This window comes from Jaculus jaculus, chromosome 4, assembly GCF_020740685.1.
Source record: "Jaculus jaculus isolate mJacJac1 chromosome 4, mJacJac1.mat.Y.cur, whole genome shotgun sequence".
NCBI lineage: Eukaryota > Metazoa > Chordata > Mammalia > Rodentia > Dipodidae > Jaculus > Jaculus jaculus.
In genome coordinates this window covers 24,117,337-24,187,448 of record NC_059105.1, presented here as the reverse complement: position 1 = coordinate 24,187,448, position 70,112 = coordinate 24,117,337, and the positions used below count along the sequence as shown (strand labels likewise).

Sequence of the window (70,112 nt, the reverse complement as noted above, 5' to 3'; positions counted from 1 at the left end):
TGTAGTCTCACTGTGGCCTCAAACTCACGACAATCCTCCTATCTCTGTCTGGGATTAAAGGCATGCACCACCACACCTGGCATCCATCACTTTTTCTAAGAGCTTAATGGAATTTGAAAAAGTCAATAAATTGAGCTTCCAGTCAAGATGGTGGAATGAGAGCCACACCACTGTAACTGGGAGGGAAGCCAGAAGAAAGAATCCCACGATACACCATTCATCTCAAAAAATGAAAGGCCGGTACTTAACCAGCGACACGGGAAAGTCCCAGGCAGACAAACAAGGAGCTTTCTGCAACTTAACAGCCTGCAGTTTGGGGCTCCACTCCCCCCCCCCATGGTTGCAGGGTCCTGGGATAGCCTAGGGGATGTTGCAGAGAGCAGGGGTGCAAGTAGGACTAATTTATGGGGTTTGACTCTCTCCCAGTGGTGGAAACGGTACGGGTAGCCTAGGAAAAAGCCCACAGAGTAAGGGCACAGCAGGTCAAACTTTGGGAGCTCGGCTCTCCCCCTGTGGCAGTAGCCTGGGCAGGCTAAGAGAAGCCCAGAGAGCAAAGGTGCCAGCAAGACCAACCTTCAGGGCTCTGCTGGAGGAAATCGCATACAGCAAGAGCTCTAGGGATCCAACTTTCTGAGCTCAGCTTGAAATAGGATATCAGGGGTTCAGGAAAGTCCTTGAATCCCAAACCCTGGATTCGTGTCTACTTTTAACCAAAGAATTGAACAAAAATAAAACTAAGCAAGATAGTTATCAAATTATTGTATTCATGTAGGGAAGTACAAAACCAAGGGAAGGGAAAATGAATACACTCCCATGGCTTGAGAGCCCATGTGGAGGGCCTGGGAAAACCATGGAGAGGATAGAAAAGAAAGTAAAGTACAAAGAGCTCCTGACATGTGGGGAGCAGGAGGGATGAAGAGCCCATGAAAAAGAAGGGGTGGGAGTGGGGGTTTCTCCTCTCACCTCTACCCAGCCAAGCTGAGATAAGGAGAAACTCACCAAAAACTGGAGGTTCACCAATAGTCAAGCAGCCGAGAGAGAGAGAGAGAGAGAGAGAGAGAGAGAGAGAGAGAGAGAGAGAGAGGAGGGGGTATTGCCCTCTCCTGGTAAAACGTATTTATAATCCTATTAAGGTGGGTTCACCTTCTGACTCAGGTGAGCTAGAAAGAGACAGCTGATTGGTCTAGGCTAGAGGATGGCTCAGAATGAGGTCAGCCATGACATCAAGTTCTGGGGTCTAAGCTTGACCAACCACAATGTTAGAATTAGATTTAAATCCTGAGAAAGACCTCCCTCCCAGGAGGGGCCCAGGTTGTTGGAAAAGCAGATCTCCTTTAGGCAGGAGATAAGGAGTCAGAACCTCCTTTGATCTCTAGCAAAATGGGGACTGCAAGGAGAGGCCCAGAGACACTCCTGCCTCTTTGTGATAGTTAAGGTGTTGTCAACTTGATCTGTTCAGTAATCCACAGGCTGCTTCTAGGAAGGATCAACTAAAGGAGGAGGTCTTTCTCCCAGGGTGAGCCCTTCCCCCAGAGTGGGCGGCCCCACTCAGAGAGGGACTTGATATAAGGAAGCTCTGGGTAGAAGAGTTCCCTTTTTTCCTTCCTTCCTTCCACTTGGCTGCCGGAACTGCTCCCTACCTTCTAGCGTGGATTGAAGACCAGTGCGGATTAAAGACCAACATCAACTGAAGACCTGCGTGGATTGAAACCCAGTGGCTCCTCAGGAAGCCTCCAGGCTTTCCGGCACCATCTGCAGTGCCGGGTCGGGACTGCTGAGGCATCTGGCCATGTGGACTGAGCAGCTACCAGGTTCGGTGATTCTCGGGCCTGCAACTGCTATTGGACTACTGTAAGCTAATCCAATAAATTCCCTTTTTAAAATAATTCATTCTAGCAATTCTGTTCCTCTAGAGAACCCTGACTAATACACTCTTACTCTCAGGAGCAAGTCACCCTCGCTGCCTGACAAAGTTACCTGACTCCCTCTCAAGCTTCCTCCCAGTGGCTGCAGCAGAGGTGACGCAAGGCACTGCAGGGGAGATCCCAGAGGGCAAGGGTATGAGCCGGCCCAGTTTCCATTTGGTGGCAGCAGCTGCTGCTATTGGGAAGTACAGCTTAGGGGGAGTGACACCTGGCAAGTGGGCAAGTACGACAGCAAGGTCAAGTGACAGGGCTTCTTCCCAGCTGGCATTGCAGGCTTCTAAGCAGACCTCAAGCAAGGATTTTAGTAAATTCTCAAGGAATCACACTAACCCGTAACAGGGAAGTAATCCCAAGAGAGGGCAGCCCACTGGCGGGCAGCCCTGGAAGGGGTGGACAATTGCCAGTGGGCAGCCAGGAGCACAAAGGGATAAAGAAAACAGAGCTATCAGCCAGAGGGAGGAGTTTCTACTCACCAGACACAGCTCTGCATTAGCCAGCAACATCTCACCTACTTGGGAGGGATTCTACCACCCACACCCACCTTGTCAAAAGCCTGAAGGGCTGAAGAGGGCAACCTTGATCTGGCTCCAATCATCCAGAATAACTTGGAGTTTAAAAGCACTTCTCATAATCCAGTGGATAGACTACCATTCCACACCCACCTTGATCTAACCAGACCAGGCCACCCAACCACAGGCTATACAAGAGTGGCTATTGCTGCATTCTCAGCAAGACAACAGGGTGATCTCAAGATGAGCAAAATCTAATGCAAAAACAAACAATGCATGACACCTAGCAAAGGGATCCCCACCAAGATCGCCTAGTACCACAGTGAAGGCCTCAGAGGAAGCCCAAGACAGAGAACCCCCAAAATGAATACATGATAGGCATTTTAAACACACTTAATAAGGCCATGAACAAATGACTAAATGAAGAAAACTGACAAAGAGTAATCAAACAAGAACTCCAAGAACAGCTGAAGGAAATGGAAGAAAATCATCAAAAAGACTTTAAAATACAACTCAAAGGATGACTTAATGAAATGGAAGACATATGACAAAAGGAACACAATCGATGGCTGAATGAAATCCATGAGAACCAGGAAATGGTTTTCACTAGATGGCTCAATAAAATAGAAGACAACCAAGAAAGGAGCTCAATAGAAGGCTAAAGGAACTCGATGATAATCAACAAATAAAAGAGCTCATAGATCAATGGAATTATCTCAATAAGGAAGTGTTAAGATGCAGAAATGAATTCCAAGAGACAATAAGAAGGTTAAACCAGGACATGAAGATGGAATTCAAGCAAGGAATTGAGAATCTGAAGAAAAACATAATGGAAAACAAAAATGAACTATCCCTCTTGAAAGGCTCCCAAGGAAACCTCACCAACAGAACTGACCACATGGAGGACAGAATATCAGAACTTGAGGACAAAACAGAAGAAATATATTGAGACTACAAAAATAATGCAAGCTCAAAAAGTTCTGTAAACAGGACATGAGGAAAGTGTAGGACAGCTTAAAAGACCAAATTTTCAGATCATAGGTATACAGGAAAGTGAAGAAATAAAGGCCAAGAGCCTAGAGAGTTTTCAATGCAATCATCAAAAGAAAACTTTCCCAACCTTGAAAAAGAGTGACCTATCCAGGTTCAAGAGGTACACAGACCACCACTGTGGTAGTTTGAATGTACGTCCTTCAATAGACTCAAGTGTTTCATTAAAGCTTGTCTCCAGCTTCCTGGCTGGGGGAGGTGTCACTGGAGTCAGATCCTGGGGTCCGGCCCTAAGGCATCACTGGGGGCAGATCTGATTTTTAGACCAAAGCTATACAGAGCAGTCTGAGCTCTGCCTGTGTTCCTGTTTTTTGTTGTCTGTTTGTGTTTGCTCGTGGTGCTGGCTGGTGGTGGTTTCTCTCTGTTTGGATCTGTAAAAGGAGGCTAGTCTCTTTTGACATTATAGAACTTCTCCTGAAGTCTTTAAGCCCAAAATAAATCCCATTCCTCCCATAAACTGTATCTGTTTGGAAATTCATCCCAGAAACACGGACCTGACTACAATAGAAATTTGTTACCAAGAAGTGGGGCATGTTACTGAAATGAATCTGACCATGTAGATTTTAGTCTTTTGGAACTTATATGCTAGAGGAATATGTATGGAATTGGTACTTGGGCCTGAAGATACCTTTCAGAGTGGTAAGCCAAGTTTTATGGACTATTCTGGTGAGAGTTTGAAAATGCTAAGTAAAGAGAGAATTGTATTTGGAGGCTTTCCTTATGAACTCTCAAAGGGGAAGGAAACACTGCAGAGAACTTTGTTGGAACTGGGCAACTGGCATAAATTCTGGCTGTGTTCTTCTGCCCAGCCCATAAGTTTGATCAAGGTTGAATTTGAAAGTAATTTGATGTGCTTGGCAAAAAATATAGTACTAAGAGATATAAGATTTAAAGTTGGAAAAACTTATACAAGTTTAAAGTTACAGGCACCAAGACTGGTTTTAGATTACTAATGCTGCTATTGTTGAGGATATTACCACCATTCAGGATGCCAACTACTTTACATTGAAACAATGGGAAAAATGCCTGTGGTGATTCCAACCAGAAAAGACTGAATGGTAAAAATGCAAACTCATTTGTAAGGAAGGAACCTGCTCTTCAAGGTCAAGATTTATGTCATCCTTGGATTAACAATATGGCTGTGTCCTGCACTCCTGGTATTGATTTTGGACCCATGAAGATTCATGAAAGTTGGGTCATGAGTGCACCAGGTTCCAGGAGTCTCTGCTAAGATGAGGCATGGGAAGCAAGATATTCCTGTTTTAAAGGCTGGGAAGGCCAATGTATGGAGTTGAATATGGGCTGTGGTTTGCAATGGAGACCCAAAGGTGTCTTGGATATACCAGGACTGTGCAAGGTCTACTATGAATTGCTGTTGGCTCAGGATGGAAGTTTTCCCTGGCTACTCAGCCCAGCTGTAGGGGTGGAATTTAAAAATCCAGAGACTTGCTGGGCATGGTGGTGCCCGCCTTTAATCCCCATACTCAGGAGGCAGAAGTAGGAAGGTAGTTCCCATGTAAGCCAGATGCACAAAGAAACACAAGCATGCAATGTTGCACATGCGCACAGGTGGCACATGTGTCTGGAGTTCAACTGCAGTGGCTGTAGGCCCTGGTGCGCCAGTTGTCTCTCTCTCTCTCTCTCTCTCATGCTCACTCTTGTTCTCTTGCATAAAAAAAGTGGCCAGTCTGTTGGGCTTGCCTCAAAAAAAAAAAAATCAAAACTAGTACAGATATTAAATTACATAAAGACTAAGAAAACGTCAGACTCCACAAAGCATTCAACATGACAGGGATTAATTGTTATTTAACAGTCATAAACCTGAACATCAATGGATTCAACTCCCCAATAAAAAGACGCAGGTTAACAGGTTGGATCAGAAGCTGCATCCATCCATTTTCTGCTTTCAAGGAACCCATTTTACCATTAAAGGCAGAAACTAACTTAGGGAGAAAGGTTGGAAAAAGATATTCCAAGCGAATGGGAATGAGAAAATAACAGGTATGACTGTACTAAAATCTGGCAAAATAGACTTTAAACCAAAAGTAATCAAAAGAGATTAAAGAAGGCCACTTCATACTCATTAAGGGAACTATTCAACTATTCAAGACGATATTACAATCATAAGGTTTTAGGCACCCGGAAAAGGTGCACCAAATTTTATAAAGCAAAACCTATTAAATATAAAATTAGAAACAAACCCCAATACAATAATAATGGGAGACTTTAATACCCTACTAGCGACAATAAACAGATCATCTAAGCAGAAAATAAACTTGGGGGCTTTGGCTTTTCCAGCCAATGCCTTAACTGCTAAGCCATCTTTCCAGCCCTTATTTTTAAAATATTTTATTTTTAGCCAGGTGTGATGGCGCATGCCTTTAATCACAGCCCTTGGGAGGCAAAGGTAGGAGTGAGTTCGAGGCCACCCTGACAAGAGAGTGAATTCCAGGTCAGCCTGGGCTAGAGTGTGACCCTACCTTGAAAAACCAAAAATAAATAAATAAAGTATTTTTGTTTATTTACTTATTTGGAAGAGAAAGAGGGAAAGAGGGATATGTAGAGGGAGAGAAAGAGTGAGAGAGAAAGAGAAAATGTATGCTCCAGGGGCTTTAGCTCCTGGAGACGAAATCCAGACTCGTCTGCCCCCTTGTGCATCTGGCTAACATGGGTCCTGGGGAATGGAACCTGGGTCCTTTGGCTTTGCAGGCAAACACCTTAACTGCTAAGCTATCCCTCCAGCCCTCCAGCCCTTATTATTCTTTTTTTGAAGTAGGGTCTCACTCTGGCCCAGGCTGACCTGGAATTCCCTATGTAGTCTCAGGGTAGCCATGAACTCACAGCGTCCTCCTACCTCTGCCTCCTGAGCGCTGGGATTAAAGCATGCGCCACCATGCCTGGCTTCTTATTTTTGTTTTATTTTATTTATTTGAGAGAGGGGAGAGAATGGATTTGCCAGTGACTTGTGCTGCCACAAACCAACTCCAAAGTATCTAGTTTTGTTTGTATTTTAATTAATTATTTATTTGCAAGCAGAGAGAAAGGAGATAGAGAATGGGTGCACCAGGGCCTCTAGCCACTGCAAAAGAAATCCAGATGCATGTGCCCCCTTGTACATCTGGCTTATGTGGGTACTGGAGAATTGAATCTGGCTCCTTTGGCTTCGCAGTCAAGTGCCTTAACAACTAAGCCATCCCTCCAGCCCTAAAGTATCTAGTTTATATGCATACAGGGAATCAAACCCAGGCCAGCAGTTTTGTAAGCAAGTGCCTTTAACAGCTAAAGCCTTCTCCTGAACCCCTGGAGCACAATTTTAAATCTATGATGTGTTTGTTTCTGGATTTCTCATGTCATATTTTTGAGCCAGAGTGGAACTTAGGTAGAAAGCAAAATCTCAGATAAGAAAGGACCACTCTAGAAGCAGAATATGATGACCGCTTGGGGAGCTTGGGAAACAAGCCAGGAAGACGGGCCTGTTCCACCACCTCGATGGACACATGCACTTCTACCATTCCCTCCCGGCCCTCGGTCAGCACCGTCTTCCAGGGCTGTTCACATAGACACATCCTGACAAAAGACAGGTCAGCTTCGTCTTTCAGTAACATTGCCACTTCTGATTTTGTCTCACAGCAGCTAGAGCTTGATGAATCTCACTGAGCTCCTCTCGGGGCTCTCTGGTTTTGGCCATTTGTGTTCCCTGCATTGCCGGTTGTCTCTGCTCACCAAAATTGTACCCGTGGTTTATTTGTTTTTATCCTCTGCCTTTTGCTCTCCAAGCTACGTTTTGTTTCTAAAGCCCGTGAAAGCCTGGGCAACGAATGTACATAGGAATCGCCCGTGGAACTTGCTCTAAATAGCACGCAGCTCGGAGTTACCCAATTACTGATGAGAAACCTGGGGCAGGAATTAAAGTCAAATAAAAATACCAAGAATTCTGTGCTTTTGCTTGGTACTGCTCTGCTCCAACACTTTATTTATTTTTTTATATTATTTTTTGTTTATTTTTATTTATTTATTTGAGAGCAACAGACAGAGAGAGAAAGAGGCAGAGAGAGAGAGAGAGAGTGAGAGAATGGGTGTACAGCCTCCAGCCACCGCAAACGAACTCCAGATGTGTATGCCTTCTTATGCATCTGGCTAACGTGGGTCCTGGGGAACTGAGCCTCGAACCGGGGTCCTTAGGCTTCACAGGCAAGCACTTAACCACTAAGCCATCTCTCCAGCCCCCAACACTTTGTTTCTGTTAACACAGCCAGGGTCACATGGCTAGTCCCTTTAGGTCAGCACTCAACAGCCTGTTCAAAACAAATGTTCAGCCGGGCATGGTGGCGCATGCCTTTAATCCCAGCACTCGGGAGGCAGAGGTAGGAGGATTGCCATGAGTTCAAGGCCACCCTGAGATGACAGAGTTAATTCCAGGTCAGCCTGGACCAGAGTGAGACCCTACCTTGAAGAAAAAAAAAAACCAACCAAACAACAACAAAAACAAATACAAATGTTCTATTTAACAAAAAGGGGTGGGGGGGGGGAAGGAAGCAATGGGTGGGGACTATGATCATATGTTATCCATGTATGAAAACTATCATGAGTTATATTTAAATATATTTTATTTATGAGGAAGAGAGGAATGTTGTTTCCCTACCACAAATGAACTCCAAACACATGTGTTCCTTTTGTGCTTCTGGTTTCATGTACATAGTAAGGAACTGAACCCAGGCAGGATGATTTTGCAAGCAAGTGCCTTAACTACTAAACATCTTCCTGGCTCCTCAAAAAATTAATTGTTTTTTTTGTTTGAGAGCGACAGACAAAGAGGGAGAGAGAGAGAGAGAGAGAGAGAGAGAGAATGGGCGTGCCAAGGCTTCCAGCCACTGCAAAGGAACTCCAGACGCGTGCACCCCCTTGTACATCTGGATAATGTGGGTCCTGGGGAATCGAACCTCGAACCGGTGTCCTTAGGCTTCATAGGCAAGCACTTAACTGCTAAGCCATCTCTCCAGCCCTCAAAAAAATGTTTTTGAAAAAGAAACTAGTTGTTCAATTTTATATCCAAGAGTTTACAACTTTTAAAGCCAAACATTTTTTTTTCTAGTTATAAAAATGCAGGCTAGAGAGATGGCTCAGCACTTAAAGGCACTTGCTTGCAAAGTCTGACAGCCTGGATTCAATTACCCAGTACCCACATGAAGCCAGATGCAGAAAGAGGCTCATGCATCTGGAGTTCTGGCAGGAGGCCCTGATATTCTCTCTCTCTATCTTTTTATCTTTCTCTTAAATAAATAAAAATATTTAGAAATATTTATTATGGGGCTGGAGAGATAGGTTAGCAGTTAAGGCACTTGCCTGAAAAGCCTAAGGACATTGGTTTAACTCCCCAGAACCCACATAAGCCAGATGCATATGGTGGTGCATGAAGTTTGTTTGCAGTGGCGAGAGGCCCTGGTGTTCTTTCTCTCTCTCTTTCTCTAATAAATTTTTTATAAATATTTTTAAAAATACTTATTATGATATATGACCATATTATATGCAATTTATAACTTATTTACACAAAGTCATAAAATTTAAAATAGTCAGACAGGTGTGGTGGCACACATCTTTTAATCCCAGCCCTCAGGAGGCAGAGGTAGGAGGATCGCCAAGGGCTCAAGACCACCCTGAGAGTACATAGTGAATTCCAGGTCAGCCTGGGCCTTGAAAAACAAACAAACAAACAAAAACTTAAAACAGATTCCTCTAGGATTTACGAGGACACTGAAAAATACAAAGAAGAAAACTGATGTCTTCATATTCTATAGAGGGAAGAACATTGTATGATCATGGTTGTGCATGTGTATACAAGCATGCATGCATGTATGTATGCCCATGTACATGGGAGGCCAGAGGTAATATTGAGTATCTTCTTCAGTCACTCTCCACCTTGCTTTTTGACTCTCACTGAACCTAGAGCTCACCAATTCAGCTAGACTAGCTAGCCAGCGTGCCCTGGAGATGTCCTGTCTCTGCCTCCACAGCACTGGGACTACAGGTCCGAGCCTCCACACTCAGCTTTTGGCACTGGGTATCTGTTCTCAGGTCCTCATGCTTGCAGGGCAAGCACTTCATCCACTGAGCCATCTCCCCAGTGCCCCTCTCTGGTTTTCCCCTAAGTATATATCCATAGAAGCACTCTATTAAAAATATAGGTTAACTCATGCACCTCATCTGTAAGCTAAGTTCATTTAAAAACAATTACTTGTGGCCAGCATGATGGTGTATACCTTTAACCCCAGCACTTGGGAGGCAGAGGTAAAAGGATCACTATGAGTTCAAGGCCACCCTGAGACTACATAGTGAATTCCAGGTCAGCCTGGATTAGAGTGAAATCCTACCTCAAAAAACCAAAACAAACAAGCAAACAAAAAGAATAACTTCAAGTCTAGATTTCTCAGTCAAATACTTGATATGAAGAGCAGGGGCTTTGAGCAGAGTTCACACAGCTGGCCATGGCCATGTTTGCCCCAATCATCTAGAATCTGCCAGGAACAGAACAAGACATCTTGAGACTTCCCCAAGGTTCTCCTGGCCTCTGACCTCAAGGGCTGGAACCAGGTTTGGGAAGATCAGGACAGATGTGTAGCTCTGCCTGGGCAGATAGAGCCTGAATCAAGGAAGCAAGACCCTACCTCAAAAAACAAAAACAAAAACAAACAAACAAACAAACAAAAAATCGGGGGGGGGGGAAGGAGTGAAGGAGGTGAATAAAGGAATAAAGGAAGCATCCCAAGCAGACAAGACCATTTCCAGAGGAACCTGAATGACTTCCATCCAAACTAAACACAGAAGGGCAGTGCTGCCTGGGCAGGCCCCTCATGCCACAGTGCCCTGGGCAGGACCCTCATGCCTCAGACTCCTAGCTAGCTGTCTCCTTTGAGTAGACATTATGTTTTATGTCCATAAAGAACAGGAGTGGTGTGATCTCAAAGATCCTGTTCCTGCCACAGACATTTTCACAACAGCAACTGTTACATGCACAATGACCATTTTGTGCTTAACATCCAGAAAACTCCTCATCTAAGAAACTGGAAGTTTCAATAGCCTTGTGAGGTGGCTTGTGGTGAACATATTAAAGATACTTGGTGACAGTGGCCTCATTTTAAATCTTCTAAACAGCGTGGGAAGATACTCGTCCAGCTGTTGAGCTTTGGGGTCTGTTCCTCCTTAAGACTGGGCCGAGCCAACTGCTGGCTAAGGAAATGCTCTGGTGGCCATGACAGCCCAAGCCAGGCTCGGGACTGGGCTTCTCTCCACACACGTGACCTTGGTTGGAATCATACTTTGTTAATAGGGTCATGGTGGCAGTGTGGATTTGGCCATTGTGGCATTGATTGCATCACAGGAATGGGCACATACCACAAAGTTTTTGCTTTCTGTCTTTTTCTTATTTCTTTCTCTCTTTTAATTACAGAGAGCTACTGGTTAAACATTGACTGGCACTCTGCTAGAGTCATTCCCACAAATAAGTGGAAGTAGTTCCTGGTTCTTGTGCCACACACAGCTGCACGTCAGAGGGGAGCTCGTGCCAAGGACTCTCCCGCATGGGCAGTCTTGTCCTCCACCTCTGGTGACTCAACAAAGAGCCACTGTCCTGCATGTGCCTCTAGGGCTTCCTTCTCGGCACGTGCCAGCCAGGTCTGCAGGTTCCGTGGCAAGCAGACAGAGCTGGCCCTGGCTGCAGAACTGCAACCTGCAAAGGGTGGGGAATGACAGGGGTTGACATCAACCACCAGCCAGCTCGCCTCCCTGCTCCAGGCCAGGGAGGGCCCTCTGAAGAACAGTCTGCTCTGGGGAAGGGATTGCTCTTACTGGCTTGCAAGGTCCTAGGCATATTGGGGCTTCTCCGACCCAGCTATCCACATCAAGGTGCTGGGGCCATGCCTTCACTGGGCATGAGGAGCCTGTCAGGCTGTGATTTTGATCTCCTTGGCAGTTCTCTGACCCTTGTTATCAGGTTCCAAGCCTGATTTCCAACAGTGGCTGTAGGAGATGGAGATGTCCTGAGCTGCCTAAGAGCTCAGATTTTCAAAATTTGTTTTAAATGGGCAATTAACTGTTCTAAGCGCATTGCATTCCTTTTTCCAAATGTCCAGATCCAAATACTTCTCTATTATTACTGCCTCCCAGCCACTTGTCTTGCTTCTACCACAGCTGTCTGCAGGTGGAAACTCCAATAATCACAAGGCCACTGAAGGGTAGACCATTGGCAGGGGTCAGCAAACCTCTTCTGTGAAGGACCGGATAATAAACAATTTGGGCTTGTTGGCTTTGTATGATCACAGTTGCACTTAGGGCTTTTTTAAAACTCTTTCCTTTCCCTCTAGTTCACAGACATGCTTAAACAGACTTTGGGCCACTTTTGACCTGCAGGCCATCATTTAATGACTGGTCATTGCAGTCCCACAAACGACTAGGCATGGGGATCCTGCAACCTGGCGGTGGGGGGGGCTCTGGTTTGGATGAGTTTTGTCTACCCACAGGTCCATGTGTTGGAAGCCTGGTCTTCAGCATGCTTACGTGCTGAGTGGCAGCGGCTGGCAGAAGGTTCTTAGGGCATGGTGGGGACTGCCCTCTGAAGGTGGGACACCTTGCTTCATTCAGGAGAAAGGACTGCTTGGAAAGCAGGGAGCCTGGCTCCTCCCCCTCTCCTGGGCTTCCTGTCTGCTCCTGATGTGACCTCCTTCTCCCATGTGCTTCTGCTGTGATGCCATCCAATACTAAGCTCTCACCAAAGACCAAGCCAGTGGGCCACTCAATCTTGGGCTTTCAGACCCCAAACCTACATTAAATAAACTTCTCTTTATAAAGTAGCTTGCCTCAGATATTTCATTATAGTAATGAAAACTAGATTAGTAGTAGTGAGCAGTTTAATCCCAAAGTGAAATTCCTGGTGAGGATCTATTTACAGAATCCTTCTGATCTTCTGTGTCTCTGGGTACACAAGTGTGGTCCAGGCCTGCCCATTTATTGCCTTGATCTCAGAACAAGTGGAGGTCTTCCCATGTTAGGCATTAAAGGGAAGCCAGCAGTGAGGATAAACTCCTAGCCTGAGACACTCAGTGTCTGGGGCACATTTGCTGCAAGGCAGTCTTGTAGACAGAGAACGAGCAGGACTCACAGCACCCTTGATCTCTCATCCTCCAAGGAGAGACACGTGAGCCTGGCACAACAAGATGGTTGTGTGGTGGGTGGTAATCTGCGGGAGGGTCCTGCCCCCAGCCTTTATGGGCTTAGTAGGGAGTTAGGGGAATGCAGGGAACACCTTGCTAGCCATGTCACAGAGGAGACATGGGTGGGGAGAATGTTCTAGGAAAAGAGAGACTGTTGGAGTTTGGACTTTGGTCATTCATGACTTGTAGCCTTCCCTCCTGAGCCAGCTCTTTCCCAGGCTCTGTAGGGCGGGGTGAGAGGGTGACCATGAGATTATGCCACAGACGAAGGTTATCCCTCTCCCTCCTCCTCTGTGACACAAGTTGAGAATGCCTTTTTCAGAGGAGCAAAGGGAGGCAGCCTTTACCTCCCCCAGCTGTGAGGACTGAATAAGAGATCGCATGTGGTGCTGAGCTTGACTCCTGGACCTCGCTGAGCAGGGGTCAGTCATGGGTTGTGCACAGTCAGGGTCAACCCGAAGGGCCACACCCACCATGAACGTGAATCCTCGTCCTTGGTCTTCTGCTCTCCTCTTCGTGTCACCCAAGATCAAGGACCCTGGTGGTGATGGGCTTTGATAGTCCCCAGAACACACAAGGCCTGGTTTCCTGGTACCACTGCAAGACATCCATGGCTAGGAAGTTGCCAGCTGGGCCACAACTCAGTGCCACTGACATACATACTTGGGGACACACACTTTCAGAGATGCATAGATCAAGCAGGAATGCTGCAGAGCCTTCTGGCAGAGGTCCATGGCTCAGAGCCTTCCACCTTGTAAAAAAAAAAAAAAGGGACTCTCAGGCATGGGGACCACCTCAGACATCAGACTCACACCAGACAAGGAGATCACCTCAGACTTGACAGACCATTCCAGACACACAGGTCTTTTCAGACATAGGGAATCATATTGGACACAGGGTGTGTGTTAGATCTTCATTACTGTAACAAATATGTGAGATGACCAGCTTATAAAGAGAAAAGGTTAATCTTGGCTCACAGTTGTGGAGATATCTGCATAATTGGCTGGTACCATTGCTTTGGGGCCTATAGCAGGAGAACATTGACCATAGTGCCAGAATTTGGCAAAATGGTTCACTTTAGAGCTGGTGTGAAAAGAAAAGACAAGCCGGGCGTGGTGGCGCACGCCTTTAATCCCAGGACTCAGGAGGCAGAGGTAGGAGGATTGCTGTGAGTTCAAGGCCACCCTGAGGCTACAGAGTTAATTCCAGGTCAGCCTGGACCAGAGTGAGACCCTACCTCAAAAAACCAAAAAAAAAAAAAAAAAAAAAAAAAAAGAAGAGACAAGAGTCCCACAGTTCCCTTCAAAACACATTTCTAATGACCTAAAACCTTCCATTAGGCCTGCTGTGGGAAATTTTCTCCCTGGGGAGATGCAAACATGGTCTTCACCCAAAGCTGGGGCTCAGATTACAGACCAAAATATGATTCACCAATACCAGTTCAGTGAACCAATGAGGTTATTGGAGTTACTTACAGAGCATGGAGAGGGATTATTTACAGGAACGTGGAGCCCCCAAAGCAACCACTTTGATGGAGCTCCCTGTGTCAAGATTACTCCTCAGATGCTTCTCCCTCTGCCTCAGAGTGAGGGCTTACCTACAGAGCATGAGGACCCCAGAGCAACTGCATGACCAAGAAGTCTCATCCCACCCTGAATGATGACTTGCCACTTTCAAAAGCTCTTTGTCCCTGTCCAGAAGTATGGATACCCCAAAGCAGTACTTCACTGGGGCTCACTATGTCAAGATTACTCCTCCCTCAGCCTCAGGATGAGGGCTTATTTACAGAGAATGGAGACTCCAAAGAAACCACATAGATGGGGCTCATTGTTTCTTGCTCTTGTACCCTCTGTGTACCCTGTCTCCCCTAAGCTCACAAGACCTCATGTGTTATTGCAAACAGCTGGGACCAGAGTACCTGAGATCTCAGGTGAGAGCAGATGAATCTCCTCATACCTTCTCTCATGAGTTGACCAAACTGCTTTGGGTAAGGCTGGCAATAGCTGTTCACTGCCTTCAGTGAGGAGGAATTTTGCCATACAACAAGGCCCAACCTCTGTCAGCTTTCTCCATCTCCCAGTAGCATCTCGCTGGTGACCAAGTCACAGGGGCATTTGAGGACATGCCAAATCCAAACTATAATAGATTGTTACCTTGGATATAATAGGGGATCACTGAGAATGTGAAAACCACTCCAGATACAGAATCATCACAGACATGGGGCATGTTATAGTTTAAACATATTTGAATATTTGGTCAGAGTTGATAGTGCTGTTTGGGGAAGTTGCGGAATCTCTGGGACGTGGGGCCTCTCAGGTAGGCCATTAGGGGAAAGCCTTGAAGGCTGCCTACTTCTGGTATGGAACTGATTTCGCTGCTTCCTGGCTACTGCCACATGAGGAGCTCTGCCACACACTCATACTGGCATGAAGTGGGTGACTCCTGCCACCTGGGTAGAGTGAAACTGCCCTGGAACTATGGGCCAAAATAAATTTTTTCCCCTTTATTCTGTTTTTATTGGGTATTTTTTCAGAGTGACCAGGAAAGAAATTAACATAGGGCATTGCCTCCAATATAAGGTGCTGCTGCAAACTCAGAGAATATCTGAGGGGTGAACATCACCTTGCGTAGAGATGCTTTGCCGGCAAACTGCCTTTCCTTGGGTCCCTCCAAAACAGTGAGGGGTGTGGGCAGCCCCCAAACCCTGGGAACAGAGTCAAGCCTACACAGACCAAAACACCTGCAACTCAAACCCTGAGGGCCAGAGGTTGCCACCTGCCCTTGCTAGCCATCTCCCTTAGTCACGACGCTCAGCTCACTCAAACCACTGGGTTTTCATATAATGGCCCTATGACCACCAAAGTTGAAGTTTTAATCTGGTGTTGAATGACAGGACAGCAATAGTTTTTTTTTTTTCTTTTTTTCCTTCTGAGGTAGGGTCTCACTCTAGCCCAGGCTGACCTGGAATTCACCATGGAGTCTCAGGGTGGCCTCGAACTCATGGCAATCCTCCTACCTCTGCCTCCCGAGTGCTGGGATTAAAGGCGTGTGCCACCACGCCCGGCATGACAGCATAGTTTTATGGCTTCTGATAAAACTGTCTTTCACAACATGCTTCTGTTGCAGGACACAGAGAAATCAAGCTGGAGCCGAGCTGGAAGGTCCTGCCTACTGACTAGCTGTCATAGTGCTGGAAGGTGCTATGCAGGCTGCTGGGGGAGAAAAGTCATCCATACTCTGACCTAGCAGTGGATCTTGCAATCTCCACAACTAACAAGCCAGTAGGATAAGCCTACTAGTGTAACAGTGGTGTTACTGTTATGGGGAGTAACCAACGACTCTCTGATTAGATTTGAGGCAACTCTTATGGGAAGGAATTCAAGCCCAGTACTGAAAAGCTAGTTAAAAGGCTATAGCTGGGGAGGTCTTGGGCCCCAGGGGGGAAGCTACTACTGCTGTGTGGTCAAAGGATGTGTTGTGACCATCACATTGCTCTCTAAATACGTCTGTGTTCATAGACTGGTGCTGCTGCACCTGGGTTTCAGAAACTTCTGTTTGCAGTTGGTGGTGACTACCTGGGGAGACTCAAGACTCATCAAAGTGCTATGAGTAAGCGACTGATGAGTGCTCAGCTCTAAATAAGACATCTATATCTCCCCCTCTAAGGCTCAGGGAACATTGTGGAAACAAAAAAATATGTATATCAAAGTTGGCTTGAGAGATAGCTCCGCTAAAGCACTTGCCTGTAAAGCCTAATGATCTAGGTTTGATTCCCCAGGACCCATGTAAGCCAGATGCACAAAGTGGAGCATGCATCTGGGGTTTGTTTGCAGTGGCTGGAGGCCCTGGTGCACCCATGTTCATTCTCTCTCCTTGCAAATAAATAAATAAAATATTTAAAACTATCAGAGTTGAAGAAGATGGACTACTTGGAAAGAAGAAGGGGTCAAGTGGTAGGGGATCAGGGAGTGGGGACAGGACAAGATAACTGATCAAATAAATAAATAATAAACAAGACAAAACTATGGATCTTTTATTTGCATAATTGATAATTATGAAAGGCAGTTGGCTATTCATTTAACAATTAGGTTCCTATAACAATGAAGAGGAGATGTATGGGTTGGAGAGATGGCTTAGCAGTTAAGCACTTGCTTGTGAAGCCTAAGGGCCCTGGTTTGAGGCTCGACTCCCCAGTACCCATGTAAGCCACATGCACAAGGTGGTATATGCATCTGGAATTTATTTGCAGTGACTAGAGGCCCTGGTGCACCCTCTCTCTCTCAAATAAATAAATAAAAATAAAAATGTAAAAAAGAAGAGATGTATAACATAAAAAAACAGTCTTGCAGTGCTAGTTTTTTAATTTGTTTATTTTAATATATAACAATGAAGTCTATACCGAATATTGAATAGCAGAACTAAAGCCATAGTAATTCAAATTATTTGTAGTTGTGCAAAAAATAAATTATGTCCATGTGAAGGAGACATTTAAGGAGTAATAATAACTGCCATGGATTAAAAGCCCAGGGCTGAAGAGATGGCAGAGTGGTTAAGGTGTTTGCCTCCAAAGCCAAAGGACCCAGGTTTGACTCCCCAGGACCCACGTAAGCCAGATGCAGAAGGGGGCACATGCATCTGGAGTTCGTTTGCTGTGGCTGGAGGCCTTGGCATACCCATTCTCCCTCTCTCGACCTGCCTATTTCTATATATTCTTCTCTCTCAAATAAATAAATAAAAATAAAATATTTTTAAAAGTCCATTGCATCTAGGTGTGACAAAACAAAGCAAATAAAGCCTTCTAGCAAATTACAATAGGAGGAAGACATCTTTATAGGAACATCGATAAAACACAAAACACCAAAGTCTCAGCATACACGACATGAAATACTGAATCCTGTCGCCCTTAGAATGGAACAGAGGAAGATGTCCTCTCCTCCTCTTCCTTCTCCCTCCTTCTACTTCCATCTATAGCAATAGTTCTCTTCCTAGCCTCCTTCCTTTGCTGTCCCACCTCATGCTCCAGCTGGACAACCCATCTACAAACAATAGGATCCACAAGGATTGGAGGCTATCACAGAGTCTGGTACATAGTAGGTGCTAGTACACTGCTAGCTGACTAAATGCATGAGCCAGTTAGAGAGCCAGGGAGGGCTCAGGCATGCATAAGCAGAGCTGACATGGTGGCAACAGCTGGGTTGTGGGCTGAAAGCTGAGACCAGAGGCCAGCTCCTTCCATAGACGGCTCCCACCGGCAGCCAACAGGCCTTGCTCATCACTCCACCTCAGCTCCCAACCAACTAAAGGACTGCTCTTCTTCTGCCAGCCTACTTCCTGCAATGCCAATTTACCTAGCCAAGAGATCGGTCCTAGAAGTGACAGCTAGTTAGCATGCGTGGCCGGGAGAAGGTTATACTCTCTGTTCCAGCCTGACTGCACAATGCACTTCGTCTGGACTCAGCGGAAATGGTACTCACGGACCTGGCATGACCCTAGGGGTCTGTGCCCTGCAGTGTTGGCTTCTGTTGGAGCTGGGGTGGAAGTTTCTACCTGGGTCCATTCTTAACTTACACCCTGGTCTTACACTGCATTGCTTCTGAACCTGCCTCAACACTTCTAGGTCACAGGCTCTTATTGAGCAAGGTTACAATGAGATGCGTTCAAGCTGAGTGTGGTGTGGCATACACCTCTGATCCCAGCACTGCAGAGGTAGAGGCAGGAAGGAAGATCATGAGTTTGAGATCAGACAATGCTATATAGTGAGCTCTGGGCTAGCCTCGGATACAGAGTAAGGCCCCTGTAACAATCAAATAATACCAATGAAATACTTCTTTTTATTCTTCCCAAAATTCAAGTGTCAACACATATTTTTGTAATTAAAGTTTCCAATAACAAAAAAAGAAGAAACCAGCCAGGTGTGGTGGCATACACCTTTAGTCCCAGCACTCGGGAGGCAGAGGTAGGAGGATTGCCATGGATTCAAGGCCACCCTAGACTACATAGTGAATTCCAGGTCAGCCTAGGCTAGAGTGAGACCTGACCTCAAAAACCAAAATAAATAAATAAATAAAAGAAAGAAAGAAGAAACCAAAACAGGAAATTAAAAAAGAAAGAAGACGGGCTGGATGGCTTAGTGGTTAAGGCGTTTGCCTGCAAAGCCAAAGGACCCAGGTTTGATTCCCCAGGAACCATGTAAACCAGATGCACAAGGTGGCACACATGTCTGGAGTTTGTTTGCAGCGGCTGGAGGCCCTGCCGAGCCCATTCTCTCACTCTCTCCCTCTCAAATAAATAAATAAATAAAAATAAAAATATTTAAAAAAAAAAAGAAGGAAGAAACTAGCTGAGAGACACTGAAAATAAATTAGATTCCAAAGAGTTCTGGAGTCCTATGGCATTTGAAACTATCTAACAGAATTGATTTCTAGAAGAGCATGGTGGCATACACCTTTAATCCCAGCACTTGGGAGGCAGAGGTAGGGGGATAGTTGTGAGTTCAAGGCCACCCTGAGCGTACATAGTGATTTCCAGGTCAGCCTGGGCTAGAGTGAGAACCTACCTCAAAATAAATAAATAAATAAATAGCCGGGCGTGGTGGTGCACGCCTTTAATCCCAACACTCGGGAGGCAGAGGTAGGAGGATCGCTGAGAGTTCGAGGCCACCCTGAGACTACATAGTGAATTCCAGGTCAGCCTGAGCCAGAGTAAGACCCTACCTCGAAAAACCAAAAAAAATTAAAAAATAAAAATAAATAAGTAAATAAATAAAAATAAATAAATAAAAATAAATAAAAAATAAAAGAAGAGTTGATTTCTATGTCTTTCTACAAGATTGGCTTTTGGAAATAGAAAGGCCTAATTTAGGGAGGAAGTGTGACATTATGTTGCAGGCTGAATATGGAGCAAGACCAAGAAAAGGCTGTGCATGAAGGAGACTCTCTGAGGTGTGGATGAGCTGTTTACTCTTGTTTCCAGAACAATGTAGCCGCCATTGACGTCAATGTAAGTGAGGAAACAAAAGGCCCGTTGGGTGTGTGCAGGGTGCAGCTTGGCCCAGCTCTGCTTGGCATTTGTGTGTGTGTTAGGGAGTATGGTGAGGTGTCACTGTCAGCGGAACAGGAGGACCCACTCTGACCCCTGCGGTGTGAGCCAGCAGCAGGCTTCCCGAGGCTTCTTTGGGAAGGAGGGCTCGATGAACTTGGTATTTGCCCTCACCGGTCTGCATCTGAGGAATTGTATGCATGCCTTGTCAGGTAGAGGGAGAGAAGTGGCTCAGACATAGGAATTCCAGAATGTGGGTTAGCTGGCTGTGACACAGCAGCTCCATTTGTCTGCAGGCTACTGTTCATAATGTTTTCTCCCCTCCCATCCCTGTGCCCTAGGAGGTCCCAGGGAATATCAGGAGGAGTGGAGATAGATGCTGCCGGCCCCCTTCTTGGACAAGGCAAGGCAGCCTGACCTTCCCCATCACAGCATTTTCAGAGCCTGAAAGTTGTTTCAAGTCCCACAAGTAAGTCCTAGGCTTCACCCAATTCCTCTGACGCTTTTGGTCAGGAGCCTGAGGCTTCACATGCCTCCAACAGTGCCTGCTCAAAGAACACAAGGGCCTGGCGGGCGTGGTCGCTCACGCCTCTAATCCTAGCACTTGGGAGGCAGAGGTAGGAGGATCACCGTGAGTTCAAGGCTACCCTGAGACTACATAGTGAATTCCAGGTCAGCCTGGGCCAGAGTGAGACCCTACCTCGAAAAACCCAAATAAATAAATAATAAAACAAGAACACATGGTCTAAGTCAAGGTGGCAGCGTTGTCCTGTCCGCAGGGAGTGTCCCTGCCCTGACGGGTGTGTCTCTATGGCTTGTACTTTGGGAAGGTCCTTTTCCAAATGTCTACTTCACATCCAGTGCTCTGTCTCCATGGAGCCTGAGGTTAGCTCTGGCCCTGGTTAATCTATAACCCCCACCACCGCAGTTGGTATTTGATTAAGTCTCCCTTTTTAGAACGCAGTACTTCTTCCCTAACGGTGTGCTTGGGAGACAGGGCAGATACCATTTATTTCCTTGGTATCTCTTCATTGCTACAATGACCTTATTTCCTGAACCAAACTTGCAACTCATGGTTTCAGAAATAGGAAAGGCTACTTGGAATCGGGCTGTCCTCGTCCATCTGGGGCAAGTGTCAATCTCGGGCACCCCATGGCTTGGGTGAGCGTGTACCCGGAGCTCTAGAGGGGAATGAATGAACTGGAGAGAGTAAATGGATGAATGGGAGGAAGAATGAATGAGGGGTGTGCGCAGGAGGGGTTCCCAGGCCGGCGACGAGCCGCGGGCTAGTGTCGTCCCCGCGGGTGGCCTGGGCTCTGGCGGGGACGAGGTGCGCGGGAGCCGGGAGCCGGGAGTCCGCGCCAGCTCCCCCGCTCCACAGTGGTACGCGCCACTCCGCTCTCCGCGAGCCACCGCAACCGCGAGTAGTGAATGGAAGGCGCCCAGGCCGGAAGTGGAAGGGACCACTCAGGAGTCCGAGGGGGGGCGCACGAGCGCGACGCGTCTTCATTGAGGAACCGGAGCGGCGAACATGGAGTTCCATGTGCGTCTTATGTAAAGAGAGTGACGGGCGCCGCCTCCAATGGGCGTGCGGCGATCGCAGGCTCGGCCCCTCGGATATGCAGATGAGGCAGCGCCACGACCAATAGCGAGCGCCGGGGGCGGGCACAGCGCGCGCGGTCACGTTTTCCACTATGTGACAGCGGCGGTCGACGCGGCTGCGGCGGCGAGGACGGCGCTGCGGGGACTCTAGGCTCGGGGCGGCGGCGGCTCTGGCCTGGCGGACGGACACACGGGCCGAGGGGGCCGAGCGCGGGCGGACGCGGCAGGGCGGTGAGTGGCGTGGCGCTGGGCGGGTGCGCGGAGCCGAGCGGCAGCTCGCCGCTTACGTAACCGGGCGGGCGGGCAGGCGGCGGCGGCCTGGGCCGGGGTCCCGCGGCGGGCTGCTGACCTCCCGCGCGGCCTGGCGCCCTCTTGGCCCGAAGGTAGCATGCGGTGTGTGCACGCGCTAGCTTTGCCCAGAATGCAGACGACGACAGTGCCGCGTTTGGAAACTCTGCGAAGTCAGTACGACTGGTCCTATTTTGCAGATCAAGAAACTGAGGTCGGAGAGGTTGATCAGCTTGTCCAAGAGCACAGGGCTTACTGATGACCACCACACCGTGCTACCGTTTCTTAAGCAGTTTATTTTACCAGCTCCCCACCCAGGTGCCCAGGGGAACCGGAGATCAGTACAAACTGTCCCTGGGACACAGGGCCTTCTTCTAAGCACTTGGCTTCCTGCTCTGAGGTCAGAGGCCAGTCTGAACTTGAGAAAGGACCATTGATGGGTACTGGCCTAAGAACTCTACTTGGACACAGGCCCAGGAGTCCCCTAAGGGACAACACAATCCCTGGATAAAGCCAGGCCTGGGAACCCTGAGGGCAGCAAGACCACTTTAAGTTGAATCAGTCTCATGTTTTGGGACATACTTTGGCTGCCAAGCACAGACATGGACCAGGAGGTGGGCAGTGGCCTGATTCCCCCGCAGGAAAGCCAGGGTGCAGGATGATAACTGGTTGCTAGGGTTTCTGTAACATACACAGAGGGAACCAGTTTGGAAAGCTGATTCATACAGAGCTAGAAGGCTCCCTGGAAACCACCCAGGGTAACCCCTAGACTTGACAGATGAAGAGGCACAGACACAGGTTGACAGCCCACGCCACTGCAACACTAGGCCTAGTTATCTCAGGGTCCTTCCATCCCTCTGGGTCAGCATGTACTTCAGAAGTGCAAGGAAGGCTCAGATAGGGTGCTGACATTTGGGAGGAAGGCCCTCAGGTCCCCTCAATGTTCAGGCCCCAGTGCGATGGCAGGAGAGCTCTCCCCATAACTCAGCTCCTTGTGTGTTCTTGACATTGGAGAGAAGACACCCACCTTATCCCTACCTGAGGTTGCTGGGCTAGGCTGGGTTTGGCTGAGAAGGGAACAGGAGTCTTCCTAAAGAAGACTTTAATTGAACATTGGGTTGTTAAATACAGAGTGAATCACATTTTGTTAAGTTGTAAGTATAATGAAGCGAGCGGCTCCTTTTTTACTTAAATGGCAGCTACTCAGTGTGCCAACGCAGGAATGGCACTGTGGGTGTATGCAGCTCTCTGTCGCTGTCATCTTGTGTGATTCATTGGTACAGAACTGATGCAGCCCTGGTTTTCTGTGGAGGCTGGTGTGCTGGAGAGGGAGAGTCCTACGCCAGCTAGCTGGCTGCTACTGGTGACTTGGTGCTGCCCTGGGCCTCAGTTTCCTCCTCTGGATGGAGGGTTCAGATCAGGCCCTTTCCAGGTTTGCAGCTTCTGAGATGATTTCTCCAGGCCCCTCAGGATGCGAGAAGTTTCTGAGACTCTCCTGCCTTGGTGTCACATAGTGTCACCCTGCAAGACAAGTCCACTGTGCTTAAAGGATGAAGGGACATTGCCGTTATCTGTACCACCCAAGCAGTGAATTTTCTGAAAAACCTTGTGACATATGCAGGCCTGTTATGAAGTGATGCTGTCCCTTGGCCAGGCATGTACATATCCTAGGCTCCAGCTCTGGAAGTGATGAATGGCTGGTGGGAAACCACCACCTGCAGTGAACGTGACTGCAAACATAAAGACATAAAGCTCTCGTCGTTTTGTAGACCCTGTGCATCCTGCCCTTATGGGAAGATGCCTCCCATTCGACCCTGAGGAAAACCATAGATGTAGACAGACCGTGGTCTCCATTAGCCTGTTCCTGTTCCCCTGAGCCAGGGCACTTCTCTCTGAGGGCCTGGTGTTCATGCTAGGTCTTTATGCTCACATAACAAGCTGGTCACTGCGAGTCTAGGACAAGTTAGAAGCAGGAAGTCAGCAGCACTGCCAGGGAAGACTAGGACTACACAGTTATCTCTGCAGAGTGGGCCTCCTGAGAAGCCAGGCCCTGCTGCTGTGATGTCTGGTCACATGAGATCAGCTCAGGTACAGGAGAAGCCAAGGTCTGGCCTTCGTAGAACCTGCCCACATGCAGAGCAGTTTGTTAACCTAGGTGGTCAGGGGCTGCCATTTCTGCATTTATTAGTCTAAAACCCTGTGCCATGGCAGAGTTAAGGACTGAAACTCATGTGGGAGAGTCTGAGTGCGGCTCTGCACCTCCCTTCTCCTCCTCCTCCTTATTTGGACAGCCCTGGCCACATTTTCCTCCGTTACCCAACCGTCACCATGGCGAGCGTGGCTGTTTGTTTAGCAGGACAAACATTTTCTGTGGATTACAGCAGGCAGGCCCCAGGGAGTTGGCTCCTACCAGGAAGTAGAAAACATGTTATAATATTTGGGGTTGTAAAATACCGCGGGGCTTGCAGAAGTCCAGGCTGTCTGATCCCTGTTATATAAAGTTGGAAAACAGGCAGAGTGAGCCAGGCTGTGAGGAGCTAGGCTCATGGGGGCTGATCACAGGAGTATGTTCAGCTCAGGGACATGCTTCAGGCTGTGACCTTACAATTTATGTGTCTATACTTCCTTCTCTTAAAAAAAAAATACCCCATAAGTTAATAAAACCTTTGCTGTTTCCACCACACACTTTCCACCTCCCCCCCCCCCCCCGCAAAGTACCTTAGGCAGTAAGGGCTAGAGAGGACTGTATGTCCCTAGTAGCAATGCAGGCCCAGGCTGTGCTTTGGCTCCAGGTCCTACATTTTTTAAAGTGTTTACTAAGAAAAGTGTGAGCAGCTATGAAGGTAGAGAGGGCACACAGTGAATTCCCCGGACAAGCAGCCTGCCTCAGGCACCTCCCCCATCCCAGACTCATGATCTCATCACCCACTGCACTTGTCCAGTACGCCCCTGTCTGGCCAAGACAAGCAGAAGCCAGCTGAGTGACCAGGTCAGGAGCCTAACTCCTGTTCTCAAGCTGATCACTGTACAGAGGCAGGGCCAGCAGGCAGACATAGGGTGGGCCAGGCTCAGATACAGAGGGTTTCCCCAAACTTACACTCCTCCCCCCAGAACCAAGTCTCCCAGGGACTCCTACCCACCCTCAGCTGGCCCTGGCGGCCAGTGCAGGGTGCACAGCCATGAGTACGGGAGACAAAGTCTGCTTTGACCAGCAGCCACTTCTGCCAACTTGGCAAATGAGGTTGGTTCATCAGGTCTGCTTATGCTAAGCAATGCGTTTTCTGAAATAAGGAGGTTTTAGGCCATTTGGATCAGTTTGTTTCATGGTCTTGCTGTGCCTTCCCCACCAGTGTTGCCAGAAAGTTTATCTTCCCTCTAAGGTAATCTGTGGTAGCAGGGCCTTTATTCAAACAGATCCCCAGGGTTGGAGCCTGGAGCTCTCATACAGAATCATTCCCCACCCGCCACACTGTGCACTGTGGCCCGGGGTGAGGGCCTGAGTGTCTGCATACAAGGGAGCCACTCCCATCTCTGCCAGTGAGCTCTCTAGGTTTTTTTTTTTTTTTCCCCTGTGGTTATTAAGGCTGAGAATGAAAGCTGGTATTTGTTGGACTCTTACCAATTTCAGATCACTTACACTGATCAGGTTATTTAATCCTCTTAACTGCCTGTAAGAGGCAGGAGCTGCTCTTCACCTATCCAAGATCACACATCCAGGAAGGGCGGCATACAACTGAAACCCTGGCCCGCCTGGGCCTCTTCATTTAATAACTCTGCCACTGCCGCTGCTTGCCACCCCCAACCCACTTACAGTAGAAAGGATGGGCTTCTCATCTGTGGGAGTGCTGAAAAGATGAGTGAGGTCGGGGTGTTGGGGCCCAGTTGTCCTTGGGAGGGCTGAAGGGATGAAAAGAGTAGGGTCAGGGAGTGTGGGGGGCCCCTTTTCTGTGGGAGGGCTGAAGGATGAGTGGGCACAGGGGTGCTGGGGACCAGAAGGCCCTTGTACTCGGTATGGCCCTTCATGCAGACTCCTGTGGCTATCTCGGGTATGAAGTCAGGAGGTGCAGTTATGTTCTCATTGCTGGGACCAAATGCCCAGCCAGAAGCAGTTTATGGAAGGAGAGAAGTTATCTCAGCCTGCAGTTATAGGCGAAAGTCCCATCGCGGTGGAAGCATGGCACGGGCGGGAAGCTGGATCACATCAACTTACGTGATTACAGGAGTAGCCCAGAGAGTGAGCTGGGTTAACTCTGGCACGTAGACTGGACTATAAAATTCTGGGGCCCACTCCCAGGGACATATCTCCTCCACCAAGGCTCCACCACCTTCCCTAATTGCCACCAGCTGGAGACCCAGTTTCAGAACACAGAGGGGCTAGATTTCCCACGGCTGGCAGCCCTTTGTGCAGGCCAAAGGCTGCTCTCTCAATGAGGTTCTGGACACAGTCCTGGTGAGACTAGGGTCATTCTTCTTTTGGCACCGGCTGTAGTAAGGCCAGACGGAGGCAGGAGTCCAGTTTGCAAGTTGAGGCTGGCACCCACCTGAGCAGGATGGTTGTGTCAGCAGGTATCCTGGGCAAGTCAACAACAGCCTCCCTCCTGATGGCACTGGCCACATTCTATCATCCCGCGTACCAAGCTCTCAGCATTTTTCTGTGTGGACAGGCATTTCTGTCTTGGGTTTCTAGAAGAATGGAGGAGGGTCATCTACTCCCCCTAGAGGCTATCTGTCCCCACCTCACCAATGATATGCAGTCAGTCCTGACATTTGGTGACCTAATGAGCTGCCAAATGCCTCCTGCATTCATGATGCAGGCAGGAGGAGCATCTCTCCACAGGTCCCTGCGTCCCTGGAGGGGTCTCTTGGTGCCTATGCCTTGCTCTTCCCCCAGCATTGTCTCCCTTCACTGCTTTAGGAACAACTTCCCAAACTGCTAAAAAGGCCAGAATAGCAGACTTGCTCATTTTGCTCCTGGCTGTTGCTGGAATGGTGCTGGCATACAGGTCTTCTGTGACTGGGGGTACTGACAGACTTCAGCTGTCCCTGCCTCCCTGAAATGTCCACTTCCCCAGTGTCAGTTCCTTTCAGAGCTGGGGAGGGGACAGTAGCTTCTGAGAACATAGTACCAAGAAGAGGTGCCCAGCCAGCATGGCATCCTCCTCCTCTGTTTGCTTTTTGTTTTTGAATGTTGGTAGGACTTTTTTTGTTCTCGAAAACATAACTTTCATCAAGACGTGCTAGGTGTCAGTGGAGGGCTTGCATTATGTAATTTAGCCTGGTGCCTAAGGTATCTATACATGGGCAGATGAAATCTGCCTTCAGCTCAGTGTTGTGAGACTTTTCTAGAAAGCTCTTATTCCTGGGAAGAGTGTCCCTTTCCTCCTACATAATGCAGGGCCTTTTCCTTCACATTAAAAACAAAACAACAGAAAACTTTCTCAGTCAGATGTGTTGTACACATCTGTAAACCCAGCTCTCAGGAGACTGAAGCAGGGAGATCACAAGTTCCAGGCCAGCCCAGGCAGGCCACATGGAGAGACTTTGCCTCACCAAGAACAAAACCAAACACCAGTTTTCTCTTGTGACTTCTGTCACTGAAGCCATTCTGCACACATGTTTGCCTCATTGCCTTGTGTGCTTCAGAATTTCAGTTCACGAGAAGCAAACACTGTGTGCTCTGGTGTGCTGGGGGTTATGCTCATCTTCACTGGCGTCTTCTTGAAAGGCTGTGTTGGCTCTCGTCTGTTTATTGTGGACAGACAAGGTTCACTGGCTCAGCTGATTACCAGCAGTGGTGTGTTGGGATTCTCCGTGTCTCTCCTCTCCCTCCATGATGCTCTGGAGAGATCCTTCTCACTGGGGATGACACTTCAGAGGTTCTGGGTAAAGGGTTATGTTGAGATGTGGTGCAATCACCTGCTTGTGTGGTCTGTGAACATTGCTGATGGTTTCGCTGTCTTCTCAGTGAGGCCTCAGGTTGTTCTGCTCCACAGCATGCCCACTAGTGTCCCCAGCGGGTGCATTCTCTGTCTGTCGAGGGATGACAGCAGCATCAGTTCTGTAGCACTGGTGTCTTCCTCTGGACCTGGGTGGAGGCTTACTTCTGTTTCTGTTTCAACTACATCTGAAAGAAAGTGCCTTCACTTGGCAACAAACAATTTTGGGACCTTGGGCTAGGCCAGCTGGAGTCCAGTGTTGCCTGTTCCTGCGTGTCCCTGAGCAGGTGTCCTATCCTACCGGCTCATCTCTAGTATGGAGTCCTGCACCGGCATATTCAGTGATCATGACACAACCTGAATGCCTGTGCTGGCCTCCACTGACCACGGGGGGAGCTTTAGGGTGAAGGTGCATCCTGCCCGCCAGGGCCCTTGGTGAAGGCGCTGTTGCCACCTGCCCTCCTAGTCAGTTAGCAGTCTCTTGTCTTCTGATTTTCTACTGGGCTCAGCCGAGTGGCAGTCAGGTGCACAGAGAAACCAGGAATTTGTTCCACAGCCCGTGGTGGTCTGGGTTCCCTTGCTCCTTCCTCTTCCCCTTCTGGCCAAATGGTAACAGCCTCTACCCAGTTCCAGCCCCCAGCCCTTCACGGCTTAGGGCTGTTTCCTTAAGCCTCACCCTCAGCTCTGAAGTCTCACCTGAGTGATGTCTCTCTCTGCCATGGTCCTGTTGGAAGTGTCATCCCAGTCCTCACTCAGTGACTTCTAACATGTCCTGCCTTTGGGCTTGTGGCCTCCTGCCTACTGATCTGCCAACCCTTCCCACTGACTCAGTCTCTGACCTTCCAGGTCTCTTTGGAAGCCTTGTTAGTGGTCTCATTTCAGCAACCTCCACCCACATACCCCCAAGGACCCAAGTTGAAGTGTCTATCTAGTATGGTCATGGGAGCCTGTCCAAATCTAAACTGAGTCCCATAGTTTTGGTGCTCTGGCCATTTGGTGGCTCCTGACTGTCCGCAGTGAATCTGAGGCCCCTACCCACTCACACTGCCTTATTCCAGTGCCTGGGCCCCGAGCAGCTGGAGGACACCACCGCTCTGAAGAGACCTGGTCTCACTCAACAGCCCCACCGCTCTGAAGCTCCACCACCTTCGGGGTCTTCCCATGCTGTGGTGACATGACTGCTGAACCTCTTACTCCGTGTCACTTGGGGAGATGGTAGAATGTAGATTCACCAGCCCTGCCTCCTGTTTAGCATGACTGTATTTTTCCCAAAGTTCCCAACACTGGGTGGATGGCTGTCAGTGATCTTGTCTGTTTCCTGTCAATACTGTCAAGCACTTTCATATCCAGTTGAGGCTGTCAGGTCAGTTAACTGTCTTCCTGATCCAGGACAGGTAGGAGCTTGGGAATCAGGAAAATGAGATCATGATAAAGTAATGACTCATCTTTGACCACCATCTCCCTGCTTCATCAGCCGGCTCCTTGGAATGACCACTTTTCTCCTATGCCAGCCCCATTCCAGAGCCTAACATGAACGGATACGCAGACTTTGCCCCCAGCCCCACCACGGAGCCAGTGGAGCCCCAGCCCAGCCAGGCTTCACTCCAGGAAGATGTGGACATGAGCAGTGGCTCCAGTGGAAACGAGACCAATGAGAACTGCTCCACAGGACGGGACTCACAGGGCAGCGACTGTGATGACAATGGGAAGGAGCTGAGGATGCTGGTGGAACCGTCAGACGCCCATCAGAGGTAGGCTCAGCCTTGGGTCAGGCAGATACGACACAAGTGACTTCCTTGTGTGTCCTGCTTCCCCCATGGTGGATTCCTTTTGCATCTTCAAGTCGTAATTACCAAGACTCTGAAGAATTCTGAGTGTCCTAACTTACTAACAAAATTCAGGGACCATCACTGTAGCAGTGCCATCATTGTTTGATGTGTGTGAGGCTGTTAGACAGACGCACTGTCCAGTGAGATCCTGGCGGCAGCAGCTCACACACGTGGGCAGGTTACAGAGCATGAACTGGTCCCCTTTGTCTTGCGTTTCCATGTCCCAGTACTTAGCTGTTATGTTTTAATTTTATCTTAACCTCATTCTTTCTTTCTTTTCTTCTTTGGTTTGTCATACCTAGGGCTTTAGGCATGTTAGGCAAGTGCTTTGTCCCAGAGACACTCCCTTTCCAACCTGGTATTTTCTTAAGTCTTTTGCCATGATGTTGGAGCCCATTCTCCCTGGCTGGCTGGGGAGCATGCTGGTACTGGTGCTGACGCCTGTGTTCTGCTTCCCCAGCCCTGGTGCCTTCGGGCTGATGATGGCAGCGCAGGAACACAACCCGTCCTCGAGCGGCTGCAGGTGAGTCCCCCAGAGCTCCCCTTGTGCCCTCCAGGAGTGGCACGACTTGGTCTCATGTCGGGTTTGGAGTGATGGGATTTTTTCCAAGCTCTGCTCAGACTGTTGGTCTGTATCACCAGGTCAGAGTGACTGGTGACACCTGGCCTGGCCTGTCACGTGCCTGTTGACCCTGTGCTTCCTCTGAGCCCCAGCTGTTCTTGGGCACCTGGTGCTCCTCTTAGCTCCACTCTAGGCCTCGGTCCTGGGCATGTTCACCAGGAACTTTCTTACCCTTTTTGGGTTTGTAACAGATTTTCTCTATGTCCACAAACATTCTCCTACCCCCCTTAACAAAGTCCACTCTTAGTCCCCAGCATGTAGGCACTTGACCTCAGGGCCCTGGCCCATCATTCATTAGGGAGCCCTTGCTCCCCCCAGAGCCATCTCTATCAGCTGCTTCCGGTTGTTCTGTCTTCCTCTGGTCTCTTCCCTTCGTTGGAAAACCCTTTTGAAAACTGCTCTTCCCTCTCCTCTGAGCTCATGTCTCCAGAAGCCACTTTGTAACCTCCATGACACCCTCTCTACAGTCCTTTGTCCTTTTCCCTTCGCCCGGGGCAGGGAAGGAGGTCCCAGCTCTCAGTCTCTGAGGCATCTGCAGCCCTTCTTGAATGAGGCCTGGCCCTTGGAGACCAGCCTTCTCCAGCACATCCTGGGTTAGAGCAGGGATTCTCACCCAGGCCATGGTCTTCTGGCAGGAGGCATTTGGCCATGTCTGCAGACCTCATTGGTGGCCACAGCTGACAAGTGTGCTCATAATGAGTGAGGCTTCTGGACACCCGGCCTCACACTTGAGAAGCAGGCGCGTAGGAAGCCGCCTCTGATCACCTCTTCTTCCTTCAATTCCACAGTAGCGAGCAGTCTGCCAAAGCCGACACCCACAAGGAACTGATACGAACACTGAGGGAGCTGAAAGTTCACCTCCCTGCAGACAAGAAGGCCAAGGGGAAGGCCAGCACGCTGGCGACCTTGAAGTACGCCCTGAGGAGCGTGAAGCAAGTTAAGGGTATGGCCACCTCCCACATCTGCTCAGACCCATGGAAGCAAGACAGGTTTTTAACAACAAACTACAGCTTAGATTTGTGGACTTTCTAAAACTTATTCTTTTTTATTTATTTATTTTTTCTGAGGCAAACCCAACAAACTGTTTTTTTTTTTTAATGTGAGAGAGCAAAAGAGAGAATTGGTGCACCAGGGCCTCTAGCCACTGCAGTCAAACTCCAGACATGTGCGCCCCCCGCTTTGCACATGTGCAACCTCACGTGCTTGTGTTACTTTGTGTGTCTGGCTTACGTGGGACCTGGAGAATTGAACATGAGTCCTTGGGCTTCACAGACAAGTGCCTTAACCACTGAACCATCTCTCCAGCCTTAAAACTTGTTCTTGAAATAGCAAAAGGCAAAATAAACATTTTGCTGAAACTGTAGTTGATAGGAAATCTCAGTTCATTGCATGTTCCTGTCACACTATACTTTCAGAGGCAAAGACAACAGGTGAAAAAAAAAAAAAAAAACAGTGGATAAAAGAAATATCCTGACTGCATAAGCCTTTTTGTGCCTAGAGCAGACTCAAGTCGTGTTCAGAAGAGTCTAGAGCATTCTAGATGCTGGCAGGAGACTGATGTTTAGAACAGTGACCCTGAGTCCAAGAGGATGGTCAGATCCTGTGAGCTGTAGTAGATCCCAACAGAACAGGAGCAAAATATCCCTAAGTTTTAGGCCTCGGTCTTGCGTGCCTCTAACCTGTAGCCTGAGGAGAGAGACAGGAGGATTTTGCCAGCTCTCAGCATTTCTTTTGTAGTCCAGGCTGGTCTGAAACTATTGCTGAGGGTGACCTTAAACATCTGATGCTCCTGCCTCCTCCACCTCCTGAGTGATGGAGTTAAAGGTTTTGTGGTATCATGCAAACACTCTACCAACTGAGCTACATCCTAGCCTTTCTATTAAAAAAAAAAAAAAAGGTTTTATTTATCTAAGGAAGAAAGAGAGAGAGAATGCATGCTAGGACCTCTTGCCATTGCAGATGAATTCCAGACACGTGTACTACTTTGTGCATCTGGCTTTACGTGGGCACTTGGGAATTGAATCCCAAGTCAGCAGGCTTTGCAAACAGTGCCTTAGCTGCTGAGCCTTGTCCTCAGCCCCTTCTCAATTTATGAAAGTTCATTTTCTGTTTAGCTAAATACATTTAGCCCCCCAATTTTTTTTTTTCTGCCCTGGTGGTCATTTCAGCCCGGAAGGAAGGACACAGCAACCCTGTCTGATGTTTCTATACTGTAAGGGGGCAACAGCCCCATTCTTCAGGCATTTGTAGTCTTGGAGTCTTCAGAATGCAGATCCACCCCCATTTGTGTGTTTAGACTCTTACTAGAAGGCAGAATATGACAGCATTTGGCATTGGCCAGTGAGAAGTAGGACTATGACCATGTGAGAACATGTGACAGGCCGGATGCTTTATTGCCGACTCAGAGTGTCCCCAGTAGACTCAGCCCTCCTCCAGTGGCTTCCACACAGGACCCTCACCAGGAAGGCTCCTCCTATGCTGGGTCTCAGGCAATTGTAGGTGCCCTTGTCTCCGGGACAGGTAGGGAATGTTGGCCTGTGTCAGTGTACCCTGACTGAGCTGCCAGCTAACAGCTGGCCCTTGGAGTTCAGGCCTGAGACCCCTGGTTGGGTTACCCTAGGCTGGCCCAGTTATATGTGTTTGTCAGAAAGGTCCAAAAGCCCTTAGACAGCTGCTGCTATGAGCTTCAAGAGAGCATCAATGTGGCGGAAGCCTCCTCCTCTGCAGCCCGGGCTCACAGCACTGTGTACCTGGACACCCTTCCCTTCCCGGCCCCCAGCTGTGGATGAATTCCCTACTGTGTGGTCCCTTGGGATGAGCAGGCAGAGACCAATGTCCTACTGGAGCAGGGAAGGAAGGTGCCTTCGGGGACAGGGAATGTGACCTCCAGCTGATGGCTGTGAAGGCCACCCCATTTTGCAGGCAGACATGTGTGCATGCTGCGTTCAGTCACATGCACATGCAGAGCAGGGCCTCATGTCAGCTGCGCTCAGCGCCCGGGCAGGCGAGGCTTGTGTGCAGTAATCTGGAGATGAGCCTGTACTCAGTCTGCCCATTTCTCAGTGTTTGTGCAACGTTTGCTGGTGACGAAAAGTGCTGGCGCTGGCCTTGGGTCACTGGACCAGATGTACACGTGTCATTCTGCCATGTGCTGGCCTGTGCTCATGGAATGGGGTGCCTTCTCCAGTGGGAAGCCTGTGCATGCTCCTGCGTCTTCTATGAGGATTGATGTGGTCCAACTGGGGTACCATAGCTGCTGGCTAGTGACGGTCTGGTGGAAGGTGCCACTTGGGAACATGCTGCCCCAGAACCCGACCTCACGGTGGAGGCTGCCGGTCTGGGGCCTGGGCCTGAGCAGGAAGGAGCAGCTGGTGCAGATGTGTGTCTGGCTGGGTGGCAGCACTGCTCCCAAGACTGTGCTTAGGGTGCTTTGGTTTGGTTTCTGAGTAATCTTAGGACTGGGAACTTTGCCAGATCAAGAGCTTTCCAACGCTATACAGCAGTTCATGTCTTGATTTGAGAGCATGTTCAGAAATGTACCAGCCTGTGAAGGAGGAGAAATCAATGTCAGATAAGACCCAGCCATGGGTGCAAAGGTCTCACCACCATGCTGCAGGAAGCACACGCTTGCCTGGATCCTGGGTCAAACGCAGGACTCAGTCCTAGGTTCTTAGTCCTAGGAGGGCCTTCGGGGAAGGAGCCCGCTCCTCGGCTTGTGTGTCCAGTGACAGCCACTGGCTTATGAGCACACGGCCCTGACAGGCTCGGATAGCCCAGAGCCTTTCCAGATAAGCCCAGGGTGAGGTGGGGTCTCCGATAAGTGGCCACATCTGCAGATCCCGTTCACAGCACCTTCACTGTGACTTCTGGTGCCTCCTGTTCTTTCAAGCTTTCCATTCTGCCGGGATGGAAGAATCTGCTGGGGCCTCCCAGGGATCCGGGGTTGCTACTACGGGCCTGAGAGGAGCGCAGAGGTTGTGTTAGGCTTTAGTGCCTTCTGGAGATCGAACTTCACACCTGTATGGCTTAAAATAATGCATTTGTCAGTGTTTAAATGCTTGAGCAGAAGTCTGACATTTCAGAGAAAACAGCAGATGTTTCTCTTCCATGCTCCTAGCCCATGTCTGTGAATTTTCTGTGTTCTGAAAGACACCATCCCATCTCACTTATTATTTTGAGAAAAGCAGTGTCTCCACCTGCAGGGCTCAGTGACAGTGTGCCATCACACTGGCTTCACCAACTGAGCATGAATATTATTTTTCTCACAGCTAATGAGGAGTATTACCAGCTGCTAATGTCCAGTGAGAGCCAGCCCTGCGGCCTGGACGTGCCCGCCTACACTGTGGAGCAGGTGGAAGGGGTTACCTCTGAGTTCATTGTTAAGAATGCGGTGAGTCAGGCTTGGGAGGCCTGGGCCCCACATGGTTCTTCCAGCAGCTGCTCCCTCTAGCTTTGCTGGCTGTCTCTCACCTGGTCACATTCTTCCTCTCCAGGATATGTTTGCCGTGGCTGTGTCACTGGTTTCTGGGAAAATCCTGTACATCTCTAACCAGGTTGCCTCCATATTTCACTGTAAGAAGGATGCCTTCAACGATGCCAAATTCGTGGAGTTCTTGGCACCTCATGATGTCAGCGTGTTCCACAGCTCCACAACCCCTTACAAGCTTCCACCCTGGAGCGTGTGCAGTGGGATGGGTAAGGCCCTGGCTGCAGTGCTCTGACCCTCTCTGAAGGGAGTAGAGAGGACTGGTAGCAAGGGAAGAGGTTGGGAGTTGGCTCCCGGCCTCAGCTGTGCTAGAGAGAGTGGCCCACAGAACCCTCCTGAAGGTCTATAAATAGTTGTCTGTCTCTTCAAAATAAATTTAAAAGAAAAAAATAGTCTCTCTGTAAATTTCAGAGAGATTTCAAAAACTGTTAGGCAGGGCTGGAGAAATGGCTTAGCGGTTACATGCCTCTCCCCTTGCACTCTCAGGACATTAGGGCCGCCTTGTGCCCCTGCTTCTGCATAAGGCTCGCTTGTTGCTCTCAGCAGCCACCGAAGCCCAGGTCCAGCCCCGCTGCCCCAGGGCGTGTAAGCCCTAAGCAGGGGCCACGTGGTGCTGATTCTGCAGACGTGGGGAGTACAGGAGGACGCAGGCAGGGCTTCCTCTGCCGGGTTCCAAAGGCTCAGGGCCAGAGCCACCACAGAAAACGTCATCAAGACTGTGAGGAGGAGCTGCCAGAAAGGCCACCACCCTGGGTAGCCAGAACAGTAGAGCCACCAGTGACACACCACCCCTTCTGGGAAAGCCACAGGTAGCAGTGTGCCACCCAACCCCAGGAGCCAAATCATGTGCCGTGGCTGGTGGGTCAGTGGTCTCTGTTTACTCAAAGGCTACTCAGTCCTTGCTGTCACCATCTAAAGTCAGCGGCTCTCACAGGTTCAAGGATGTCACCTGGCAGCTGCTTCTCTTTTTCCCATCCATTCAGTCAGTACTGGGGATGGGTATTGCCTTCATATCCCACTGACAGCTGAGCCCCAACATCCTGGGGCAGATGTGTCGTTTGTGTGAGGGGTCCTCTGAAGGAGGATGTCTACCCTCTTCCAAAATTCCAACTCAGACACTCTGGTCAAATCATTAAAGTATGCATTATGAGTTATGAGGACCCAAAAGGGTTGGGCTACTGCATGGAAGAGAGATGGCTTTCCATGTGCATTTACAGTACTAGCAGTCATGGGCCACACCAGGCAGCCCCACACGATGATAGTCAAATTCCAGTCTGAATCAAACAAACAGGTGACTTCCAGAGGCCTTAACTGAAGGCTGGTAATTTTATGTCATTTTCATAATTAGTAACTGCCTCCTTGTCCTCATTTCTTTTGAGTGGAGGAAATTTTATATGAAAGATCAAAGTCTAAGATATCTTTTTAAAATTTCTTTTTTTTTTTTTTTAATTTTCGAGGTAGGGTCTCACTCTAGCCCAGGCTGACCTGGAATTAACTATGTAGTCTCAGGGTGGCCTTGAACTCACTGCGATCCTCCTACCTCTGCCTCCCGAGTGCTGAGATTAAAGGCGTGCGCTACCACGCCCGGCTAAAATTTCTTTACATCATCTTAGAAATGCCTATCACAGGCTGGAGGGATAGCTTAGCAGTTAAGGTGCTTACCTGCAAAGCCAAAGGACCCAGGTTCAATTCCCCAGTACCCAAATAAGACAAATGCACAAGGGAGCACATGCATTGGAGTTTGTTTGCAGTGGCTAGAGGCCTTGGCATGCCCATTCTGTCTCTGTCTCCTCTCTCTCTCTTTCTCTCTCTCCCCTTGCAAATAAATAAAATAAAATTTAGAAATGCTTCCCCTCTTTTTTGATATAATGGCCCAATTGAGCTCATGGTTTTCCAAAGCATTTTAGATTTTAAAATAAGTTAATATCTTACAGAGTATTGGTGTAAGTTTCCAGATATCCTGAGTTGTTCCTATTAGAACTGAAAATTCCAGAAGTATTTATTTGAAATGTTCAGGGATTTATCTGCAACTATCAGTGTGTCTTCTAGAGTTAAGCTATGGCTTGCCTAGATTATAGCAGAGTTGTGCACCATTTCAAACCATCTCAAAGATGTTTAAACCACTGGATGAGAAATGTCAAAGCTGCATAACTGGCCATATATTCACTATAAAAATTCTCTAATTATAGGACTCAATGTTTGGGTAGATTTGCAGTTTACACCTCAGTTTGTCCTGTGGCTTCTCCTTAAGAAACAATATACAGTCTGCTTAGTTGTTTACTTGGATAAATGACTGTGGCTTTTTTTCTTTTAGATTCTTTTACTCAGGAGTACATGGAGGAAAAATCTTTCTTCTGCCGTGTCAGGTAAGCCCTGCTTCTGGTTTTCCTAACTCAGAAAATAGAGCACACATTCCACCATCAGCAACTGTGACAGGGTTGTGCATGTTCCCTCCCACCTAAGAGGTAAGGCTGTACTTGCAAACACTCTTGAGTATATTCCAGAGTTAATGTGCACACACAAGTGAGTTAACCTGCCCCTCTACATGTGTGTGCTCTCGAGGCCCACAGGGACCCAGATGTGCATTTCATGGCTAGTTTGCACATGCTTGGCTTTTGTTAGAGTCAGTTGTTCCAACAAGCTCTTACGGACTACTTGAACATTCAGTGTGGGGTCAGGAGTGGCCCTGGGACAGACTCTGGCCCGATGGAAGTTGGGGCCCAGGATGTCTTTGAGGGAGCACCTTTCCTATCCCATTTGCTCAGCCTTGCTCTAACTGGAAGTTGCTCACGAGAAGGGCTGGAAGACCTCCCACTGGCTACAGTGTGGACTCTGACCATTGACCTTTCCATGTGAGTCCGATGGAGAGGGCCCAACGGTGAGCGCTGGCCAGATATTCCAGTGTGCACAGGTAGCTGCTGCCTCCAGCATGGCCTAGGTCCTCACAAGAGGCATTGGTGTGGCAGCCTGGCTCAACACTGAGCCTCTGGTACAGCAAGTGAAAGAATCGATCAGCACTAAACAGCTAGGAGAAGGGCTGGCTAGTAGGACAAGGCCTTTCTGTGACGTGACTCCAAGCCTTGACCTGCGTCCTCTCCACAGTGTCGGGAAGCAGCATGAGAATGAGGTTCGCTACCATCCATTCCGTATGACGCCCTACCTGGTGAAGGTGCAGGAGTCGCAGGGTGCCGAGAGCCAGCTCTGTTGCCTGCTGCTGGCAGAGAGGGTACACTCAGGCTATGAAGGTACCGTCATGACCTAGCCAGGAAACACCTATGTCAGCCCCTCCATCAGCCCAAAGTCTCCATGTAACAGCTAGAACACCCTCCCCAGCTGCTTGTCCATGTTGGCCTTCCCTCGGTCTGGTCAGTCTCCACCTTCCATGAGGCCCAGTGCACCCTTCCTTGCCATCGGGTCCTCATAGCAGATGAAGAGGCCTGACACAGCCACAGCTGTTCCTTCTCCCCTTCCCTCATGCGCTGCTGTCTCCACAGAGTACCGTCAGCCCTGGGAGGGCCGGGTCCCCACATCCTTCCCATCCTTAGTCCATTTGTCTTGTCCTCATGATACCTTTGCCCCCTCCAGAACGCCACAGAGCCCCTCAGCTTTCAGTTCAGGGCCCCTCCCTCCCACCGTGGCCCACTCTGACTTCCACCAGGGCTGTCTTCCTCCTGGCCTGTTGGGTGTCTGTAGACACACGTCTTCACTCCCAGCCTTCACCCTCCCTCCCCTCTGCCTGGCCATCCTGCCGCTGCCACTGAATCTGTGTGGCATCTTGTAGCCACCCTAATGTCTGCATCAAATATGTGTTTCTCAGACTTGGGCATTTGTGCTGGGTTCTTTTCTTTCAGCCCCTAGAATTCCTCCTGAGAAGAGAATTTTTACAACTACACATACACCAAATTGCTTGTTCCAGGATGTGGACGAAAGGTATGTGGTATCACACCATCTCTTCCCACTGTCCCTTGTCTGCGAATCAAACTTGTATTCCTCATTCAGTGTTTCATCATCACCCTTATATTTACATAGTGACAACTCAGAAATCAGTTGACCTTTCTTGTCTTTGGCATTAATGCTAAAGCCCAGGCTATGTCGTGGTTTACCTACATGTTAATCAACAAAAATGTCAGCAATGTGGGGCCACACCAAACAATGACAGACAGCACATATTATGGAGACACCATAAGATTATAACAGAACGAGAGAACTTCTTATTACCAAGTGACATCACAGCCATCGTAATGCCATTGTGTAAAGGTAGAGAAATATAGCTGTAAAGATACATAGCACTTGCTGATAACCACTGTGCTACTGGTTTATACATTTACAGTTTATCATAACTTAGTGTAAACTCTCATTTATTGCCATAAAACAGTCCACCATTTCACACTGGCCACAGCCTCACACCGCATGTAGGGCCTGTGTTTCTTGAGTACATCAAGCATCATGCCTGGTGACTGACCGAATAACACATTTATCAGACCATCTTGCCATTACTAAAGAATATGTTACTGTATAGACAGTGAAATAATTTTGAAATTACACTACAGTTTCCATAAGAGCCAATTGTGGTGGCACACACCTGTGATCCCGGCACTTAGGAGGCTGAGACAGGGAGATCGTGAGTTCAAGACCAGCCTGAACTTCATAGAAAAACACTACCTTGAAAAAGCAAAGCAAGAAAATAAGACCAAAAGTTCACAAGAAATGAAAGGTGTGAATGGGACTTTCTGGAGCAGATTTCTTTTTTCTTTTTTTTTTTTTTTAATTTTTTTGTTCATTATTTATTTATTTATTTGAGAGTGACAGACAGAGAGAAAGACAGATAGAAGGAGAGAGAGAGAATGGGCGAGCCAGGGCTTCCAGCCACTGCAAACGAACTCCAGACGCATGCGCCCCCTTGTGCATCTGGCTAAGGTGGGACCTGGGGAACCGAGCCTCGAACCGGGGTCCTTAGGCTTCACAGGCAAGCGCTTAACCGCTAAGCCATCTCTCCAGCCCATGGAGCAGATTTCTGAAGGGGATTGTTATTGCTGAGCTGTTTAAACTGTGATACAATTGTGATACAAGCAGGAATGGGGTGTAAAGGCTGGTATCAAGACATAATTGGCATGACCTTAGTGGGAACCTATCTCCCAGCCTCCACACCTCTCCTCAAAGCCCCCCAGGTCTCTCGATGAGCCTGCCACCCTGAGTGCTATAGCTAGGAGTAGTGGTCTGGGTCTTAGTGAGTTCTAGCTCCTGTGTGTGCCTTCTGCAGATGAACAGAGATGGAAAACTGATTGAGCTGCTGGAAGTGGTTGGAGAGAAGTGTGTCCTCAGAAAACCTCACAGGAAGTGGACAAAACAGACCGGGTCGCCTCCTAGATCCTGTGGGAGACTAGGTCCTTCCCAGTGTCTGCCTAGAGAGGGACAAAACAGACAGGGTCACCTCCTAGATCTTGTGGGAGACTAGGTCCTTCCTAATGTCTGCCTGGAAGTGGACAAAACAGACCCGGTCGCCTCCTAGATCCTGTGGGAGACTAGGTCCTTCCCAGTGTCTGCCTAGAGAGGGACAAAACAGACAGGGTCACCTCCTAGATCCTGTGGGAGACTAGGTCCTTCTCAGTGTCTACCTGGAGAGGGATAAAACAGACCAGGTCGCCTCCTAGATCCTGTGGGAGACTAGGTCCTTCTCAGTGTCTACCTGGAGAGGGACAGAAGGTCCATTTGCTCGAGTCATGTTGCACTGCCTCCAGGGCCGTTGGGCTCTGGACAACCAGTGACCCGTATCCTTCAGCCCCAGGCTGCTTGTTCTGAATGTTCTGCAAACCCCTGAAGGCCCAGGGAGAGAGTTTCCAGATGCAGCTCCCTGGGCTCTATCTTGCCTTGGCCAGGACCTTGGAGGGTGGGGACCTGGGGCTGAGTGTATGAAGCCACTCCCAGAGGCTGCATCACTTCAGAGGTCTAAGGATTGTGCACAAACTCCAGGTGTCTTACTCCAGCCTGCACAGGAGCAGACAGACCAGTGCATGTGGGTGGAGTATATAAAGCTCTGCCTAGTGAGGTCCACAGGCTCCTTTACAGAGCCCACTGGCCAGGCCATAGCACGAGGCCTTTCCATCCTCTTCTCTCTCCTCCCCTCTTCCTCTCCTCCCCCTCTTCCTTCCCTCCTCCTCCCCTCTCACCCCCAACTCCTGTTCCTCCGGCCTGGATCTGGGATGATGCCAGGGACATTCTGCACACACTGAACAAAGGGAAATGGTTCTGAGAGGGTGCCTCATATGCAGAGGAGAAAGTCACAAGATCCACACCCCAGGGACGGGCAGGTCCATCTAAGGACTCAGGCAGAGTGACCTTCCTTCCACGTGAGCAGAGGAAGAGTGGGAGGAAACATCTGCCAGGATGCCTAGAGGAGGCTGAGTGGTGGGGTCTGAACACAAACGAAGCCAAGGACCGTGTGGCTCCACCCTCAGTGACTGAGGGGCTCCCAGACAGAAAGGGACCACTCCAGAGAAGCCTGGACAGGCACTGAGCAGGGTCTCAGCCAGTCATGGAGACACCTGGCAAGCCACAGTGAGAGGAGAAGGAAGGCTCTCTGAGCTAGAAAAGCTACGTAAGAAGGGTTTTCTGAGCAAACCCTGTTTAAAAGAGTCCCATGCCAGGACACACCTGGTCAAACTAATAGTGGCTTATATAAAAAAGATCTTAAAAAGAAAAACCGATGAGCCGGGCGTGGTGGCGCACGCCTTTAATCCCAGCACTCGGGAGGCAGAGGTAGGAGGATCGCCAAGAGTTCGAGGCCACCCTGAGATTACATAGTAAATTCCAGGTCAGCCTGAGCCAGAGTGAGACCCTACCTCGAAAAACCAAAAAAAAAAAAAAAAAAAAGAAAAACCGGACTCTGGAGATGGTTCATTGGATAAAGTGCCCCTATGCAAGCACGACAAGTTTGGACCACCCCAGTGCCCACCTAAAGTTGGACATGTCTGTAATCCCATTGTGCCAGTGGTGAGATGAGAGGTAGAGACAGAATTGGAAGCTCACTAGCCAGCTAGCCTGTCAAGCTCAGCAGAAACAAATAGACCCTGCCTCAAACAAGGCAGTGGGCAAGGAACAGCACCTGAGGTTGGCCTCTGACTTCCACACGTGGTCACCTGCACAGACACACACACAAAGAAAAACATAGTGATGTTTTGTTTCAGATTAGATACAAAGCTCAGGGCCCGGGGGGGGGGGGGGGGGGCATAGCTGATAGAGCCTTGTTATTTGCATACCCTTAGGGACACCGGAGTCCTCACTCCTGAACTAAAAGACTCGCTGGTTCTGTTGGCCCAGCTCTGCATTTCCTTTCTAAGGGCTTTGGAGCCTGTTTCTCTCCTATGAATGAGACAGTGCCCCGAGAATCCCTGTTTGCCATCTGCCTAGCATTTGAGGTCTGCATGCTGACTGCCTCATGTTCCTTGCTTGCAGGGCGGTCCCCCTCCTGGGCTATCTACCTCAGGACCTGATTGAGACGCCTGTGCTTGTGCAGCTGCACCCCAGTGACAGGCCCCTGATGCTCGCCGTCCATAAGAAGAGTAGGTCCCCTTTGTCTAAACCCTGTGGGTGTGGGGGGAGTGCGCACAGGCTTCTTCCTGAGACCAGCACCCTCTGACGCTCTGGGGAGACCAGGGAGAAAACCTCACAGGGTCCTTTGTGGCCACATATCCTTTGGCTATGGTCTTGAGCCAGTGACATCTTGAGTCAGTTTTTGCATCTGTAGAGATGGGGGAGGAGAGACCAGCTGAGCTGTGACTGGGGAGGGACTGACCAGTCAGGGGACTTGGTGGCACATAGCCTTACCAAGCCCAGCACATGCAGATGACACCCTGCAGAGATGCTTGTCCTGAGATAGGAGCTGAAACGGCCTCTGCAGGAAATACCTCCTGGTACAGACATGGGAGAGAGAAGCAGTGGCTTTGAGGAGGTAACCGCTGTGTGGACAGTTTGTTCCTTGATGCTACCCCGGTTGCTTCCCTTGTCGCCTGACCACCATTTCCCTCCCCTAGTCCTGCAGGCTGGTGGGCAACCTTTCGACTACTCCCCCATTCGGTTCCGCGCTCGCAATGGAGAGTACATCACATTGGACACAAGCTGGTCCAGCTTCATTAACCCCTGGAGCAGGAAAATCTCCTTCATCATCGGGAGGCACAAAGTCAGGGTGTGAGTACCCTAGGGTGGGGAGATCTGGCCCATTCTGTCACTTCCCACCAGCAGGTGGCAAAGGCAAGCCTATTGACAGGACTAGAATTGTCTGTCTGCCACCTCTGTGCTGGGACCCTGAGGCCAGATGGGCTGGCAAGGGGTGACCTGATCCAGGGGTTGGACCTCCTTCGAGCAAAGCAGGGAATGGCAGGGTTGCTGGGATCTGCAGGGAAGGGTGGAGGGCTGGGCCCCAGCAGGCAGTGTGGGTGCCTCTGGACACGCAGACCAGGGAAGGCCCTCCTGACAAAACAAATGAAAACACCCAGGGGCCCTTTGAATGAGGACGTGTTCGCAGCCTCCCCCTGCCCGGAGGAGAAGACCCCACACCCCAGTGTGCAGGAGCTCACCGAGCAGATCCACCGGCTGCTGATGCAGGTGGGTGCCATGCCTGTAGCCCCCTCCTGTGGTGCCTGCAAGAGCAGCCTTGCCCAAGAGTCCATGCCGCATGTGCCACTCCAGTGCCGCTGTGCACCCTCCCTCCTGGCAGCTCTGCTCAGATGTTTCCTTGTGTCCATCTCAGAACGTCCCCCAGAACAGTCTAGCCAGCCCAAGGTATTCCCAAGTGCCCTGAGGTCCTCCAACCTTGAGGAGGTTCCTTCATGTCTGAGCCAGGACTATGTGTAAGCATTTGAAAGCTGCCTGCACTTCCCACACCGTACAATCCCCATGTGACCTCTTCTGCTGTGAGTCGCATTCCCTCTCCAGCAAAGCCAGTGTCACCACAGTCAACCCCACTCAGTCAGCTTTTTCTTCTGGGCCGTAGTTGCAGAGTTGAACCAGAAGTGAATCACTTTCTGGGTTTTTTGTTTGTTTGTTTGTTTGTTTTTGCACGGTGGTTTTCAAGGTAGGGTCTAGCTCTAGCCCAGGCTGACCTGGAATTCACTATGTAGTCTCAGGGTGGCCTTGAACTCACGGCAATCCTCCTACCTCTGCCTGCCAAGTGCTGGGACTAAAGGCATGCACCACTTGGGCTCAGTTTCTAGGTTTTTTCCTTCATTTTTTAAAGTTTTTAAAATATTTTATTTATCTGAGAGACAGACAGAGAGAAAGAGAATGGGCACACCAAGGCCTCTAGTTACTGCAAACAAACTCCAAATGCATGTGCCACCAAGTGCATCTGGCTTATGTGGGTAATGGGGAATCAAACCAGGCACATGCCTTAACCGCTAAGCCATCTCTTCAGTCCTCAGTTCCTGTTGTTAAAATTTCATGATAGACTTGCAGAGCCCCAGCTATGCAGAAATAAGCAGGTTGAATAAATTCCCTTCCAGTGGGGTGTCCTCAGTGGAGGCATGCCTGGGTTCACAGCACTTTGAGTGGAGACCAGGAAGCCCACTGCTGGAGCCTGGCCTGGGATTCAAGCCCAGCCACCCCCTTGACTTCTCTGTGTGACCTTGGGCAGGCCAACACCACTCTTTGAGCTTGCTTGTGCCAGCTTCTGCTGTGCCCTCCATCATGTCCTTAACTGTTGACTTTCCCCCCAGCCTGTCCCCCACAGCGGCTCCAGTGGCTATGGGAGCCTTGGCAGCAATGGGTCCCATGAACACCTCATGAGCCAGACGTCATCCAGTGACAGCAATGGCCACGAGGAGTCACATCAGAGGAGATCCGTACGTCCCTTTCTGTTCTTCCCTGAGTAACGCCTGTCAGTGCCTGCCCTGAGTTAAAGTCACGATGAGAAGTGCACAGGAAGCAGTCCTGATAGCGACCATAGCCAGTGTGGCCTTGGCTGTTGTTTATTCTCAGCTTCGTTCCCTTTGGATTTCCTTTGTAATTTCAAGCTGAAGGAGGGAATGCCCACAGGTGAATGTTTGAAGGAAAATTCTTTAAGGCAGGCAAAATAAACAGAGGTGGAGCCTTACCTGGAAGAGAGAAGGAAGGTGGCATTATGTCATTTTGTACATCGTAGTCCCCTTCATTGTCATCACATGAGTCTTGTTTTGTTTTGTTTTTTTGAGGTAGGGTCTCATTCTGGTCCAGACTGATCTGGAATTCACTCTGTAGTCTCAGGGTGGCCTCAAACTCATGGCAATCCTCCTACCTCTGCCTTCCAAGTGCTGGGATTAAAGGCATGTGCCACCATGCCTGGCAAAATCTTTTTAACATATTCATCACATGAGCTTTTATCCAGCTCAGTATCCCTGACTTCTTCAGGAGTTCCTGAGTCTGAGTTGGGGTGTGGCTCCATGGTGGGCACTTGCCCAGCAGGTTAGGCCCTAGGTCGGTTTCCTGCATCATTCTCCACATTGCTGTCTAATTCCAGCTAGTTTCTGCTCTCACCAGGTGGGAAAGACACAGGTCTCCTAGAATGAATAACGTTCATTTTGTTTTTCTTCAAGGGAATGTCTAAGAATGGCAGCAAGAACCAAACCACAAGTCATTTTCCTCGTGAGTCTGGAGAACAAAAGGAAACATCTGTTACAGGTGAAAGAAGCGACATTTCCTTGTTAGCACCTCAAGATGGTAGAGTGACCAGGCCTGGGTTGTTGCTCAGTCTGGGAGCCAGGGAGGTCAGCTCCTTGCTCGGCACAGAGGACGTGTTCTCAGCCATGTGTGGTCAACAAGTATAGATGTGAGGGCTCAGTGGGCTGCTGCACTGCAGCCCGTGCATGTTAAGTGTGGAGTTGCTCTCTCTATACCAGGCCCTGCCGGCTGAGGGCGCTGGGAGCTGTGGCCTTAGGGGTCAGGCTTGTCTCTTCTCTCTGCACAGCATGTGGTCACACTTAATGCCTGCGCAGATTGGCATATGCACCTGTCACACAGCTGCCTCAGCAGATGACCATCCACCTACAAATCTGTGTGGTGGAGAGTGAGGTGTTATTACAGTCAGGCTCTCATTGCTGGTAGAAATCACCCAACCAAGAGCAGCTAATGGGAAAAAGAGGTTGAGTTTGGCTTACAGGCTCCACGATGGCAGGGGAAAACGATGGCATGAGCAGAGGGTGGACATCACCCCCTAGCCAACATCAGGTGGACAATAGCAATAGGAGAATGTGTCAAACACTAGCAAGGGGAAGCTGGCTATAGCACCCATAAGCCCACCCCCAACAATACACTGCCTCCAGGAGGCATTAATTCCCAAATATCCATCAGCTGGGAACCTAATTCGGAACACCTAAAGTTTATGGGGGACACCTAAATCAAACCACCACAGGTGCTTTAGGTGGGGGATATACCCATGAACAGCCACCTGCAGATCTGTGTGGTGGAGAGTGACATGCTTTAGGCTGGGGACACCGATGAACAGGATGTGGCTCTTTGCTCGTGGTCCCTGAGGAGGAGAGGCCCATACAAAGGCAGAATCCACGGCCTGATGCCTAGGCAGACATTGTTACAGAATTGTTTTTGCCATAGATCACATTTGAAAGTCAGTCCTAGTGGAACAGAATTGTCATCCATCCCAGCTATCTGAGAAACTCAGGCAGGAAGATCACAGATTGAAGGTCATCCAGAGCTACAAAACAGATTGAAGGCCATCTTGGTCTGAGCAATGTACTGAGAGCCTGTCTCAAAAATCAAAAACGCCTTGCAAGGGGTGAGCTGTAGAGGTAGCTCAGTGGTGGAGCACTTGCCAGCACACAGAGCCCTGAGTTCAGTCTGGCCTGGCCTGGCCTGCCCAGGAAGATCATTAAGTCGGGGGGACTCATTGACCCCAGAGTTCAGGAGTTAAGGCTTGGCCTCTGCTACCCTGAGCTGCGACCCCTGGGTAACCCAGACAGCTGTTGCTCAGCCCAGGGAGAATTGGGTCCTCGTCTGGGCCACAGCTAGTTCCAGATTTCCTCTTTGAAGCACCGCAGCACTTTTGCTTGCAGGGCTGTCGGGGGTCAGGCTATCACTGGGGGTCTGTCTGTGTCTGTGTGACTCTCTCTGTAAAGTCTGTCTTTGGACAGTATCAAGTACTTCATAAATCTAGGATGTGTTTGTAAAGTAGTAAATGAAAGAACATTTTGTGATTTTTTTCCAGAAATGCAAAGTAATCCCCCAGCTCAGGGAAAAGCTATCCCTGCTATGGAAGAGGATAGCTCAGGGGCCAGCGCACCCAGACCGGGCTTCCCTGAGGAGCCGGCCCACAAGAACCAGCCTGCCTGCTCCTACCAGCAGATCAGCTGCCTGGACAGTGTCATCAGGTACACAGGCACTTCTGACCTTCCCTGACATCCAGGTCTTTTTCACCATGCACACCTTCCCACCCACATGAAGCCCTGAAACCCTCACACAGGTACCTGGGCAGTGTCATCAGGTACACAGGCACTTCTGACCTTCCCTGACATCCGGGTCTTTTTCACCATGCACACCTTCCCACCCACATGAAGCCCTGAAACCCTCACACAGGTACCTGGAGAGCTGCAGTGAGGCTGCCACCCTGAAGAGGAAGTGCGAGTTCCCAGCCAACATCCCATCACGCAAGACCACAGTCAGCCCAGGGCTGCATTCCGGAGGTATCTGATCCATTTTGAGCTGCTAAATGGTCCACATCTTAAACCTCCCCCAGTGGAATTAGAAGTTGATTTACCCTGTTGTGCCCCTTCTTCTCTTCTGAATTAATTCTGAGTGCTTCATGGATATAGTATAAGGGTGTAAGCTATTTTAAAATAACACAAGTAGGGCTGGAGGGATGGCTTAGTGGCTAAGGCGTTTGCCTGCAAAGCCAAAGGACCCAGGTTTGATTCGCCAGGACCCACGTTACCCAGATGCACAAGGGGGCATGTGTCTGGAGTTCTTTTGCAGTGACTGGAGGCCCTGGTGCGCTCATTCTCTCACTCACTCTCCCTCATTCTCTGTCAAATAAGGAAATAAAAATAAATCAAATATTTAAAATAACACAAGTAGCTGAAAAGTTAGTACCCTTCTTATGAGCTATGGGTCAAGATGTTTCTGAAACCTGTGAATGCTGCTGGTGGCCTGGGGACAGCTTTCGAGCTTGGTTCCCTCCTGCAGCTGCACTAGACTCTGTGGTTCTGGGGCTGATGCCTTTGTGATGTCTTAGAGGAACCCTTGCCTATGAATGCTAGCATGGCCATAGCCAGCTGGAAGCTCAGGCTGCTTAAATTCTGTGAGTGTTGTAATGGTCAAGATAAGCAGTAGAAATAGGGTATCCCGATATGGTGGCTCATGCCTGTAATCTCAGCATTTGGGAGGCAGAGACAGGAGAATTGCATGTTCAAGGCCAGACTGGGCTATGTAGCAACATTTTATCTAAAAAAAAAAATAATAACAATACAGAAGCTAGGCGTGGTGGCGCATGCCTTTAATCACAGCACTTGGGAGGCAGAGGTAGGAGGATCGCCTTGAGTTCAAGACCACCCTGAAACTTCCGAGTAAATTCCAGGTCAGCCTGGGCTAGAGCAAGACCCTACCTTGAAAAAGAAAAAAAAAAAAAAGAAAGGAATGGAGTATCACACTGTTGAATGAACACAAGGGAGTGAGCAGTGAGTCACACAGAATAGACTTCCTGATGCTGTCCAGGTTCTTCCCACCTCCTGTCTATTGGGGAGCCCTCCCCATAGACCACCAGAGGGCCTTGGCTCAGGGCCACCTACTGCACCTAGATGCTGTCCCCCACTTTGTCATTTCCTCCTCTCCTGTGAACTCCAAGGACACATTGTCCCACATTCAGGCCCAAGCATCTGTGGGGTAAGTGTGCAGCCTGTAGGGGTCAGTGGGTCCCTTGTCTCACTGCCTAGCTGAGCAGTGGGCTTTAGTCCTGTGTGTGTACTTGTTTCTCTTATCCAGGAGCAGCAGCACCCTCCAAGGTGAGCAGCCGCACTGAGGTCCACGCACACCTGAGCTCGCTGACGTTGCCCGGCAAGGCTGAGAGCGTGGTGTCCCTCACCAGCCAGTGCAGCTATAGCAGCACCCTCGTCCACGTGGGGGACAAAAAGCCGCAGCCTGAGTTAGGTATGCTGGGGAGGCTCTCTGAAATATTAGCAACCATCTAACCCTTTCTAGTATTTTCATGAGAGAGGGAGAATTGGCATGCCAGGACCTGCAGTCACTGCACTCAGACTCCAGCCACGTGTGCCATCTTGCGCACAAGTGCAACCTTGTGAGCTTGCGTCACCTTGCGCATCTGGCTTATGTGGGATCTGGAGAGTCAAACATGAGTCCTTAGGCTTCGCAGGCAAGCACAGTAACTGTTAAACCATCTCTCCAGCCCAACAGTCTAATCTTAAAAGAGAAATTTTATTTAATAATGAGAAGTTTGACTGCCATCTGAAATGTTTGTGCTTAAGAATCACCAAAAAACCTTACCATGGTCTAGTGAGGGACATTCTAAGAAACTCAGTTGGTTTTGTTACCAGGGTAAGGTGGGGCAAAGTCTGGCGCCATCTCGTGGCAGCTGTTTGCTCCGATGTCAGGCCTCACAGTGCAGGCCCTAGTTCCCCACTCTGCCCAGCTTTGCCTCTGGCAAAAGGGCAGTCAGCAACCCCAGCTATGAGGACAGGAGCCAGAACACATAGTAATCAGACTTAGGACCAGCAGTGTTCTTGGCTGCATTTTCTCCTTCCGAGTACTGAGGTTGCAATGGATCCTGATCTTGGTCTTCACTGGGAAGGAGATGACAAGGAACAAAGGTGTTGTCAGGGACTCAGCCCCCAACTTCTGCCAACATGCCCTGCCCTCCTCATTCCGTGACTCATATGGTCACAGCTGTCACCATACCTAGTCCTGAATCCTGCAAGACCTGGTACCTTGACTTTGTCCACCATATACAAAAACCTGATGGCCGGGCGTGGTGGCACATGCCTTTAATCCCAGCCCTTGGGAGGCAGAGGTGAGGATTGCTGTGAGTTAGAGGACACTCTGAGACTACATAGTGAATTCTCGGTCAGCCTGAGCTAGAGTGAGACCCTACCTCGAAAAACCAAAAAAAAATAATAATAATAATAATAAAATAATAATAATAATAACAAAAACCTGAGGCCAGCCTTGGAATGTGTTCAGCTCTAGGGCCAAAGTCCATGATTTCTAGGTCTCAGGTTGTTTCCTGAGCCATCAGAGCCAGGCTCCGGTTGTTACTTGCACTGTCTGGGAAGGCTAAAGCAGGCTTGGAGCATGTCACCCTCTGGTTATGGGCATCAGGAAGGAATCAGGTGTGAGTGTCTATGATTTGGGGTACAATGAGGGGCCTATGCAGATCAGATCTTCCTTGTTACAGAGACAGTAGAAGACACAGCGAGCTGGCCGGAGTCCTTAGATGGCCTACCTGGCACCTTCAGCCAGGAGAAGGGGCCCGTGCAGAAGCTGGGCCTCACCAAGGAAGTGCTGGCTGCACACACGCAGCGGGAGGAGCAGGGCTTCCTGCAAAGGTTCAGGGAGGTGAGCAGGCTTGGCGCACTGCAGGCCCACTGCCAGAACTATCTGCAAGAGAGATCCAGAGCCCAGGCGAGTGAACGGGGTAAGTGCTGACCCCCAAGGCAAGCATCTATTTCTAAACCCTTTGTTCTTCTTAAACTTTTTCCTTTTGGTTGTTAGAACCAGGGTCTTGCTATATAGTTTACTCAGTATGTAGCCTAGAAACTGATGGTTGAGGTGAACTCTTAGCGTGTGACCTTGTGTTCTGAGAGGCCTGCTACTATCCCAGGCTAGCCCTCGCAGCATGTGGGCTTAGGCCCCTGCAGTTCAAAGAGCATCCAACCCGCGGAGTGAGAATCATGCTTGTGGGCATCTGGCAGTCAGCTCTGAAGGATAGAGGATAGCGGTGGCTTCCCTCAGACAGGCAGGCCCTTCCTGGCCAGAGTGGCCTTGGGCTGCACTGTGGGCCCAGCCTGAGTTATAGCCCTGGATGCTCGGTATTCAAGTGACAAAGTAGTGCCACTTGCTTTGCCTCTGCTTTCTGTACCAGGAGCCTGAGCCCGGCCACCTGCTTTCATTATGATGGGCCCTTGCTCCTCCCACTCCCTACCCCAGCCACCTTCTGTACCCCATGGGTGGGGCCTTCACTGACCAGAACCAGCCCCATGGGTCTCTGGCCCATACACTGCCAGCACCATCTGGGACTCCCTGTTCTGTTCTTTTCCTGTCTCTATATCTTTTCCCTTTGGTATTAGAGTTTGAACTGAAGTCTTCAGCAAACATGCTACTTTTCCACTGAGCTACACATGCTGCCAGGATTTGCCCTTTCTATTCATTTTCTCACCCTCTTCCCAATGTCAGAGTCATGGAGACCTGTGGAAATGAGGGAAAAGGTGCTTTCCAGACCCTGAGCAGACCTTCCCTGTGCGTCTTCATCTTCCACACAGCCCAGACCCAATAGTTCGTGCAATCCATGAACTGTGCAACATCTCAGGATGTTCAGACAGGGCGTCCTAGGAGCTTCGTGTTCAGTACTGTTCCCTCCAAAGAGAAGATACCTAATAAAGAAACAGCAAAGAAAAAAAAAAAAAGACTTGTGAACCCTTCTCATGAAGCAGTGTGCTTGAGCCTCTCTGTCTCAGCATGCGATGAAAGTGTGCATCCCTGGGCATGGCTGAGAAATGTCCTTGCTACCTTAACTCCAAGTTAAGATGCCTGGAGTAGGAGGAAAATGTGTTCGTGGAATACTGCCCCCTCCCCAGGGAGGCACTGGGGTGCCATAGTTCCTCCTGCCACAGATGCACCCCTCTCCCTCCTGCAGGAAGCATCAGCTCAGCTTGTCACTGGGAAGGAGGGACGAGGTCAGGGCGAACGTGGCTGTGTAGGTCAGTTTTCCATCACTGTGGCAAAGCATCTGAGAGAACCAAGTTCCAGAGCTTTTGTCCATAGGTCCTTCGCCCTGTTGCTCTGGGGCTATGGCAGAGCATCCCATCAGAGCAGGACAGTGTGGCTGAGGAGCTGCTTTCCTCAAGGCGGCCAGGGGGCATAGAGAGAGGGGGTGGGCGCTGTGTCTCGCAGTCATCTTCAGCACTTCTTCCCAGGAGCCTGACTTCCTCCCAACCATGCCCACTTCCTAAAGGTGCCACCACCTCACCCCTTGGACTAGCCAGCAAGCAGGCCTTCGGGGAGCACTGACCCCCTTCCTTGGGCTGTGCCTGCAGCTGCTTGATAGAGTAGAAGTGTTTCTCTAGAGAGCAGCACTGACAGACTGAAAACTAAGGTGCTTGGGTGAAGTCTGCCATTCTGCCTTAGACTTTCACACACCAATATATATGTGTTTTAAATATTGAGGAACAGCCTGTGCTAGAATGAAACCCTACTTTGACAAACAAACGATAGATAGATAGATAGATAATAGATAGATAGAGAGATAGATAGATAGATAGATAGATAGATAGATAGATAGATAGATGTATGAATGAATGAATGAATAGCAGAGCATGACTGGTCAGATTGTTCTCTTTATTTTGGATAATTAGAACCTTCAATGCCTCTAAAGAGAGAGGACATGGAGCTGTGAAAAGAAAGGAAGGAATGTAATCTTGCAGTTAAACGTGCTTCTTCAATTTGATGCAGTTTGGTTTTGTGAAAAACCTAATGTTTCATCTCTGTTTCTTTGATTTGGTTGTGGGTTCAGGGGGAAACCCCATGTTGGATGCAGTGGGCTGGCACATGGCATCACAGGACTGTTGAATCAAGAGGTGCCATCCAGCTTCTAAAATTCTGTAGTCTATGAGCTGACATGGTGGGACACGTGTGTGCTTTTCAATTTTAACTCTGGTCATTTTCTGTATTTCAGCTGTTCCTGGACTAAGAAATATTTGTGGAATAGATTCATCTTGGAAAAAAACTGGAAAGAACAGAAAACTGAAATCCAAACGGGTCAAGCCTCGGGATTCCTCCGGGAGCACAGGGTCAGGGGGACCAGTGACCCAACGGCCCCCACTCATGGGCCTGAACACCACAGCCTGGTCACCCTCGGACACATCCCGGTCTAGTTGTCCTGCCACACCCTTCCCTCCCCCAGTGCCGGCTTACTCTCTGCCCATGTTCCAGGCGCCAGGGCCTGTGGCAGCACCACCTGCAGCTTCCCATGTGAACTTCACAGTGCCTGTTGTGCCTGTGGGCGCCCAGCCTGAGTTCACAGTGCAGCCACTGCCCCTCACTGCTCCTGCGGCCCCCGTCATGGCCTTCATGCTACCCAGCTACCCCTTCTCACCAGCAACCCCAAGCCTGCCCCAGGCTTTCTTCTCCAGCCAGTCTCAGTTTCCAGGCCATCCCACTCTCGCCTCTGAGATGAGCCCTGTCTCACAGGCCGACTTTCCCAGTCAGACTTCACTCCTCAGACAGCCATGCACTTGTCCGGCCACCCCACCATCAGGCACAGTGGCCACGGGCAGGGCCTCCCCTCCGCTCTTCCAGTCCCGCGGCAGCAGTCCCCTGCAGCTCAACCTGCTGCAGCTGGAAGAGGCCCCTGAGGGCAGTGTTGGCACCTTGGGGATCTCAGGGGCCACAGGAGCAGGGGCTGCGGGGCCAGAGGGCATACCAAGCACTTCTCAGGACCAGGACCGGGACCTGGACCGGCAGCCAAAGGCGCCTCCCTCGGTAAGGGTTCTCTGCTCTCCCTCCTCCCAGCAGGCAGCACAAGGTTTCCTGTTACCCCAGCCACCTAGATTAGACATATCTGCCAGGAATTAGTGTTTCCCGGTGATGTGATTCCATCACAGTAGTTAGTTGGGGCTTTGAATTGAGGATAGATGATACATCAGGAATTTTGAGAGCGTGTCTGGACCTCAAATTTTTCAGTAAATCTCAGATAAAGCTCATCCAGATGAAAGACCAGACCTCAGGATCAGGCGGGCAGTGGTAAAGAGCCTGCTGGTGGGGCATGGGCCCCACAGCTCCTGGCAGGGTGCCAAGGCTGATGAGGAAGAGGGAAGGATCTCCTGCCTTTGGCTCAGAAGCTGGTGCTGCTTGGTAACATTGCCTTAAGGACTCCGATATGGTGCACTTTCCCAGTCAGTGGATTTCCAGGTGGGCTGGGTGTACACAGTACTTGCACAGCCAGTTGCATTCTGTCAGGGGAACTGTCTGGGAGGACTCTCTGCCTTTATGGGGGTGCTGAGGCTCCTGTTCAGGGAAGTAGGTACATATAAATGCATCTCTCAGTACCCCTCTGTCCTCCTGACCTCTGTTTCTAGGGTCTTGAACCTTAAACCCCAAGATGCTCTCTAAACCAGTTCCCACCCTCACTGCCAAGCACCCTTCTGGAATTAGAACCTCGGTCATAGTATGGCCTGGTGCCCATGAGGTTGAGGAACAGATAGGACTCCTGTACCTGAAACATAAGCCCTGAAGTTGGGCATGACTCTCTGAAGTAATATTTCATTGGCTAGCATGCATAGAGCATTAGTGACCCTCTCCCTGCAGTCCCATGATTGCAGAATCTGCTCATCTGACATGAAGGAGGACTTGGCCCTCTCCCTGCAGTCCCATGATTGCGGGATCCATTCATCTGATGACTGAAGGAGGCCTGGCCCTCTCCCTGCAGTCCCATGATTGCGGGATCCATTCATCTGATGAGTGAAGGAGGCCTGGCCCTCTCCCTGCGGTCCCATGAGTGCGGGATCCATTCATCTGATGAGTGAAGGAGGCCTGGCCCTCTCCCTGCAGTCCCATGATTGCGGGATCCATTCATCTGATGAGTGAAGGAGGCCTGGCCCTCTCCCTGCAGTCCCATGATTGCGGGATCCATTCATCTGATGAGTGAAGGAGGCCTGGCCCTCTCCCTGCAGTCCCATGATTGCGGGATCCATTCATCTGATGACTGAAGGAGGACTTGGCCCTCTCCCTGCAGTCCCATGATTGCGGGATCCATTCATCTGATGAGTGAAGGAGGACTGGCCCTCCCCCTGCAGTCCCATGATTGCGGGATCCATTCATCTGATGACTGAAGGAGGACTTGGCCCTCTCCCTGCAGTCCCATGATTGCGGGATCCATTCATCTGATGAGTGAAGGAGGACTGGCCCTCCCCCTGCGGTCCCATGATTGCGGGATCTGCTCATCTGATGAGTGAAGGAGGCCTGGACCTCTCCCTGCAGTCCCATGAGTGCGGGATCCATTCATCTGATGAGTGAAGGAGGACTGGCCCTCCCCTTGCAGTCCCATGATTGTGGGATCCATTCATCTGATGAGTGAAGGAGGCCTGGACCTCTCCCTGCAGTCCCATGATTGCAGAATCCATTCATCTGATGACTGATGGAGGCCTGGACCTCTCCCTGCAGTCCCATGATTGCGGGATCCATTCATCTGATGACTGAAGGAGGCCTGGCCCTCTCCCTGCAGTCCCATGATTGCGGGATCCATTCATCTGATGACTGAAGGAGGCCTGGCCCTCTCCCTGCGGTCCCATGATTGCGGGATCCATTCATCTGATGACTGAAGGAGGCCTGGCCCTCTCCCTGCAGTCCCATGATTGCGGGATCTGCTCATCTGATGAGTGAAGGACTGGCAGCTGGCACTTCAGAAGGACATAGGCCACCAGCTCTCTCCCTCCGTCCTAGCCTCTCTGTGTTCCCTGTTGTCACTGAGGCCCTGTGAACAATGGTGTCTTCTCCTTTTCCCAAAAGCACAACGGGCCCTCAGACACCCAGAACAGTGATGCCCTCTCCACATCTAGTGACCTGCTCAACCTCCTACTGAATGAGGACCTCTGCTCAGCCACAGGCTCCGCTCGGTCTGGGAGTGGGGCCTCAGACTCTCTGGGCTCCAGCTCGCTGGGCTGTGGTGCATCCCAAAGTGGGGCAGGTATGTTGGTGCTAAGGGCAGAGGTGTGTTGGCCAGCACAGGAATAGCATACACCCTGAGGACTCCCAGGATGGTCTGCCCCAGAATTGAAGATCAACTGTTCTCAGAGCTAATGTCACCCTGCTGCTTCCCTAGTGGCTGTCAGGGCCATGCCTTGAAGAGATAACTTCTGTCTGACAATGTGGCAGGCTCCTATTGGTCAGAATTCTGTGTCCTGCCTATAGGCTTCTGGTTTTCATGTCATTGCAAACCTTACACCCCTGCCAGTCTCTTACTGGGCTGCCCAGGTAGTGGTTTAACCTCTGGGTTAGTCACACCTGTGCCTACAAGTGCGTGTCTGCCTGCAAGCCTGCTCTGACGGGGAGGGTCCTGCATGCCCTGTAACTGCCAGGGGCAGGTTGTACTTGCCACCCTCGAGGCCTCAGGTCCCCTCCTGCCCTGAAGTAAGCTTTCCTCACCCAGCTCACAGGTCTTTGTCCAGGGCACTGGCTCAGGGCACAGGCCAGCTCCTCCCCTCTTAGCATCCTTTCCTGTGGGTTTCCAGAGATATGTCTGCTGGAGTCAACAGACAGGAGAATGGGGCAGAGGACAGGGTTCTAAGACAAGCCCTTGCCTGAGCTCACCTCCACGGTGCGAGCAGCTGTTCTCATTCAAGTCAAGCAGATTGTTGGAGCCTTGCAGAGAGAAGGGAAGCTGCTGCAGCACAGGTCTCCTCCAGCACGGGCTGGTTTGTCTTGCAAGCTCCGCCTCTTCAGCACTGATGGGGTTTCAGCTACTCACATTGAGTCTCCAAGATTCTAACCATTGTGTTTTGTGTTTTTAAAGGCAGTAGTGACACAAGTCATACCAGCAAATACTTTGGAAGCATTGATTCCTCAGAGAATAATCACAAAGCAAAAATGAACACAGATGCAAAGGAAAGTGAGCATTTCATTAAGTACGTGCTACAGGACCCTATCTGGCTTCTGATGGCCAACACAGATGACAGCATCATGATGACATACCAGCTGCCTTCCCGGTAACCACTCGGACTTTCTGAAGAACCCAGAGAATTGGGGTTAAGGGACCCTATGCAAGGTCATCCAGACAGGGCAGAGTGCCCAGGGAAAGCCATTGAGACTTAGTAAGGGCAGCAGAGAGAAGGAAGGCTCCCTCTGGGTGACTGTGCTGGGTCACACCTACAGTGTCTGGGTCAGGAGGAACCCCTAAGGACTAGCCTCCTGCCAGGAGCCATGCTTAGTTTCTGTGACACATTGGGCCAGCATTGTGTCCTGGCCACTATTTGCCTTGCACACCTCTGGGATAAATAGAATAAGAGCTGATGAAAATGAAAATCAAGGTGACCCTGAGTCTATGCCCAGGCTCTGAATCCATGCCAGGCTTCCCCATAGTGCTGGGCATGGTCCCTGCCCTTCTAAAGCAGCCCAGGTGGAGTCCTGGGCATAGCGGGCCTCTGGTCAGCAGGTAAGAGGAACTGAGAAGATCCACAGTCTCCAGCTCAGGGGCAACTATAATCAGCCAGTGTTGGGCAGGGAAAGGGACAGTATGTGGCTTGGTTCTGGAGGGTGAAGGTCTTCCCAGGCAACCACACAGTGAGAGCCACTCCAGGGCTCCAAGTGGTGCCTGAGATATCTGGTCCCCATAGCTGGGCTGAGGGAAAACTGAAATCTTGACCTGGCTTGTCATTTTGACAGTAACACTACTGAGTATTTGCTGGGGAGATCAAACTGCCTCAAACAAGCGAAATTATGTTAAATGAGAGGATAATTGTGTGAAGCCACATCATTAATATTAGAAGAGCTGGTAGCTGGTGATGAGTAGTATTAAAAGGCAAAGGGTCCCTCCAGCTGCCCCAGCTCAGCTGTTCCTGCCTCTTCTGAAGGGACGTCAGTGCGGTCTTGGAGGAGGACCGCGCCAAGCTGAAGCTGCTGCGCCAGGCCCAGCCCTGGCTCACGGAGGGCCAGAGACAGGAGCTGCGGGAGGCGCACCCATGGCTGCAGACCGGTGGCCTGCCAGCAGCCATCGATGTGGCGGTAAGTTTGTAGAACCTGCCTTCTTTCTAGCACAGCATTAAAGTTCACTAATAGGGGGCTGGAGAGATGGCTCAGCGATTCAGGCACTTGCTTGCAAAGCCTAAGGAACCAGGTTTGATTCCTCAGGACCCACATGAGCCAGATGCACGAGGTGGCACATCCGTCTGGAGTTTGTTCACAGTGGCTGGAAGTCCTAAGGGCCCATTTTCTCCCTTGCCCCCTCAAATAAATAAAATATTTTTTTTAAGTTCACTAATGGGGGAACTTAATGGCATACCTATTATCTCACCACTTGGGAGGGTGAGGGGGATGGAAATTTCAAGGCCAGTCATAACTACATAGCAAGAAACAACAAAATTACACTCTTATTTTCATAGCTTTTCTTATCTTCATAGCTTTTCTGTAAACTGAACTCACTTAAAACAAAGTGTATTTGAAAGAAGAAAAGGAGTCAAGTGTGGTGGCACATACCCAAAGCCATGGCACTTGAAAGGCTGAGGTGGGATACTTGCAAATTTGGGTCTAACCTGTGCTACACAGAGATCCTGTCTTAAAAAAAATAGAAGAGGGCTGTAAAGTTGGCTCAGATGTTAAAGGCAAAGTCTGATAGACTGGGTTTGATTCTTTAGTCCCTATATAAAGCCAGGTGCATGCATCTGGAGTTTGTTTGCAGCATCAGGAGGTCCTGGTATACTCATTCTCATTCTCCCCCAAAAACAAATAATTTGAAAAGAAGGAGTTGCAGAGATAGTTCATAGGTTTAATTGCTTGCCTACAAAGCCTAATGACCCAGGTTCAATTCCCCAATACCCACATAAAGTCAGATGTACAAAGTGGTGCATGCATTTGGAGTTCATTTGCAATGTCTAGGGACCCTGGAGTGCCCATTCTCTTTCTCTCTGTGCTTGCAAATAAATAAAAAATATTTTATGGAAAATAAAATAAAGAAGGTCCTGCAACCCTACTGTCCATTTTGGGAAATCCTACCCACCCCCCCGGTTTCAGAAATGTTTTAGTGACTAATCTGGATGGCTTGCTGAGATTACAGTCATTTTCCCCCCGCCCCCCAGGGTTTCACTGTAGCCCAGGCTAACCTGGAACTCACTCTATAGATCCAACTCACAGTGATCCTCCCACCTCTGCCTCCTGAGTGCTGGGATTAAAGACGTGTGCCATCCTGCCCAGCTTCATTTTCTCTTTTTACAGTTCTGACTTCTGTTTAGCTGAACTTATCAAGGATTCTCCCTGCCTGTAGCACCTCTCCTACTCTCTGCAGACCCTCAGGCAGAGACAGCACAGGAGTGCAGTGACGGCTGCAGCTGTTGGTTTGCAGGTCCCTGAAGGTGAAATAGGAGGGACTAGAGAGGTGTCTTAAGGGTTCTCAGTGCTCCCTGGATTGCTCTCCATCCTGGTGCCAAATATCTCCCCAGGCCTCTGGGGTCCCCACCCTCAGCTCAGTATGGGTGCCCAATTCTGATCATCTCTCGCCTCTGACTAGAACTGGCATATATATGAATAATGGGTGGTGGGTGTCCACCTCCAGGCTAGCCACAATGGAGCTCAGGCTGCCCAAAAGGCATGCTCTTATCCTCAGGAGCTTATTTCAGCATGCCTTTCTCACTGGAGGGGACTCGCTCTCAGCTGCTCTGGCTGCTGGAAGTTATCCGAGACTCTCCTACCCCATTTGACTGTTATCAGATCACAATACTCACACGTCAGTCACAGAAGCAGCCACTTTACCCAGCCTTAACATGGCCCCACCCACAGTAGTGGCCCATGTGACCTGTACAGTGGGGTAGCTCCACAGCTGTGCCCACCGCTCTCCCCTGTCCCTGCAGAGTCACATCATTTTGCCCGTCAGCTTCAGTCCCTCACAAGTCTGCCAGAATAACTTCTGTACAGCCATACAAGCCTGCCAGCCCATCTCCTCTCCCACTTCTCTTCTCTCCCCACCTCTTGCAGCTGCCCACTTCCTGGGTGCCCCAAGCACCTACCACAGGGTCGTGCACTCACCCTTCCCTCTACTGGGGATCGTCTTCCCATGGCTGTTCTTCACCCCTGTGTTCAACATGACTCTGTGTTCACTGTCCACTGCTGTATGTAGTACGAGACGTCCAAACTCAGTGTCTGCTGTCCGCTGCTGTATATAGTCCGTGACATCCAAACTCAGTGTCCGCTGTCCGCTATTGTATTTAGTCCATGATGTCCAAACTCAGTGTTCGCTGTCTGCCGCTGTACATAGTCCGTGACATCCAAACCCAGTGTCCGCTGTCCGCCGCTGTATATAGTCCATGATGTCCAAACTTGGTGTTCTCTGTCCGCTGCTGTATATAGTCCGTGATGTCCAAACCCAGTGTCTGCTATCTGCTGCTGTATATAGTCCGTGGCATCCAACCTCGGTGTTCGTTGTCCACTGCTGTATATAGTCCATGACGTCCAAACCCATTGTTGTGACGTCCAAACTCAGTGGCGTGCAGCAATGCTGATGTGCCCCTCTCATTTTTCTTGGGTTGTCAGGAGCTTGAGGAGCTTCCTGGGTGATTCTAGTTCTGGTTCTCTTCCTCCTTCACTTCTTCCTTCACTTCCTTCCTCCCTCCCTCCTTTCTTTCTCGCTCTTTCTGTCTTTCAAGATGGTATCTCACACTGTAGCCCAGTTGGCCTGGAACTCACTATGTAGCCAGGCTAGCCTTGAACTTGAGACAGTCCTCCTGCCCCAGGCTCTGGAGTGTTAGAATTACAGGCCTGAGTCACTGACTCAGCTTACAGGGTAAAGCTTATAGGGTTGAAGGCAAGCATAGGCCGAGGCTGCAGTCATCCAAAGGCTTGCTGGTGGACCTGCTGGCGCTGCTGCAACAGGAGGCCTCTATCCCTCACCATGGGTTCGTGGCGTCCCCGGGGGAGCAGGAGGAAGCTTTGGTGCCCTGAAGACCTAGTCTCACAAGACTCACACTTCCTAAGTCCAGCCAGCTTAGGGTGGGGAGTCAGGCTGTACCTGCTCAGGAAGGAATGGCCCCAGACATGTGGCTGAGGCAGCGCCTGCAGTCATTTGGTGGCTGCTCCCAGTCGAACCCTGCGCACTAGCTGCGAGCTCTGCTCTACTGGAGCCTGGTACCTTTCACCTTTAATATGCCACAGAGCCCTGCTGGTGGAAACCACCTCCCTGGGTCAAGGATTACACATTGGTAGCAACTTGTAGGTGCATAGCTGACTTCTGTCCCCATGTGACCGTGTGACGTCTTGTGCTGCTTTCTGATGTGTGTTTCTTCCTTCAAGGAGTGTGTTTACTGTGAAAGTAATGGGAAAGGCAACATCTGCCTGCCAGATGAAGAAGACTGCGTGTCCTTGGGACTCAGTGACACGGCCGACACCAAAGAGGAGGGCAGCGGATGGCCCTCAAGCCCCAGGAAGGAAGAGCAGCTGTAACCCCGCCCTCCCCATGCCAGCGTCTACATTAGATGGTGCTCAAGAGAGGGAGGAGCTTCACATCTGTTTCTAATGAAATGGACATATATACTTATGTTGCTTTTTTGTTTTAGAAAAAAAAAACAGTTTTCTGAAGGGTAACTTAAAACTGTGGGGAAGTTTAAGAGAAATACGTTTTTGTATTTTAAATATAAACATGGGGTTTGGGAATAGGATGATAGTTGGGGTGCCAGTAAACATGAGGAAGACTGAGACCTCTGTGTGTGTCAGGGAAGTTGCCCAGGGTCCTCAGAAGTCCCTTGGTCTGGATGAGACCTTGGCCCAGTCCACCACTGTTCACTGGCCCCTGTGAGTTGTTCTGAGACATCACACCAGGCTCTGACAGGGAGGGAAGCCATGTTCAGCGGTCAGCTGAATGCCTGGCTTTTTGGAGCCTTCCCAGGGTGTTTGGACCAGATCAAATTTTGTCCCCTCTGGGGGCTGCTTTTTATTTATTTAAATTATCACATAGTCCAGCTGGGTATTTGTTCGCCTGTCTAGAGGAGAGGCACCTCTCCCAAAGTCCTCTCTGTGTTCTGCAGTCTGTGGTGTGAAGCTTGGGTCTCAGGTACTGTAGTGGCCAAGGTTCCAGTCTGCTGCGGCTTTTGTGTATAGTAAGCAAAGTTGCAATGCCTGCTCTGGCCCAACGGAGCCTGGTGGTTTCTGTGACCAACACCATCAGACTGACATCCCCTCCCCTGACCTCTGTACATTTCAGTGTCTTTGTTCTGTTCCTTCTAGACCATCACAGCCAGTTTGCATACAGAATTATGGTATCAGCCATGTCTCCCTATCATGGCGGCCTCTGACTGCCACTCTCGGGACCCAGTAATATTTGTTCTTTAGTTGGAGCATCCCAGACATCAGCTCCTGCCCTCGGGGGGCCAATGACCCATCAGCCAGGTTGCAGGGAACTCCGTGCTCGCCCTCCACACTGGCTTTCCAGACTAAGTTTGGTGTGGCTTCCGGTCTGTCACCACATCTGCTGTGTTGCTGGCACTCTGAAGTCAATGGAACACCTGGGCAGAATCAAACCTGCCTGCCCAGCCCACAAACCTTACCTGCACCAGATATCCCCAAAGATTGTGTGGGTAAGTTTAGTCATGGCCCCTGGCATGAGGGAGAAGCCATCGCTGATGAATCAGTGGACCTAAATTAGACAAATCTGTGAGGCTGAGCAAGCAGGGTTTTCCTTGTTCTTTGGCAGAAGCGACCACTGGAAACATGGTAGGTTACTGCTATGTGTTCTCACAGTATGACCACCTGATGCCTAAATATTAACCCTATTTTTCATAAACACAAGGACTCTACATCTTTAAAATTGAAACATCCCCTCCCAATACCTAGACAAGGTCCATGTTTTAATGGAAATTAGATGCCCCAGACTTCTGTCTCCTCTACCAGTCAGAGCCTCAAGGCAGGTGGTGGTCTAAGGCTATGCTTACATTACCTAAACCAAAACTGCCAAAACCTTCTCTCTACTATTATGAATGTTTACCATCAGCATTATTTTATTAATTATTATTTAATATATGCTCACTAATTGTTAACTGCTAAAAAGTTGACTTATTAGGACAATTTGTGATCTGTTTACAAGATGCCAAGCATCCAGTCCTGTTTCCTTAGTATGTGTGCTTAAACGGGTGTCATAAGACTTTCTACTTTAAACTGAGCCTTCTTTTTAATATTGTCTTGAAAAGACATGTAAATAAGCTGCCAGTGTGATGATTGTGAGCCTTGCCGGACAAGCGGTTTGTTCATGTGCAAACCAAACCTTCACCCAGTGCAATATTTGTGTGACTGCTTGTGTCTTTTTAAGACTTTTCTGCCTTTTAGAAAATTGGTAAATAAAGCAAGAATATTTTTATTTTCAGTTTGTGTTGTTTTGTTTTGTTTTGCATTGTGTTTTGTTTATTTGTTGGTGCTAAGATCAAACCCAGGGCCTGTGCACATTAAGCATGTACTCTACTACAGAGCCAGGCCCAAGCCCTGCATGTATTTTTTAAACTTTTATTTATTTGAGAGAAAGAGGGAGGGAGAAAGAGGCAGATAGAATGGGCGTACCAGGGCCTCCAGCCACTGCAGACTCCAGATACATGTGTCACCTTCTGCAGCTGGCTTATGTGTGTACTGGGGAATCAAACCTGGGTCCTTAGGCTTAACAGCTAAGCCATCTCTCCAGCCTTCATGTATGTTTAATATAGCACAGGAAGAAAAACCTGAAGAGATTGGAATTATCAAAAGACACTTGAAGCTAGGTGTCATGGTGCATGCCTTTAATCCCAGCACACAGGATACTGAGGAAGGAGAATCACCATGAATTCAAGGCCAGACTAGGCTACATTGTAAGTTCCAGACCATCCTGGGCTAGAGATGCTATCTCAAAACAAAAATTAAAAGACATTTTAGAAAATAACTCTTCATTCTTCAAATCCCCAGTCAGTCTTCTTAATGAAATCTAAATTAGGAAATCTTCAGTCCAACTCATAATTTCTTTGTACAGTTCATTCCTTGCAGGTTCAGGTTTGTTCCTGTCGGTTTCTGTCATACTCACTGGCCCTGGCCCTGTTCAGCACAGGTCCCATAGGAACTTCCCCTCGTGCACATCTAGTCCTACAATCCCTGATCCCATCTTCCTCCTGCTGTCTTTTCACCACTTGTTGACAAAGAGCTATGGGGGTGAAATCAACTATTGGCCTGCTCCAGGCATCCACTATCCCTCAACCCCACCTTCCTCTGGTCCACCTGGGCTGATTGCCTATGTGCTGGCAACAGGGTGGAACCCAGAGTCAGAAGGGTTGTCATGCTGGGTAGGTTTGCATATCCACCCAGGCCCCTCTGCATCCATACAGCCTGGTGAGACCTGCCCAACACCTAGAGACCTGCTTTCCCTGCCTCCCATTTTACAAACCAGGGCCCTGGGGATCCGAGCAGAGGGACAAAGGGACACTGGGCCCCATTCCTAGCTGCCAAGAACTCTGAGCTTACTGCCTGACTCCAAGAGCTGCTGCAAAGTTCTGGCAGAATGGCTGTTTCATGAAACCGAGTGCCTTTGGGGGACAGTCACTGTATTTTATCATATAGCCCAAGGGACAGCCCCTCCCATTTACTTCCAACCAGAAGGAAATTTTCTGTCTGCTGGGCAGATTGCCCACAAAGGGCCTGGACGTCTGTCTGTAGCTGGCCGCTGCCTTTGTTCCTCTGGGGATTTATGGCCTGCCATTCCTGCTGCTAACCAGTCCCCCTATGGCCACCGTGGCCCTACCCAGCCTCTGCTGGCCTCTGTCCCTGGCTCAGGGGGATCAAAGGGCCCAAATGCTCAGGAAGTCTGTGCTCAGGCAAACTTTGAAAGCAAGATAGGTTCCAAGGGACAAATGGCAGGAAGTGGGTCCGTCTATGGGTGATCAACAGGAGGAAGGGCAGGCTTGGTGGCTCTAAGATGGAACAGCCGGGCTTCTAGGACAAAAAGTCTAAGCCACTTGGCCAATGAGTCCACTAAGGAAATTGGAAGCTGACTTTGTGGAAAAGACTTCCAGCAACTTCCAGTCCACCCAAGAAGGGTTTCTGCCTTGTATGCCTTTTCTGTTCTCCACTCAAGAGGAGTGCCTGGCTAGGTGGAGGCATGTCCCAAGACCTCATCTCTCCCTTGATTATAGACAGCTCTCTTCAACCCACGCCCCTCTCCCACCATGTGGAATGACGCTTTTGAGGTCTGGAAGCCTTGCTTCAGCAAAGTTCCCTTTCCCAACACCCGTCACCTGTTCTTGTGTCTTTATAAAGTCACCTTGCCTCATGCTCTATAGCCACAGGGAGTCTTTCCTGATTCTCTGTAAAGGACGGTTTTCAGTCCTGAGATCCTAGGAGCAGTGTATGTTGTTGTGACTCCTTTGCAGTCAGCCCTGTGGCCAGCTCTGAGAACAGCTGAGGAAGTGTCCATTCTTGAACTGAGTAATTTGCTAAGGTTATATTTCTTTTCTTTGTTTTTCCTGGAGTTGCTAGTTGCCTCTTGCTCGCACCATCTACCTGTGTCATATCCCCGTTGTCCCTCACACAAATTCCCTGACCAAGCAGGTGTTCCACTGGTCTTTTTCCTCAGAGCCCTTTTGATTGCTGTACCCACACGATCTGCTTTTCATGGAGAGCATTCTGAAACATGTTTGGCCTGGTTCATACGGGTAACTGTGCAAACTTGGCAGTAGAAGAACCTTCCATTGAGGTTATTTCTTCCTATCGTAAAGTAGTAGAAGCTTAACTGGAAATACTTGCAAGTCTCTTTTCCTGGGAGAAGGTGATATCTAAGTTGTAAAATCACAGCCTAGCTATGGATAGTAACTCCACTGGGATACCAATGCCTGTTCCTGCCCTGTCAGTTTCCCCACTAGGAGTGGGAGGCTGGTTGACCAGCCCCTGGGGGGCGGTGGAAGACAGCATGCTTTTAAGCTTTGTGGGAGAGTCTGAGGGTACCAGGGTGTGTGTGAAGTAAAGGGTAGGCTCACACCCAGTAGAGTTCTGCCCCAGAGGCAGAATGGGAAAAGATGAGTGTGGGCACGAAAGAGAGAAGCCAGTGAGGTGACTCTGGGGACCTTCGAACCTCTCATCATCCAATCTTCCTGCCTGAAGTTTTTTGGAGGTCCCACTGGTGGGGAGGGTGTTGTAGACTAGGGACACATAAAGGGTGAGAGTTTGAGAACACTCTGCCAAACCCAGGAGGGTAATGCCAGACTGGAAGAAGACAGGTGCTGCTGTGGGACCAGCGTGTGGCCGGTGGGTGACAGCTAGTGCACTGAGACCTGAAAGCAGAGGAGACAGCCACTTTATAGGGGACATGGAGGTGCTCAAGGCGAAGGCTGGGTGGCTGTGAGCCAAGGCCTATTATGGGGAAGCAGCTCTGGGTAAGCAGCGGAGACCCAGGCGGGTAGGACTGGGTGCAGTGCCATGGTCCCCGAGGGCACTGCGCAGGGCGCGGTCCAGCCGCCCTCGCACCCCCTGAGGAGAGCGCCTGGCAGATGGACCGCCGGCGACGCGGGTCCCGGCGTCTGGCCAACGACACCAGCGCGCCCGCCGCCGCCCGCGGGACAAAGCGCGCGAGACAAAGGGGCGGCCAACACCTGTCGCTCTTGGCCCGGCCGCCGCTTTTCTCCACCGAAAGGGCTGCAGCTGCCAACTGTCACGGGCATCAAGTTACGAGGACCAGACGGCAGCCTCGGCCGACCGCGGGGGGCTGGGGGCGGGGATGAGAGGGATGGGGCACAAAGGGCCTCAGCCGGGAGGGAGGGCTGCGGTGGGGGGGGGGGAGAGGGAGGGCTGGGCCAACGCGGCGCTCGAGGGGGCTGAAGGGAACAAGGGCGCTGGGAAACAGGGTGGGCGACAAGGGGCGTGGATGGGCGGGCTAGCCGGAAAGGTGGTGCGAGTCGAGGGTTGTGGGTGTCCACACGAGTCCGCAAGAAATGCAAGGGGTGGGCTGCAGAGATTGCTCAGCGGTTAAGGCGCTTGCCTGCGAAGCCAAAGGACCTAGGTTCGATTCTCCAACACCCACGTTAGCCAGATGCACAAGGGGGCGCACGTGTCTGGAGCTCGTTTGCAGTGGCTGGAGGCCCTGGCGCCCCCATTCTTTCTCTATCAGAAAAAGAAAAAGAAATGCAAGGGGATGGGAACCATCCTACCCCTGCCGCCCACTTCTCCCGGGCTTAGGCCCCCTCCAGGTGTGGAGACCTCGCTCCTGAAGGGCGCCGGGTCCAAAGCTGCAGCACCCTTGGGGGGGCGTTAGGTGAGATGGACGTGTGGACGGTTTGCTGAGCCCGACTCCTCCGCACCCAGGAACTCACTCCGCAGAAGGGGACAAGCGAGGGGCCACGGCTGCGAGTCGAGTCCCGTCCCGCCCCGCCCCGCCCCGCCAGCTGCCAGACCGCCGGCCCCGCGCTGCTTGACAAAGCGCGCCGCTCCCATTGGCCTCCGCCCCTTGCGGCCCGCAGCTTCTGCCCCGCACAGCCAATCAACGCATTGCCATGCAAATGAGTTCCTATAAAGGGGGCGGGCCCGCGAGCCGGAAGACGCGAGGGGGCTGGCGCGGATCGCCAGGGACGAGCTTTCTTACCGCTCCCTCGCGCTCCCGGCGCGGCGGGCCATGGCTCCGGCCCTGGCGGCCACCCGGGACCGGGACCGTGCGGGCCGCGAGGATGAGGACTGCTGGGAGGCGCGGGGGGACCGCAAGGTGCGGGCTGGGGCCGCGGGCGGATGGGCTTGCGGGAGGCCGCGCGAGCCGGGGGCTCAGTGGCCCGCTTCCCACAGGCCCGGAAGCCGCTGGTGGAGAAAAAGCGGCGCGCGCGGATCAACGAGAGTCTGCAGGAGCTGCGGCTGCTGCTGGCGGGCTCCGAGGTGCGGCGGGAGGCGGGCGGAGGCCGGGTGTGCGGGGGGTCCCCCGGAGCGCTGGGCGCGGCTCACCCCGTTCCCCACGGCGGCGCAGGTGCAGGCCAAGCTGGAGAACGCTGAAGTGCTGGAGCTGACTGTGCGGCGAGTGCAGGGAGCGCTGCGGGGCCGCGCGCGCGGTGAGTGGCGGCGGGGCTGGGGCGGGGTCGCGGGCCGCCCACACCTGGCACCTATCCTGGACGCGTCCCTCAGCCTGGCCCTCGCCTAGAGGTAGGGCGTCGGTTTCCGGCGTCCGGATCTTGTTCGCAAGGAGGGCTGTCGTTGCTGGGTACGCTGGTGCATCTCCTGGGTGAGCCCCGACCCCGCGGAGCGGGTGGACCTGGCCGTGGCTGTCTCCATGCTCACGGTACGGGTCGCTGCTTTCTTCTTCGCACCCTCCGATGGACGGACCCAGAGAGGGAGCAGCTGGAGGCGGAAGCTAGCGAACGCTTTGCTGCTGGCTACATCCAGTGCATGCACGAGGTACATACGTTCGTGTCCACGTGCCAGGCCATCGATGCCACAGTCTCAGCTGAGCTCCTGAATCACCTGCTGGAGTCCATGCCACTGCGAGAGGGTAGCAGTTTCCGAGACCTGCTGGGAGACTCCCTTGCTGGGCTGCCTGGAGGCCCTGGGCGGGGTGGCTGGCCCGTGGGAGGGTCCCCGGGGTCCCCACTCCCCAGCCCTTCAGGTCCTGGGGAGGACCTGTGCTCTGACCTGGAGGAGGTCCCAGAAGCCGAACTAAGTCGGGTGCCTGCTGAGGGGCCGGACTTGGTGCCCACGGCCCTGGGCAGCCTGACTGCAGCTCGAATAGCCCAGAGTGTCTGGCGGCCTTGGTGACCAACACTAGCCAGGACCCTGTGGGGATTGGGCTAGGCCTTCCCAGGCTCTGGGTATCAGATGAGGTGGAGAAGGCCCAGGATGTCCCCCAGGTCTACCCTCTCCTTCCCTCCAATGGATGGCTTGTAGGACAGTCCTTGGTGGACAGTCTAAACAGACTCCAAGCCCTGTTTCTTGAGGGAGTCAATTTCATGGACCCTCCAGGTTGGGGGGAGGGAAAGAGTTCCAGAAAAGGGGAAGACTCCTGTAGAACTACCAGTGCTCCCCCACATTAATCTGTCCCTTGCCCAGACCTAGGAGCAGAGGTGTCAGGGTATACCAAGCTTCTCCTGGGGCTGAGCACTGGTATTTGGGCAGGAACATTCCAGTGGCGGCTGTCGAGATCTGAACAGAAGCTCATATTTGCCACTTTAACCAGAAGACCAGGGGAGGCAGGTACATTACAGTGTTTAGGTGGAGCTGCTCGCTGTACATTTTTTTTTTTTTTTGGTAGCACATGAGTTTGTGTGTTTGGTTGTCATCAAATGCTGCAATTGAATTAAATAAAGAACTTCAGAGTTAGTTACCTCTGGTGTGCTGTCATTGTCATGTCGGAAGTGTGAATGCTCAGCTAAGCACATTTTCCCAGCATCCACCACTAGTGAATATCTTTTAAGATCCCTCACCCTTTGCCTTAGTGTGTGGCCCTGGTGATGTCCCATTACCGGGCCTGAACTGCTCTCCCTGGAAAGTGTGTGCCCCGGATGATTCTACTTGGAGTTTGTCTCCAGGATAATTAAGCCTCGGGGAAGTGCTTGTCCCTGCACCACGCTCTGTCACAGGCTTCCACTATAACAGCACTAATGATAAGTTAGCTGCTGGTTCTTTGCCTTGACGTGTCTGTCAAAGGCTTGGGTTAGGATCCATGAGTGTGATGTGGATACCACCTACTTGTGTAAGCACTTGACAGAAGGAGCTTCCCCTGATACCACTGACTTCAGGGACAAGGAGACCCACCAGTTGTTAGCCTGTCCAGAAAGCTTCATGGCCTCCAGCAGCTTGGACCTGAGGTCAGGCCCTGCCTGGGAGGTCAGGTCCTTCAGGGGAGAGGGTAATGGGATGGTCAGCTGCAGTGCCGGAGCATGGACTCTCAAGCTGGAACCAGCCTGCAGATAGACACAATCAGTGGGCAGCAATCACTGCCACAGCCAGCAAGCCTTGTCCCCCCAGGACCCTAAAGCAACCTGTTCTCATCGGATTGCCAGCACCGAGTGGGCTGAGGACTGGCGATTTAGCTTAGACAGTCTGGGTCTCCTCTTGGGTCATGTGTCTTTGCTTCAAGAGAATCTTTCCAGAAGTTTATCCAGCAGGTCCTGGCCCCCAAAGGTGTTTCAATATTTGGGATTCATCCTGGCATCCTGTTAACACATTTTTTACTTCTGTGCTGGCCTAGAGTCAGATGCAGCTCAATCTTAGCAAAAGGGGCCTAGCTGCAGGGCAGGCCCAGGTTCCACAAGGGCTGGAGAAGTGGAGATGTTATTCCTGGGTTATTTTCATCAACCCAACTGGTATAGTATCCATAGGGACAGAGATAATGGGCTCTCCTGGGAACCATCTCTTGTGTGCCTCCTAGCAATGTACAGAGGCCAAAGGAATAAACTCTGATGCTGTTTGGGGAACATTAACTAGGGCCTGCTTTGAAAGAACCACCTCTGCTCTGACATCCACTAGGAGCCCTGGCTCCCTTTACAAGGGGCAGGAGGCTGGTCTGGAGTAAAGGTGCTACTGAACCCTGTGGGACCTGCCCAAGGGCAGAAGCCACTGACTCCAAACTTAAGGAAGTCACAGACTTTCAAACCTACAACCCAGAGCCAGCCTTTCTCTAACTCTCAGGAAATGGCTTTTAAAGCAGTGACCACTGTCGGCCTTAGGTGAGAGCTGTTCTTGCCCAGGGTATAGCTGGGGACCACTGGTTTCCCTCCCTGCCACACCACTATTCCCCTGCCTCCTCTCTC

The 70,112-nt window shown here is 50.4% G+C and overlaps 2 protein-coding genes across 2 annotated transcripts; both read left to right on the top strand.

Annotated features, from left to right (window-relative positions):
• The first annotated feature begins 21,496 nt into the window (after positions 1-21,496).
• Positions 21,497-62,746, top strand: Per2 (period circadian regulator 2). Its single transcript, XM_004672969.2, has 23 exons — positions 21,497-21,558; positions 29,063-29,302; positions 29,841-29,903; positions 30,791-30,945; positions 34,271-34,392; positions 34,496-34,697; positions 36,803-36,854; positions 37,591-37,733; positions 38,340-38,418; positions 41,941-42,047; positions 42,519-42,672; positions 42,981-43,089; positions 44,199-44,324; positions 45,054-45,138; positions 46,679-46,841; positions 47,047-47,153; positions 48,448-48,612; positions 49,874-50,113; positions 52,370-53,175; positions 55,201-55,378; positions 56,204-56,396; positions 57,261-57,411; positions 60,685-62,746. The coding sequence occupies exons 2-23, from the start codon at positions 29,082-29,084 to the stop codon at positions 60,832-60,834; spliced, it is 3,771 nt and encodes a 1,256-aa protein (XP_004673026.2). The 5' UTR covers positions 21,497-21,558; positions 29,063-29,081; the 3' UTR covers positions 60,835-62,746.
• A 4,215-nt stretch (positions 62,747-66,961) lies between these two features.
• On the top strand, positions 66,962-68,683 carry Hes6 (hes family bHLH transcription factor 6). The gene is made up of 4 exons (XM_004672964.2): positions 66,962-67,084; positions 67,162-67,248; positions 67,337-67,418; positions 67,694-68,683. The coding sequence occupies exons 1-4, from the start codon at positions 66,998-67,000 to the stop codon at positions 68,116-68,118; spliced, it is 681 nt and encodes a 226-aa protein (XP_004673021.1). The 5' UTR covers positions 66,962-66,997; the 3' UTR covers positions 68,119-68,683.
• Positions 68,684-70,112: the final 1,429 nt, after the last annotated feature.

Excerpts from the sequence above, each read along its gene's own strand:
- Hes6 (XM_004672964.2), top strand. The coding sequence starts at position 66,998 with ATGGCTCCGGCCCTGGCGGCCACCCGGGACCGGGACCGTGCGGGCCGC. Across the intron at positions 67,085-67,161 it reads AGGCGCGGGGGGACCGCAAG|GCCCGGAAGCCGCTGGTGGA; the intron begins GTGCGGGCTGGG and ends CGCTTCCCACAG. Across the intron at positions 67,249-67,336 it reads TGCTGCTGGCGGGCTCCGAG|GTGCAGGCCAAGCTGGAGAA; the intron begins GTGCGGCGGGAG and ends ACGGCGGCGCAG.
- Per2 (XM_004672969.2), top strand. The coding sequence starts at position 29,082 with ATGAACGGATACGCAGACTTTGCCCCCAGCCCCACCACGGAGCCAGTG. Across the intron at positions 29,904-30,790 it reads CCGTCCTCGAGCGGCTGCAG|TAGCGAGCAGTCTGCCAAAG; the intron begins GTGAGTCCCCCA and ends TCAATTCCACAG. Across the intron at positions 50,114-52,369 it reads AGCCCAGGCGAGTGAACGGG|CTGTTCCTGGACTAAGAAAT; the intron begins GTAAGTGCTGAC and ends TCTGTATTTCAG.